Below are 58,380 nucleotides of genomic sequence, written 5' to 3' on the forward strand. Positions count from 1 at the left end.
AGGTTGTAAGACCTTAGGGTGCAAGTGGATCCTGAGAAGGAAATATAAAACTGATGGTACTATTGAAAAGTACAAAGCTCGCCTAGTTGTAAAAGGCTTTAAGCAGCAAGAAGGATATGACTTCTTCGACACGTATTCACCCGTTACGAGAATCACTTCCATTCGGGTGCTTCTTGCGATTGCTGCTTTGCACAATCTTGAAATTCACCAAATGGATGTGAAAACTGCATTTCTGAATGGTGAATTGGAGGAAGAAATTTATATGGAGCAACCTGAAGGGTTTGTAGTACCTGGCCAAGAAAGGAAGGTATGCAAACTAGTGAGGTCTCTATATGGATTAAAACAAGCGCCTTTGCAATGGCACTTGAAGTTTGACAATGTGATGTTGTCAAATGGGTTCACTATCAACGAGTGTGATAAGTGTGTTTACATTAAGAACACAAATAATGGCTTCGTTATTGTGTGTCTTTATGTGGATGATATGTTGATTATGGGCAGCAATAGTGCCATTATCAACGAGACCAAAAATATGTTGAATAGAAATTTCGACATGAAAGATATGGGTCTAGCTGATGTGATTCTCGAAATCAAGATTAAAAGGAATCTTGAGGGAATAGCTTTGACACAATCTCATTACATTGAGAAAGTGCTTAAAAAGTTTCACTCCTTTGACTGTGAGCCAGCTAAAACTCCATTGGAACCCAACGTGCATTTGAGTAAGCACACGGGTGAGCCTGTAGCTCAAGAAGAATATGCAAGGATCATAGGGAGTTTGATGTTTATCACAAACTGCACCCGACCAGATCTTGCGTGTACGGTGAATAAGCTGAGCCGATTTACGAGCAACCCAAGCAAAGAACATTGGAAAGCTCTGCGTAGGGTTTTGAGATACTTGAAGTATACTCTTAACTTTGAGCTGCAGTACACAAACTATCCCCAAGTACTTGAAGGGTACTGTGATGCAAATTGGATCTCTGATTCAAAAGACTCGTTTTCGACGAGTGGGTATGTGTTCACTGTGGGGGGTGGAGCTGTTTCGTGGAAGTCAACGAAGTAGACGTGTATAGCTCGATCCACCATGGAATCTGAGTTTATCACTTTAGACAAAGCAGGGGAAGAAGCTGAGTGGCTTAGAAACTTCCTAGAAGATATTCCATGTTGGAAGAAGCCAGTGCCGACAGTAGTGATACACTGTGATAGCCAAGCAGCTATAGAGAGAGCACATAGTGGCTTATACAATGGTAAGTCTCGACACATTCGTCGGCGACATAATACCGTGAGACAGTTGATCACAAGTGGTGTTATCGCAGTTGACTATGTAAGGTCAGTGGATAACTTAGCGGATCCGTTAACGAAAAGTTTAAACCGTGATCAAATGCATAAATTGCTAAAAGGAGGGACTGAAAACCACATTTTAAAAGATAATTATAGTGGTAACCCAACCATACGATTGGAGATCCCATGGGCTTGGTTCAATGGGAAAACAAAGCTATATGACTCTAGTTGTAATACTCGGAAGATATTTTATCTTCGCCCATTCTTTTGAAAGCATTGAGTGTTGTAACCTGCATGTGGTAAGAGGCTAAGTTTTGACTTTTAATGATTCTTAGAAGCCTCGAGGAGGTGGGTATTGTAGGATACCTGGAAAAGAATCACCTATGTAAGTGAAGAAGTGTGGGCCGCTTCAACGTGTGAATCACTTATGAATCCAAAGTGGTGTTCCATGGCCAGTAAAGGACACAAACGTGAGAACTGATGAGTTTGTAAATAGTATTGTGTCAATATTATTGTCTCGGTATACACCAAGGAGGAATGGTTCAAGGCATCATGTCCACCAGGCCGCCGGTATGCCCGATAGTGTTGACTATGGAAAGTTCAAAGCCCCAAGCTACTATTCCAAATGCAATATTGTTTCCCGAGGATTGAGCGAAGAGTCTGCATGCACGCATACACGTCTTGTGTTGGTTTGAGCCGGCAGTGCTCTAACCAATGTGGGGGATTGTTGGAAATGTGAGAATTTGGAAGGATTTCAAACCTTTCATTTTCTAAAGTCTTTTGGTTTTTCAAGTTAAGGTAACCCCCAAGTGGTTTATGAGGATCCTTAATGCCGAGACTTTTGGAGTGGTCTCTCATATCCTATAAATAAGGGGGTTTGAGAGATGAGAAGAACACCAACAGAAATCATTCTCTCTTTCTCTAGCTCTCTACATCATAGTGTGCATTGATAGGAGCATTGCATAGCTCGATTCTCGGAACTCCATCAAGTTCGTCGGTGCCTAGCGGGTTTGAGGTGCTTCTACACGCTAGGAGGAAGTCGTTTTATCTTTGGGGGCAATACGCCATTCCGTGAGCACTAGCCGGGGCGTAATTTGTCTTGCGGAAAGAGGGCTTCCCTCGACTCGACTTATAGTTCGGTTTGTTTTATTATTTCCGTTGTAATTTTCATTCCATTTATTGTTATTATCTTCCTTCGATTGTAATAGTTAGAGTACCGCCTGTAACGGCTTGGGAATTTTATCCCGTTATTTCTAACATGCAATATGTTAAGTTCCACTTCAGTCAAAGAAAAAGTCTATTTAGTATAGTAATGAATATCTACAGATATCTTAAGCATAAGAGTAATTGACTCTTCTAAATTTGTGCAACCAATATTCCGCAAATGTATGGAGCCATCGCAGCAAAAACAAGTTGGGCTATAATATTCGCTATCTAGACGACATAATGAGGTTTGATTTATAATTCTAAAACAATTAACTAAAGCGGTAAAAGTAAATAAAGCAAAAGATAAATTGTTGATTTGTGTATGAATGGATGTGTTTGGAGTCGTGTTTGAACACCTTTTATAGGCGTGAGTTCGAATCCTACTCGGACTTGTCTCGACGAGTCGTCGAGACTGTTCAGGAGTATTGTCACTTTCCGTCCAGTCGCTAACTTGCAAGATGCCGGCAAAAAGTTTCTGGAAAAATGGTGGTTTTCGGTGAGTCGGCGATATATACATATCCACATTTTTCATTCCGATTTCGACCAAGTTTCGACCCAAAAACTTCTAGTTCCTTTCTTTACTTCATTCTTCCCATGTTTTTGACGATTTTTCCACACACCGTTAAAATATATCAATCAATTCTTATCCTTAAATACGTGCAAATCCAAGCATATTATTATTAATTTTTAATTAATAATAATAATAATAATAATAATAATAATAATAATAATAATAATGAGAATAATATATTAATAAATGTTTTTCCTGTTTCTATTACTTTTAAATATTTTTAAATTTTCGAACACTATTTTCAGCTCTTGACGAATGAACGTTATTGTAGACTAGATTCGAAGGTTGAGTCATGAAAAGGGCTGAAAAATAAAAATATGCAGATAGAAATAAGAAAACAATGGCTGCTTGAGAAGAAGAATCACTTAGTGTAATGCGCCTCACTTATTACGTCAAATAAAAGTGCTAATGTTACTTTATTTAAGTCTAATCTTATGTGAAGTAACTGATATTAGTAGTATTTCATAAGCAAATATAGAAATGCTATTGGTAAATGACCTATAATAGTGTAACCTTCATTTATAAAAAGATGCTCTTAAGTCTTTGAGTAAAAATGTGTAGATCTCAATTAGTTGGATTATATGGAGCCACGGCGCATTCTTTTACATCCAATCTATGTATTTTGCTTCTAGTGTTATTTTTCAACTTTTTTTAAAGAATTTATGGTGCTTAATTTGTTGCGTATTAATGTTCTTTGCCGCGATAATTTTACATTTTCATAGACGTCTATATTCGTAGAAATATGATTTTTTTTAAGGCACAGCTACAATTTGTGGCCCTCTTTCATAACACTCAAGTCTTTCTCTAAAGCATTATCTTCAAATCAAAGAAATATTTTCATCTAGAAGATAATTGAATTCACTAATTAAGAGTCTCCAATATAAGTATTTTTATTCTAAAATAAAACAATTACTACTATATAGGTACTAACTGTAGGCTACACATCGCTCAAGAGGGAAAAAGTTCTCTTCTAATTTATATTAGTTATACTATCATTTTTTTTTACATTTGGAATAAAATTTATTTCTTCTTTTTCATTTTATAAATATTATGATAAGTTTTTCTCTTTATTATTATACTCAACAACGTTATCTAAAATGTTGGGACATTTAATAATTGTCATCTAAAATGCATGGAGTATTATAAAATATATTTTGGCTTTGCTATACGTGACTCGATCTTGCAATTCAAGGATCTTATCATTACATTACCACCACATGATTAATGAGCCATATCTAGAGAGTGTTACCTAAAAAGTTTGGAATAGATTTTTTTTCAAAAGAAAGATAAAGATATCAGATAGTTTACGTTTGATTCCATATTGTCAGTGTATTTTATTAAAAAGAATTACGTATATAGATAGTGGTTGTTTAATTTCCATCTCTTGTCGCAATAGCCAAAAGAGAAATCGGATGTCATTGTCTTTGCATTTCATGACGTGCACATGCATATGTGTGCATTCTCCTTTACGACAACGATTTGTTATTTTAATTAGCAGTCGTGGCCTAATTATTACCAATAAAATAGTTGTGTCTGAACCAAGTAAATTCACACTAAAACGGTCACTTTCAATACCAAACACAAACTATATTAATATTAATTATGTTTACCTGGAAATTAGTTTTATATCGTGCCTCGATTTCGTTGTAAGCTGCGGCAACACTCTCTAGAAAGGAATTTACTCGGAAAACTTTTCCTTGATTTTTAGGTCAAATTTATTAGATAATAAATAGAAAATTATTATTGATCATCTTTAAAAATGGAGTTAACATGTATATTGACATGCAATAAAAAATAAAGAAGAAAATATCATGTCGCCCTACTCAAACATGAAATTATTTTTATCTTATCAATTTAAAAATTCAAATTCAAGTTATCCTGTTTTCTAAATGCATGTATCTTATTTTATGTTTTGTAGGAAAAAAACACGCAATGGAATAAAAACAAAATATTTCTATGTACAAATATGTGTATTTATGTAATAGTAGTAACATTATAGATAAGCATGCTTATATATGAAAGAGTAGTGATAAACGTACGTATACGTACGTACATAACCGAACTTTTTTAAACATTTTACATTGAAAATCATTTTATAAACATTAATTGATTTAAAATAAATTTCATACTAATCATTTTGCAACACTTCAAGAAAGATTTAAAATTTATACTTAAATATTTGTATATTTAATAAAATATATATTTTCTACTAAATATTGTATATTAATTCAAATCATAGTCGAAATCATGCTACGATTCGACATAAAATTTCTATATCACTTCTTTATTATTGCTACATATATTACAATAAATAACAAAATTAATTTTTAATTAAATTCACTTAAATCTAAAATTTTTTAAAATATTATGTACATGTACAATTATGTACGTTTATGGTACGTGGCAATAGCTGATTTGGGAACATTCTCGAAATGCTTTACCTAACTAATGAGTAATGACATACTAGTATTAATATACTTGGAATTTGGAACCTAATTCGTACTCCATCCATTTTAAAAGTAATAAACGCATTTCATTTTGCACTTTTGTTTTAAAAAATTAATTATAAATAATTAAAGTGGAGAAAATATAAAGTAAGAGAAATAATATTATAGATAAGATTATTCTCTACATTACTCTTTCTCTTATTTTACTCTCTCTTCACTTTAACTATTTATTATTATTTTTAAAAACGAGAGCAGAAAATGAAATGATTATATTACCGTGGAACGGAGAGAGTAATATTTTTTTCTTAAGTTACATTATTACATACACTTGTACAAGAATTTTTTTTTTATTTTATTTGAAGATTTAAATTAATAGACAAGTCACCACCAAAGTCAATAGGATATCATTTAATCAAAGTGGCTGGCAGTTGAGCATAGAACGACCATCGCTCAACCAACTTTTCGATAAGTCTCATCACTAGGTATTCAAGATTGCTATTACTTGTATTAATTTAGGCTTAAAATTAACCATTATGGATATGAAGTATTTTAACAAAATGAATTGTTATTTAAAGGCAGATTGAACCTAAGAGGCTAAGACCCTTAATCTCATGAGATAACTACTCTATCACTACGTAATTAATATTAATATCCACATATTATATTAAGAGGATTCACCAAAAACAAAACCTCAAATCAAGCTTGACAAAAGAGAATATGCAAAAGTTTGAATAATTCCCCTAAATAAGATTATACCAATGCTCCTATTATGTAGTACTCCCTCCGTCCCAAGGTATTAGACCAACTTTCCTTTTTGGGATGTCCCAACATATTAGACTCATTTCCTTTTTTAGCAAAAAGCATTTACTTATTTTATTCTCCACCTACTTTTTTCTCTCTTCTCTCTCCTACTTTTTCCCTCTCTCATACTTTACTCTCTCCACTTTAACTATTTAAATATCAATTCCTTAAATCATGTGCCCAAAAGAAGTGAGTCTAATACTCCGGGACGGAGGGAGTAGTATTTAGTTAGAATGGTAAATTCGAAAATTATTTGCACTCTCTGGAAAGGAAACAGAAAAAGTTAAAGAAATAAAGAATGATCAATAAACATACATGAAACTTGATAGCAAATGGAGTAAAATTTTAAAAACTGGGCAACACAGAATGTAATTTGATACTATGCCTTATAAAAGAAGAAACTCAAGTAAAAGAAGTAAAAATATAATCCAAATATAAGCAGACCAAACTCCGACATAAAAGAAATATTTTCCCCAAATTTACCACAACCAAATTCTTTAAGCCATAATTTTTTTACTATCTACTTTTATTTTTAAAAAGTAATTTTTATCACAAGATGATTTATTTTTTTACAATATCTCATATACTCTATAAATTTTACACTAAAATTTATATCCTTCCCCAGTTTCTGTGTTTATGAAATTTGTACCAAACTCTGTTTTTTGAAGCTCTTTCCAAATAATTTCGTAAGATAAGAATTATAGCTATAGAAAACAGAAATCCCAACTTCTATCTCTATTCACAGCTCATAAAACATATTCTTCGAATCTTCCCTCACCCAATCCAATCTAATTCACTGGTAAAAAAAATATCATACAAAATGTGTGTGCAAGATGCAGACAAACTGAGTGATGGAATGGAAGATATGACTCTTCCAATTGATGATGATGAAAGCTTGATTTCTCATTCTGGAGCTGATTCCAAGGAAAATCCATCCGCTGCCACAACCTCCTTTCCGGTAGGTAAAATTTGTTAATTGTTGCTCTTTTTGAGGCTTTAATTTGGCTGTGTTCATCTTAGTTGAGATCCAAGATGATTTGCCCCTTCTCTTTTTAGGTATTGGTTACATAAAATTTTGGGGATGGGAATAGGCGTTCAATCAATTGCTCTGCTACATAATTACTGTTTGTTTGTTTCCAATTTACATCTTCACACTTCATTTATTAAAGCCTTCTTTTGTCACTGAATTTTCTTGACTTGATTGAAGTGTTTTTCATAAACTTCTTATGAGCTGAAAAATGAAGATTACATCTTTTCCTTCACAGCTGGAGAGTATTTCCGAAGAATCGGCTATCTCAGACAAAACACATGTGTCGAACAATTTTCTGCCTGTCCTTCGGTCTGGGGTGTGGTCGGACATCGGAGGCAGGCCGGATATGGAGGACACGCATGTTTGTATTCCCGACTTAGCTAGGAGTTTCGGTTATGCTGCACATGCTGAGGAAGCTATGTCCTTCTATGGGGTAAATTCTTTAAATTCACCACTTTTATTGCTTTTTAGACATGTGAAATACTTTGTGATACTCATTCAAAACTGATCAAGAAGTAGATTCTCTAGCTCATTTCCGTGGTATATGGCCAGTCGTGTTGCTGAATTGTGCTTTGCCGTGTTCGTAGAATTCCTTCATGTAGCAAATTATACACTGCCAAATTTATCCCAGTCTTATATTGTTGTCCGGTAGAAGGCTCTCTCTTTTTTAATCGAACGCATACTTTTATTCGGTATATTATCTTACTTGAGAGGAGTTGTGTTTCGTTATCATTCTTAGAGATAACATTTTCTAGCCAGATCTCTGAAGTCTGAACTCAAGACAGAATGTATGTAATCGAAGTTCACGTTTACATGGCATAAATCAGATCATAAGTGTGACAAAACAAAACAAGTTCATCTCTCTCTTTTGGCAGGTGTTTGATGGACATGGTGGAAAGGGTGCAGCTCAGTTTGCACGGGACCACTTGCCAAGAATTATTGTCGAGGATGCTGACTTCCCATTGGAACTCGAGAAAGTGGTTGCGAGATCTTTCATGGAGGCTGATGTTGCATTTGCCAAGTCTTGCTCTGTTGAGTCCACACTGTCGTCTGGCACGACTGCACTAACTGTGATGATACATGGCAGGTAAAAGAGCAGTTGAGTGCGGGTCTTTGCAATCGTAACTGACAGCATTTTCAATCTCTATAACTGATTGTTCATTTGCTAAATATGGTGTAGTTTTGAACAGGTCATTGCTAGTAGCAAATGCTGGAGATTGTAGAGCTGTTTTATCCCGATGTGGAGTTGCTGTGGAGATGTCAGAAGATCACAGGCCTTGCTGTGCAAGCGAAAGGAGGAGGATTGAATCAGTAGGCGGGTACATCGATGATGGTTATCTAAACGGGCAGTTAGGAGTGACCCGAGCTTTAGGCAACTGGCATATCAAAGGACTGAAAGAGGTTGAAAGCGGCGGGCCTCTGAGTGCAGAACCAGAACTAAGGCTAACGACACTTACCAAGGAAGACGAATTCTTGATAATTGGAAGCGATGGAATATGGGACGTCTTCATGAGCCAGAACGCGGTAGACTTTGCTAGGAGGCGGCTCCAAGAGCACAACAACGTGAAGCTGTGCTGTAAGGATCTTGTGAATGAAGCCAAGAAGCGAGGGGCTACTGACAATTTGACAGTAGTGATGGTGTGTTTTCACTCGGAACCACCACCTCCGATTGTGGTTCAAAGGCCTAGAGTTCGAAGGTGCATTTCTGCAGAAGGGCTTCAGAGCCTCAAATTCCTGCTTCAAGGCTAAATTGGGCCTGAAACAATTTTTCCAAAATTTATCCATTCTTCTCACAGGTAACAAAGTATGGATTATGATAATAATTTGATGCTGTGAGCAATTTGTAAATATATGCATATTTATATCGATACCCGATTCTTCCTTCCACATCGTTGTCGAGTGGTTGCATAATCGGGGAGTAATCACGAGGATATTGTTGTATGTTATTGTCAATGGCTTAAAGAAGAAGAAAATATTAAGGCAACGATTTTGTATTCAAATCTCTGAAATCAGATCTCTGGAATGTATATGCTTCTGAAAATATACACTTCCTAACTATACCTTTAAATGCACACAAAGAATGAAGCCACATTAAGCTATGAATACAATTGGAAAAAGAATACAAACAAATGTGGCATGATCACCTTACCTATCAACTATGCTAAGCCATAGCCATCTGCCCTCATTCAGCTTCCCCTTAATTTCATTCTTGACAACACGAATCAACAAACACGCAGCACAAGAAATCGAAACAATAAGCATGAAGAAAACGCTATTCCATCCTCTAGTAGAAATATATCCAGCCAGAAGAGGGCCAAGAGCAGCACCTACAGAACCGGTGCCATCTATGATTGCTGTAACGGTAGCTAATGCACGGGAGCTTCCTCTAATCATGCTCTGGGTGCCAAGATCAGCAGCGACTGCGGTTGTTATCAGCGAGTAGGGTCCATTTACGAGTAAGCCAGATGCAAACATCAGTGAAATGTTCGTGAACATTGATATGCTTCCATAAAGGCGGTAAGAAATAAGGGCTGGAATGGATAGCAGTAAAAATATAACTGATGTAGCACCACGAGCCTCAATCATATCTGATACGTAACCTGCTGAAATTCCACCAAAAACACCTCCAATATCAAAGATCGTCGAGAGAATCCCAGCTGTTTTATGAGACAGATGCACACCAGCAACAGCTGCAGTTTACATGAACAAAACAAAGGCATGATAAGGAACATCAGTGGGCAATTTTATTAAGAAAAAAGAACGATGAACATGAGAATTAAAAAAAATCAATGTAAAAACACATTGGCAACTTTATTAAGAAAGCCAAATAATTTACAGATAGAAATTTACAGAACCTTTGACATCATAAGAATTCATGAGAAATGATAAAAGATAATGGACTTAGGTAGCTGAAAATTCATGCATTCGCACTAATGGAAGTCAGTATGTAACTATGCATTAACGGCCCCCAAACAAAAATGCACCAAAAAACACTATCGTGAAAATGTTCATAGAGAAGAGCTTAAAATCCACATCTCATCCTAATTATCTTTAGGCATTGCAATAGTTTTTCAGCTACAGATTTAGGTATCTCAAAGAATGATCTATAAACAATCCATAAACTTCTCATAACTAAAAGAAATTAGAAGCTGACTCCTAAGACATGTCCGAAACTAAGCAGTTCATAAAACTGAAGTTGGCATCCGAAGCAAGAAAAACAGCATTCACAACTTTTCAGCATGTTCAATAACAAATTTCCAGGACAAAAGAGCAAGTGAAGTGGCATAAAAATCCACCACTAAATATGCAATGCACACTCGAAAAGATGAATTACCAGTGTTCCTAATGTAAAATGGCAACCAATACAGGAACGTATAAGCCACCAGCTTGGAAAAGAACAAGCAGAATGCAAAAGACGCCACATTTGGCAACCTCCACGCATCCAAGAAACCAATAGCAGCCAAACCCCCATCATCCTCACTCTCCACCACATCCACATCCACATCCCCGTTCTCAACTTTCCTCGACTCAACCAACGCCACCCCCTCCACATCAGACTCTGCATTCTCCCCGGGCACCTCAAACCCCACGATTTCCGGGTGCACAACAAGGAACAAGTAGACGAAAACCGCCACAGCCATGATCAGAAACCCGGGGAGGAGAAACGACCAGCCCCACCCAAACCCCAGCACAGATGAAGCCACCACTGACCCTACAATGTTACCCACAGAGGTGTGTGAATTCCACACCCCCATGATCAACCCCCTTTTCGATTTACCGAACCAATTCCCCACCACCGCCACCACGCACGGCCATCCAATCGATTGGAACAGGCCACACAGCAATTGAATCATCAAAAAAGCCCTAAATGAATGCAAATCGAGAAAATACCCTAATCCGAAAATCGTGACGAAAATGCCGCTCCCAACCATCCCAAAAGTCAATAGAATTCGCAAATCGACGGTGTCCCCCAAATGACCGGCGAAATACATGCCGATGGCGTAAGCCAATAGGAAGGAGAGATCGAGCTCGCCGAGACGGTGCGGGCCGTCGGGGCCATCGAAGGGGGCCCAGCCGGTTCCATTCTCGGTTGGTAGGGTTTGGTTGAGTGGGGTTGTGAAAATGGCTTTGACGATGCTGGGGGGTTTACGGGAAGCATGGAAAGCGGCGTAGGCGGAGAAGGTGAGGAGGAGGACCAGAAGCTGGTGGAATTTTCGTGATCTATCGGCGGCGGGGAACAATCGGAGGCCTGGCGGCGGATGTGGCGGTGGGGAAGGGGTTATGGTCTTCAGTTGCATCATACTACTACTGTTCTCAGATCAAAATGGCTAGTTTGGTTGATCGAATTTGTTCTTCATTCCAAACTTCGTTGAAAATTTTCAATCGGATTCTGCTGTCGTAGGGATTCAGATTTTGACCATTTGTCAGATATTTTGATTACATCTTCCCATTTTTTAAAAACGTCATGAATTTTAGGAGAATAAATTTAATGAAGTACTCCCGGAAGACAAAAAAATTACTCCCCCCCTCCCCCTTAATTTGTTACCATCCGATCTAGCACGGATTTTAAGAAATATAATAGAAAATGAGTTGAAAAAGTTAGTGACATGTGAGTCCTACTTTTATATATTACTTTTATAATAAAATGTGAGTGAAAATAAGTTAATGGAATATATGGTCAACTACCAAAAATGATAAAAGTGAAAGATGACAAATTTTTAGGGACGGACGAAAAAGGCAATAGGACAAATTTTCAGGAACGGAGGAGTCCTATTAGTACAAAAAAAGTCTCTCACGGGAAAGAAATTTGCTGAAAATGAAAATTTTCTACTTTTATAAAATGGATCATAATGAAAATACCTATTTTTATAAGGATAGAAAAGAAAAGAAACCTAGAGTTAGAATTTCGTCAAGGATATTCGAGAGCTGACTAGGGGTTGCTTAATCGGTTCTTGGTTAACTAGAATCAGAACCGGAACTGGAATCGAATCAGAATCGGTCAATTTTTTGATATGACAGGTTCTAAACCGAAACCGGATTAAATTTAATTTATATTTTATAATTTCATATGAATATAACTAATATACTAACACTATAGGGTGTGATTAATTGCTAACTTTCTTAAGTTGCTAACTTGCTAACTCATCAATGTTGTGTATTGAAAATGTCAATACAGTGACATTAAAATGTCAACACATAATTTTGTTGAACTTCAATATAATATGTTGATATTATGTGTTGACATTTTAATGTTACCGTATTGACATTTTTAATACACAACATTGATGAGTTAGCAAAGTTAGCAATTTAATTAGTTAGCAATATAACACACCCCCTAACACTATTATTCAAGTTTCTTAACCCTATTTTAGAATTTAGATATTGACTTATCGAATACTTTTAGGCCTTGGACTTTAATAAGGTAATTAATTGCTTAAAGTTTTCTATATTGGATGATGAATATTGTTGCTTCGTTAGTTTGTATTGGACTTATGTTAGTTTGTATTTTTAGCTATTAAATTCATGAATTTTTATATTTTCAGATGTAGGATTATTATTTTTTTCGGTATTGAATTATTTAAATTATTATTCAAGTAAAAATTTAATTACAATTAGATGGTAAACCGGTTCTTTGGTTCCAAACCGGATCCGGTCGGTTCTTAACCGATTGGTTCCAAATCGGAACTGATCGGTTCCGGTTCCAGTTCTTGAATTTAGAAGATATTGTAACAGGTCAATCGGTCTGGTTCTAACCGAAACCGGCCTAATAAGCACCCCTAAGTTGTTTTGTGGAGCTGGTCGTTCACTTGAGATTTAGCTAGAAATCAATAGGGAGAATACAGAAAAAGATTAAAAAGAGATACTCTATCCGTCCCACAATAGGAGCTCTTAATGTGAGCATGAGTTTTAAGAAATGTAAATAATAGTGGGTTCGAAAAGTTAGTGGAATATATGACCCATTTTTTTTATATTGGTTATAAAATGTGAGTGAAGTGAGTTAGTGGAATGTGAGATTTACTTACCATTTACGGTAAAAATGAAGTGTGACTCTTATTATGGGACTGACAAAAATTGCAAAGTGTGACTCTTATTATGAGACGGATGGAGCAGAGGAGATGATCGTTGAAGTTGCAAGCTAAAAATAGTCTTGAGAGTTTCACCGTCCATTCATCTGTTTTGAGTTCATATTGTTATGTGTGTAGTCGATTGGATTTTGAATAAAGTTATGGTTTCTTGTCCATGGATGTAGATCAATATCGACCGAACCACATAAATCTTGAGTCGCATTTGATGTCCTTGACTGTTTGTTTATGTAACAGTACATAATCAAAGATTTTAATATTTTTCATTAAAAATTAATTTTTAAATAGTAGTACGGAGTATTAATTAATTAAAAATATATTACTTATTAATCATTTTGCAACAAATTAGGAAATAATTTAAATTTTAAGTTAAATTATAGTATTTGCATATTTAATATTATTTTTACTGAATATTGTAACTATTTCGAACAAGCTCGAAATTATGTTAAAATTTGACTTAAAATTTCCATATTATTTTGTACTACTAAACTAAATTTATAATTAAATCTAATTAAATTTAAAAATTAAAAGTATTATATTTACGTACAATATATGTACATTTTTTTTATGTAGTTTTGATTTCTAACATGATATTTGCATTTGTGTTAATGCACTATTTCGACAAGTTTGGTTAAAAGGACTACATGGCTATTGTGTTAATGCACTATTTCGACAGCCCGTGCATTTTAATTTCGACTAATTAGAATCAATGTTAGGCCATCCAGGCGCGGACGATGCGACGGACGATGCACACGCGTTTTCAATTAAAAATTTAATTTTATTCAATTTTCAAAACCTATAATATGCCTCACTTTTTCCTTCATTTTTCACTCCTTTCAATCTCAAATTCATACTACATTTTCTACATTTCAAACAAAATGAATCCCGAAGATTACCTAAGTCTGAATAGTCTGATGTTCGGTGGTGCACGATGGCCGGGTACAAAACCCGATAAATACCGGCCATTCGACACCAACGCCCAGTACGATTCTGACTTCAGCACGGACTCGTACGGGCTGTCAGACAAGGAGCCTTCTCGCAACCGCACACCCGCCGTCGTCGTCGCGTCGGGCTTCGCCACCAAGACGAAGTGGACCAAAGCACGAGCCCAGAAGTTGCCGCAAACGGCGGTGTGTGATGAGTTCGCCCCGGGAAGGACGAACTACGTCACGGAAGAATCCATCGTCTTGACGAGATGTTGGATTGATGTTTCAGAGGATCCGGTGTTCGCCAACAACCAGAAGGTTACTGCGTATTGGGAGCACATCGCCGAAAAATACAACGCGTCCAAGCCGCCGACCGCCAACAAGCGCCAATGGGAGCAGCTCCACAAGCACTTAGACCAAATAAAGAAGCAGATCAATTTGTTCGCGGGCGGTACGACAAGTGCGAGAGGGAGCAGGCCAGCGGCGAGAGTCTTGCGGATGTGCGCGACAAAGTGGTGCAGTCGTACATTTCATTGTACGGCGAATTCAAGCACTACCAGATTTGGGCGCTCTTGAAGGGGAAGCAGAAGTTTGTTGGTGGTGTGCTTCCCCAATCGACGGCGGTGAAGAAGAGGGCATCAAAGTACACCTTCACTGATTATACAAGCAGCGAAAGCGGCGCATCTCCAATAGTCCCTCAACCATCCGGTGTTCGAGGATGAGAGTTCCGGCACACTGATATCCACCCGGTGTCCCCCGGGCAAGGGCAAGGCGACATCCTCCGCTGTCGCGCCGCCGCCGACGCCCCCGAGTGCGACTTCGGTTGCGACACATGCCTACACAGATTTGGTGGCCTCCTCCGACTACAGGACGTTGTTGGAGGCGCACAACGCTCTGATGCAGGTTACCAACTCGGCTCAAATCGAAGGCATCCAGCGGATGATCGATGGCCTCAGCCGCAAGTTGAGACTACTCTAGACTAGCCTCCTTTTTTATATGTAGTGCATTTTTTTTCTTAATTTCTTATTTTGTAACTTTTTTTTAATTAAGGAAATATAGGATTTTCCCTCGTGTTGTTTTATTTATTTATTTTGTTTGATATATTTGCATTAATTATATAAATACAACATATAAGTAAAAAATGGTTAGGACGGGCTATAGCTTGCCCCATTGTGATACCCTTACAAATTCATAATTTTTATCAAAAAATTTTATCAAAATTTAACATGTATACAAATTATAATTGTCATATTTCATGGATCTTTGATCATATTTACAATACCATTACCAACGAAATAGATAGAGCGATTATCTTTCATTATGCATATAAAAGATGGAGGCTTCATCGCTAACACAAGCCTACTTTCCAGTTCAACATCTTCATTCCAAAATATACACACAAAAATACGTAAATTTTGTGTGTATATGGAGAATGAAAAGGTGCCCCAATAACAATCCATCATAATTCAAATAAGATGGGGTTAGGCGCCAGCCATCTGGGAGGCTCGCCCCCTTCTCATCGGCCCCGGCCCCGTCGCCCCTCGATCAGACGCACCATCTCCTCATTTCTCTTATGCGGCGCCTCCCCGCCCCGCTCCCTCGCGGTATTCATTTCAATTTATGCTTTCAATTTACTTGAACGATCAATCGTCGTTTTAGGCATTATCGTAAACTGTCGAGTGAGATTTCTATTGTTAACTTGCCCTCTCTTACTCAATTTTGTATGAATTGACATTTGATCGCCTATGGAATCGGAAATTATGTTTCTGTTTATATGATCGCATAATATGTAGATTTGATTTGATGGCTGTGTTGCCAGTTTGATGTTACAATCAGATCAGATGACCTTTTATAGCTTTAATTTGCAGCTACTTGATAGTAATGATGATAAATTGGGATCAGGTTGATTGATGATTTGTTGTTAAACTGCTTATTCCAATACAGCACTTCTGCTTCTAATTTTCTATGCATAAATACTGAGAAAAATTGTGATGATTTTATGGTTAATTCAATGTCTGATGTAGGTGGAGGATTGTCCAGCTGAGTTATTGATGAATTCAGCAGAAATTGGTGGTGGAGAGAGGTTGAATGGAAAAGGAAAAGGTCCTCGTCTTTCCATGGGTAGGAAAACTTGTCTAGTTGACGATGGCATCACAAAAAACGGAAGATGCACAGCTGGAAATGAAATCGCAGCACTCAAAACAGTCTCAGGTGATGGAGATAAATGTAATTGCTCGTCAAAATGTGGGGATATGATTTCTTGTTCATCCACTGCCAGTTCTAGTGATGATGGCACTGCAAGTACTTCTTCCTCCATAGATCAGCCATCTCCAGACACTGTAATAGCTAAGTTTGATGCTTCCAAGGACATTACCAGCATCACAAGCAGTGATTCTTCTCCGATTTCTCTAGATGAAGTTTCAGCAGGAAACAGCATTGCTGAGGCTATTGATTCTTATTCTGAAGATACTTCTTTTTATCATGATTCACCCGTGGCTTTCCACTTAATGCACGATCGGGGATTGATACCTTTGACTTCAGGATTTATAATATTAGGGAGAGAAGAAAGCAGGCAAGAGGGGACTCTGCGTCACGGAGATCTAATGAGTGCATCCTCAAACAGTTTAACGAGTGTATCCCCAGATAGTCATGATATAAGGAATTATACATCATTTTCATTTTCAAGAAATACCGTCTTTTCAACAAGTGGATCTGAATACTCAAGATCTCCAGATGGCTCTCACCGTGATTTAACAGATTTCTTTAGCACCAGCCTTCATGGAAGTTTCATGTCTCTTGGAAGTGAGATACATGGAAGTAATGAGGTATTACTTTGCTTCCACTTTTAAAATTATAAACTTTATTGAATTCAGAGAGGTTTAGTTCCATGTTATGCTCAATTCTGCTTCACTCTTTAAGAATTAGGAATATGATGCAATTGTTATCTTCTTTCTCTCTTCCACACCCAAGTAACTTGTCTGTCACTTACACAACTTAGTCATTAAATGGTTATACATGTCGGTCAATCTTTATTTAAAATATGCATGCATAAATTTTTATCTCATTAGTCATATTCTCCTATAGTGCATTCATTGGGACCTCTAATGGTAGTTAAAGTTTCTTGTTGTGTACAGTTAGGGGAAAGACGCCATGGCAGTCTCGATACATCGGATTCTCCGACTGATGTCTGCCCTAGAAGGATACATGCTGGTAGCTCATGTTCATGCCGATTTGGTTTATCAGCAGAGGAGTCTGGCTCACGAGCAATTTCTCGAATGGTCTTTCTTTCCCAAACATGGTTTGAAGTAATCTTCTGTGTCAGACTGTTCGAGTTGTATATATACATGTGTGTATTGTTATGGTTCATTACGTGCATTTTTTAGGTGCTTGACCAAATACACCACCAGCAGCCCATGTCTATTTCCTTGTCTGTGGTCTCACAACCAGCTCCAGAATCAGTTGTTGCCTCGTTGCCAATGAAGATTTACGGAAAGGAAAAAATATTGGAATATGAAGAGGATATCTCACAGTATGTTTCTACTTTCTACTGTTAACCCAAATGAACTGAGAAGAAATTACAAATGACGGAAATTTAACAAACTCGCATTTGCTTCCTAAATTGAAATATCAGATTATCCCGTGACCATGATGTGATGCAGGTGTCAGATTTGCCTGGGATCCTATGAGGATGGAGACAAGATACGTATACTTCCATGCCAACACGAGTATCACATGTCATGTGTGGATAAATGGCTCCAAGAGGTTCACGGGTAAGTTGTCACGCCTAGCCTACCCGCTTGTATGTCTTGATTTTAATAGACTTTGTGCCGCCTCCTTGCAGTGTCTGCCCACTCTGCCGAGGAGATGTTTGTTCAAATTTAGACACCCTTCCCCGTTAGTATGTTAGGTAAATGGTGGAAGTTTTTCAGAGGTGAAGATTTCTTGGAATTATTCATGCCTGTTGTTGAATGAGAAAGAATGTTGATGGTATATACCAATGGAATATTTCGATGCTTGCATAATCTTGCAATTTTTCCTAGGCAATAACATGTCTTGTGAATTTTCCCCATCCCATCTATTCTCCGTTGAATTCAGCGCAGCTGGAGAGCTTGACATGTGCACCGGAAAATCTCAACGAACAAATCCAAGGCTTTGGAAGTAAAAATTGTAAAGAGTCGAGAGACCGAATAAAATCATATAATTACAGGAAAACATATATAGGACGTATAACATTTGTGCAAAATCAATATTTGCTATGAGATTGTATGATACAATTGCTTTTCTTCTTTACAAACAAACACACAGTGACATAGGGTACTTTTATAGAACATAACATGGCTTCTGGTTGTTGAAAGATTGTGCCGATTCAGATATCGGCTTCAACATGTTACATGTCGAAGAAGGGATTATATCTAAAGCCCTTATCGATGCTGCTATTGTTAAAAGATGTGCGCGAAGCCGTCCTTGAGGCTTGCTTCGTAAAGTATGAGGACTGATCTTGAGGAGCAAACAGATTTGGATGCGAGTTTTCATCTTCATCATCAAACGTGGTCCATCTTTTCGAGTTGCGTTTCTCTCTCGCCACAACTTGGCTGCTGCGGTCACAACTTAATCTAAATTATCCACAAAAGATGAGAGCAACAATCACAATCAGTTTCAATACATGAGCTAAAGAAGTGAGAAACAGTCATTCACTTACTTTGGTAAACCTTTTTTCAGCTCAGCATTGTCGACTGTGTGACAACTATCAGAGACTTCATCTCTGACATATCAAAGTAGACAAAACTGGTCAGAATGACAGATTCATATAGTAGTAGATGATGCCAAAATGAAGTGCTTACGAAAGATGAACGCGTGTACTTCTTGCGTTGAGTTCTGTTTGGATTCGCGACAGTTCCTTCTTCACGTTCTCTCCAAATGCCTACAAGCAAAGAGTTATTATATCAGCTATGCAATCTCAAACATAGCCAATGACAAGAGTAGTTATGAAGGAAATTGGGTTGTTACCTCATCTAAAATACCATCTGTTGGTAAACCATTCTTGTTCTTCATCTTCTTGGTTTGTGGTTCCTTTGTGTCATCTGATTTTTCAGGTAGAGACAAGAGTGTCCTTTCATCCTCCACATTGCCTTTCTTCCATATCTTGAATCCCCATGTTTTCTTCACTGTTTTTCCACTTTCTTTGTTGTTATCATCATTCTCCTCTCTTTGAAAGATTGCCATAAATGGTTTCCTCTTCCCTTTCTCACTACTACAGAGTTGCCTCTCAGATTCAGGTACACTTTCCATCAAGAAAATAGACTTGGATTCATTGCAACCAGCATTCCAAAAGGGATTTTCAGTAGACCTCAAAAGCTCATTCCCCTTCTGATCTTTATTCCTTCGATCCGACTCACTTGTATTCTTGTCCTCCTTCAACTTCCCGTACTGATTGGGCGATACGAAATCCAAAACCGAAGAAGCCCCTTTTGCTCTCTTTGATGCTGATCTCACCAAGCATTTCTCTTCCTTCAAATCGATTACAGACCACTCTTCGTTCGAAATCTGTTTCTGCACCCCACGAACCGTCACATCCGTTTCCTTAATCTCGGCCCCCTGAACCGCTAGCCTCTGCAACAAAGGCCTCTTTGAAGCATGATACTCATCCTCAGATATGCAATTAGCATAGAGTAACTCCTAAAAAGGAAAAGGATCTGTTAAAGCCAAATTTGTAAAAGATCAAAGCTGCAATTGGATTCAATTATGTAGCACACACCACCAAAATCGAAATCTAGAAAAATTAGGAATAAAACCTGCAAGAAGATGAGCTTATCCCTTAGAATCACGGGGGGCTCATAATCGAGGGGAGAGGCGATGAGGGTTTCGAGAAGATGAGCTCGGAATGCAGAGACCTCATCTTCCTGAATAATTCCCTCTTTACAGAGTCCCATCAAATTATGCATCTGGTGGAAGGACTCCTGCTGCCACTTGAGCTGATCCGACTGATCCTTGGCCCGCTGCTGCTCGGCTGCAGCAATCGCAGGCATCCGCTTCTTCTTCAACGAGAACGGGAGGATGCTCTTGCAGATGGAGGTCATCGAGTCGTGCAGCGATGTGTAGTATGTGGGCTTGTACGCGTACGCCATTTTTCTTTGATTTTTTGCTCCGATTCACCTGTGTTTTCTTTTATTGTGAAGAAATTTATAGTTGACTAGTTTTGCACAGTTTGGTGATGGAAATGAGGCTTTGGTGTAACAAGCTTTTTGAATTATGGTTAAAACGGTAATGTTGAACTAGCCGTTGGGATTTAAACGTTGCGTTGATTTGAAATAGCGACTGATGGGCCGTCAGTTTGGGCTAAACTTACTGAGTTTTGGGCCATTAAATATATCAATTAGTGGGCCGTCAATTTGGGCCATCAAATGAGGTGTGATTGTCGTAAACAAATCTAAATTTAGTGATTTTTCTAGCTAGTTTTTAAAATTAGGGGATGAATTAGAATTTAACCAATTTTTTAATTTCACGACAAATTTTATGAGTTGTAATTCACTTTATAAAATATTCAATTCATAAGCAAATTAATTTTGAAAATATTATTTTTTAGCTCCATTTTTGTGTTTGAGTTGGATTGTTGTTTAAAAGCAGCACCGAAATAGACTGATTTTTTGGTAAGAAAAGAAAAAAGCTACGTTGCATTTCCTCGAAATATTACTCCGTGTTGTACTGAATTCAACGAATGAAGTATACTCCCTCCGTCCCCCCGTTAGCAGTCACAGTTTGACCGGACACGAGTTTTAAGAAATGTAAAGAAAAGTTGGTTGAAAAAGTTACTGGGATGTGAGACCCATTTTTTTATATTAGTTTTATAATAAAATGTGAGTGAAGTGAGTTAGTGGAATGTGGGACCTACTACCATTTATAATAAAAATGAAGTGTGACTCTTAATTGGAGACGAACCGAAATGTAAAAGTGTGACTCTTAATCGAGGACAGGGGGAGTATTATTTTATCACACCTTTGCGACACGCTTTCCTAAATTATCTCCTTTTTTGTTCCATAAAAAAATACTACTACTAGTCTTCTTTATTTCAAGTTTGGTATATCCCACAAAAATATGATAGAAGGAAGAAAGGAAAAACTCATCGTTCATTCTTTTTCCTACCAATCAAACTAATTCTTAATTTTCTTAATTCTATAGGGTTGAATAAAAATTCAACATCCATTTTAGTAGGTATTTTTCTCCTAAGAAAGAACTTCATTATTCACAAATAATGCTCTAATAATTCTATCTTTTATCTTTCTCATACTTTACCAATTTCACAATTTGTGTCTGTCGCCAAATGATTGCAGTATTCGGCTACATCATTTTTACATTTTTTTACGAAAGAAGGGGTAACATCTATGTTGTTTGGACTTTTTTGGAAGAATTATGATGGAAATTATCTTAGACCATGTTTGGTAGGGGTGAATTAGTCTATATGCATATATTTTGTGAGAAATTCAGCGAAATCTTAATGATTTATGGAAGTAAGAAATTAATGTCATAGATGCAATTTTTTTGTGGTGTTTTAAGAAAGAGCTCGATATTTTTGTAGCAAAAGATGATGCGGTCACCCCAGCCGCCCCACACCCCGGCCCGACAGTTTGTGAGGGGGTTCAATCAGGGTACACAACGGCCCGTTAGAGAGGAGGCCTTCAATCCACTGTCTTGACAGGAGGACATCTCTCAAGGCCTCACACTTGTGCCTAATAGATGGAAGCTCCCACACGCCAGTAGTGGGATTCGAACCCAGCTCCTTGTAGCAATATCTGTTCCTCTGGAACCAACTGCGCTAAGTCCCTGCGGGCAAGAGCTCGACATTTTTGTTCTTATGTATCGATGATGTTGCAATACATTTTGCTCATTCCTTTTAACCTATTAGGCTTGTGTAGGTAAAATCCAATTTATTGCCTTTGAAACTTATTTCCGTTTTTTTTATGATTGCAAATGAAGTTGAAGGGGAGATGGCCCAGAAACAGAATATGAAATACAGGATTTACAATTGAGAAAAAATAAATTTAAATGAAAAGGTTTCGTCTTCTTATAAACTTTAGCTCCGAAAAACATCTCTCATTATATCCCACTAAAAATGAAAGAAGAGATAGAAAGAAAAAGAAAAAAAAAGGCGAAAAGTAAGAATATAAATCACATGATTGATACTTCCTCCGCCCCCCATTTATAGTCCCATTTGGATTCCGCATGAGTTTTAAGAAATTGTTGACTTTGTGAAGAAAATTGGAGAAATGAATTAATGGAATGTGGACCCCAATTTTATATATAAGTTTTATAATAAAATATGAATGTAATGATTTAGGTGAATGATGAGGTCCATTTACTTAGAATGAGAAAAGATAAATGAGACATTAAATCGCCGACACTCCAAATGGTAAAATGGGACCTCATTTAACGGATGGAGGAGGAAGTACCATTTAATTTAATTTTTTAAAAATACCCTCTATAAGCCAAAATTCACAAGTCACTAAAATTGATTTTAAAAAATCTGATATTATATTTGTGCAAAACACAGAGATCAGATTCCATTTTCTGAAGTTCACTTTTACTTATAAAGTAAAATGTTTAATAACTATATAGAAATAGGAAGTCCAAATCCACCGATATATCAGATCCAATGCAAAACCAGCCTACGCTATTCTAGATCAGCACCAACATTGTTTGGTTGCATTTGTGATTTTTGTCTGCTTTAGTAATTTTTGAACAAAAAAAGAATACACTGTAAAATCATTTTTGCTCAAAATTGAAACTCACGGACTTGAAAAAATATTTGTAATCATCATATGAAGAGAAGAAAAGAGAAGAGGGAGAGAAGTCCTTTCTGTGTATCTGACCAGAAAAATGTCGTCTTCCACTAGAAATAGTTTTTAGTAGCATCAGACACTGTGATTGCTGACACTCTATTAATTATTTCCCATTTCTTTATCACTATTTTTCACACTTCCCCGGCTATTTCCCTTCACCTCAAAACCAGCTTCATTGCAGTAGCAAACAATCACAGATTCAGCCCCAAATTGAAGCACACACACACATGCATTCATGACCACAAACAACGCTCCTCACTAATTGAGTAAATGGGTTGTTTGGTGTCACAACTCGCGGCCAAATTCGCCTTCTTTCCGCCGACGCCGCCGACTTACCAGGTCAAGAAGAGGGACGACGGCAAGCTCGTGGCGGTCTCCGCCGCTTCCTCGCTCCCAATCGCCATTGACGACTCTTGCCTCGATGTCCTGTCTGTCCACACCAAGAGGGGCAACAAGATTGTAGCTTTTTACCTGAGGAATCCCTCCGCCCGCCTCACTGTGTTGTATTCCCATGGAAATGCAGCTGATCTGGGCCAGCTCTATGACCTCTTTCTCCAGCTCAAAGCCAATCTCAGGGTTAATCTTATTGGGTAATTTGAAATTAATTCAGTTTGCCCTATCTATTGTTTTCCATTTTTACTCTAGTTTTCCTTTTAAATTTTCTGCTTATTTATTGGGCTTAGATCTGAAATCTTGATTTTTAGTTGACAAAATGGCGACCTAATTGGGTTTAATTGGTGTTGCATTTTCCTTCTTTAATGTTGGCACTGTGCTTATTTTGATGTGAAAGTGATTGGGCTTTCACTAAAAGGTGATCTTAATGGTACCTTGAGATTGTGACATCTTGTTCACTTCTCAGTGACTTTCATGTTGCTCTTAATTTTTGCTCTCTTTATGTTGCTTTCATTTCTTTTACTATTATCTTTCAGCTTTTGTGAGATTGGATGATTACAAAGCCTTAAGTACAAGGCATTGATCTGTCTCACCTTTGCTTCTTTTCCAGCAGGGTGTTTTTAGTCAAAACTTTATTTGTTGTCTTACAAATCTCTTGTGGATGCATATTATTCTTATGAATTAATTAATTCTTAACTTGTCTGACCATCTTACCCCTCAAATACACAATCCTATGAATGCCCCCATGGATGTGCTCTTCAATATTTCTTTGCTCAATGATTACAAGGGAATTAGCTTGTTCATCCTGCTCTTCAATATCTGCCTCTTTCCCCACGTTTTGCGAATACCTTCCTTTTCTGATGTGTGTACTGTAATGCAATAGATGGACTCTTGCAATTTAATGATTTACTCTTTCTTTGATTAGTTTATTGCGTTACTGAGTTAATTCTATCCAAATTTGCAGGTATGACTATTCTGGTTATGGAGCTTCAACCGGTAAGGTAAAATTCAATGAACTTAGTCCCGTCATTAACTGATGTTCATAACCGCATAGTTTTGGAAGGTGCTGAAAGAAAATTGGCTTACATAGCCTCGCTTGTAGTAATTATATTTAATTCGGTTTTGGAACATTTAGTAGTCAGTCTCATAAGTCGCTGTATGCTGATTATTATTATTAAGAAGTTTAATAAATACTAGAAATCAGCCTGTTACGGACCTTTTGTTTGTTTGTTTCTGAAGCGTCTTAATAATGTTTCCGAATGAGTCTGGTGGGTTCCAGTCCTGATTTGTTCAACTCATAAATTAAGTATCGTTCTTCTAGTTAGATATAAATACTTTGGCTTTCTATAACTCCCAGCCTAGTGAATATGACACATATGCGGACATCGAGGCTGTATATGAGTGTCTTCAAACAGAGTATGGGATTAGCCAGGAAGATCTAATTCTATACGGGCAATCAGTTGGAAGTGGCCCCACACTACATTTAGCAGCTCAGTTACCAAGACTAAGAGGTGTAGTTTTGCACAGTGCCATCCTATCTGGACTTCGTGTGCTTTGCCATGTGAAGTTTACCCTCTGCTGTGATATTTACAAGGTTAGTAGTTTTACATTTCTCGAAAAAAAACATATTTACTATTTACATGGTTAACATGTGGCAGTGCTACAATCATGGTTGCACTGCCTCTTCTGATCCGATGTGCCCCCTTACTAGTGATATAGTGTGATTCTTTGATGGTTCATGGTTGGACTTTTTGAAATATGGGACATTGTATTTAAATCCTTAAAAATATTTTCTTCTTCGTCAAAACTTTCTTGCTCTAAAATCGCTAGATAGGTGGAATTTGTATCTTACTGGTCATTACGAGTTTAGATACCCATTTAACTAACGAATAAGGTACTGCTGCGGCTCAGCTATTTCTTGTTTGTACGCATTGGGATGATCTTTTTGTAAATGTGTCAGTTGTGATTAGTAAGTGAAATCAAAATTCATGGTGGTTGTGATATGATCCTTGGCTGCATCAGGTTGTTTGTGCGTTGAAAAATATGTTTAGTAATCTGTTTTGAAGCATTCTTCCGAGAAAACCCTTTTGTGATGTGATTCTACTCTTGGTACTTTTTTACAATATTCGATATGATCAGAATCTAATTGACCTTTCTACCTTTTATTTGCTGTCAGTTATTAACTCCACTAAATCTTGCAGAATGTAAAGAAAATTCGAAAGGTGAAGTCTCCTGTGCTTGTTATACATGTAAGTTTCTAGAATCTCTTCGACACTAGACATTTTGTTTTTTACATCACAACTTAATCGATGCTGAGTGGTTGTTTATCTTTTTTATCTTTTTTATCTGTGCTCTTTGGTTTTATGTAAATTTAGTACGTGGGCTTGTAGACAATTTCAAACTATATATTACTAGAAAAGGCTTAAACTAATGAAGGTGATTCCTAGACCAATTCCAAAATTAGGAAACTGCTTAAAGTCAAAATCTCACGATAATCCGTACTCTTGTGCTGCATAAGTAACTACATCCATACGTACTTTAATAGCAGTATTGCACTAACGGAAGGAAATTGGATGGTTTCCGTCCTTGAACATTTTCCCCATTAGTAGCTCCAGAGGCATAGTTCATTAGCACATGCTTAAGTATGGAGAAATACTAGTGTATTTTCACTTTGGAGCTCCGTCAATGGAAATATTTTCCATTGCCGTAATCTCAGGTGCTTTCTCCATAGGCCCCCCAATTCCTTTTACCTTTTTACTAACTCTGATATTGTTTCTTCAAGAAAAAGTGCCAATCTATTATAGCTATTGAAGTTTGTCCACGTTGATAGTTTGATATGTTAATAGCTCCCTTAGTTAATTATAAACTGCACTTCTTTATTCCTAGAAGTTGCTTTTAGCTTGGTCGGAAGATACAAACCTCTATATCTAATCAGGTTGAATTAAGTTTTACTTAGTTTCTCAAATTCCAAGCAATTATCGCTAGAGTAGATATAGAAATTTGTCGACGCCAGCAAATATTGAACATCGACCCATATGTCAAAATGTTTCTCTTGGTGAGGTCATCAAAGCATTGCCCTTGATTTCTCAAATGAAGGGCTTGAATAATGGGATTGAATTATTGGGTTGTCGAATTTGAGGAATATTTAATTGCAAGAAATTGATATGCATAGTAGTACTTGTTTGCTATATTTTAAAAATCTGGTTGAAATTACTAACTGGATCATAATCTAGGATTTAAATGACAGTCATCCCAATTATTATCATTCTTTTTGACCAAATTAGTAATTTCAACCAGATTTTTAAAATGTACTGTAGCAAACAAGTACTATATACATAACAATTTCTTGCAATTAAATATTCCTCAAATTCGACAACCCAATAATTCAAATTCCCATTATCCCTTCATTTGAGAAATCGAAGGCAATGCTTTGACGACCTCACTAAGAGAAACATTTTGATATATGGGTCGATGTTCAATATTTGCTGGCATCGACAAATTTCTACATCTAGTCTACCGATAATTGCTTGAAACTGCTCCGGCAAAATCCATCGTCCTCTTTTTAAGATTCTTAAACTTAACATAATAAGATCCTTTTTCATTGTGTTTATTTCAGCAGTGATTATATCATGTACTCTGACACATAACTATAAAGCTAGCCACGCTAATGATTCCTCTAGCTGTTTTTTAACCGTGTTTTATAATGCTTTTGTTAACTGACAAATGATGTTCGTTTATTGAGTATTTTCCATGTCCTTACGATAATTTACAGGGAACAGATGATGATGTTGTAAATTGGTTGCACGGTAATGGTTTATGGAAAATGGCACGGGAACCATACGAGCCATTGTGGATCAAAGGAGGCGGCCACTGCAACTTGGAGCTGTACCCGGATTATATTCGCCATCTTTGTAGATTTGTTCAAGAAATGGAGAACATGACTACTGAAGTTCGATTGAGGAAAATCAGGCCAACTCTGGCTCTACAGAAGAGGTGGAAATGTACCTCAATGTGTTGTGCTGATAAATGCTGTATAGTTAAAGTTAGAAGACCGAGATGGCCACAATGCTTGAACCTCAGTTGCATAAAGAGGCCGAAATGTGCGGGGTGGAGGCTGCCAGGATGCCCGTCGTGCTTGATTCCTAGCTGCACAGGTTTGTCGTGTTGGTGCAAGAAATGTTCGTGCCGGTGTACAATATGCTCGTGTTTGTGTGCTGCCAAGTGCTCTTGTTGGTAATATTATTGGTGGGTATACAAAAACATTTGGACTAAGCTTAGACTTTGTACAGATTGCTTTTCTGTTAACATGTAGTAGTACTAATGGTGCACTAGTCTGATAATTGGTATGTTTAGGAATTTCAAGCCAATTAGTACATCATTTTGTTCTTCTTGCTTCTACTAATTAACGATTGTAACTCTGTTTCTTGCATCAATGTCTATTATCCATAAATTTTTGGCATATAAATGTCCATTTTGACTAGATAGTATATGAAATCATATTCATTACTCAATTTATGTTTAGTACAACCTTTTAGTCTCTAACAATATGAATATGAATTGGTTGTAAATGATGAGTTGCTCGCGAGTTTTTGAAGCTTAATTCAGAAAAAAAGCTTGTTCAGATCTCGACTCGATAGTAAATGAACCCGACTTCGAGCTTGAGCCTTATGATGCTCGGTTCGTGGGGCTAACATGTTCGGATTCGTTTGCTCACAAACATGTTTGCAGGCTTATTAATCGTGCATCTTCACGAATCTTCAATTCAACCAGTGCAATCAGACCTTCAGTAGAGCTGCTACACCTCTGGATTTAAGAAGTTACTTTTCATGAATATGTAGATTACTTTAGTTATAAATACATTGGAGTATGATATAGTAGTGATTGGTTGTATGAATTATAATTTTTGATAATAAATTTTTAGAAAAATAGGAGAGATTGGTTGTAAGAGGGGATGAAGCTAGATTAAAGGGCGTAAGGACAATTGTGCGTTGCTAGGTTATTATATTCCGAGAAGCACTCTGAATCACCATATATATGAGTAATATAATCCAACACATGATGAAAAAAGGTGTCGTTGACGTTGCAATTGTCAACCAACCTTAACAAGTCAATAACCATAGCTCCATTATATTTGGTTTTGTTTGTGTTAATTTTGATTTTGTTTTATTTAATAAGAAAAAGAATGAGCCGGAAGAGAAACACAGGAAAAGAAGATGGGTGTGAAGCAAGGGAGATGAGAGGAGATAGGAGTTGGTCGTGTGCAGTCAAACCCAATTTCGAAAATCTCGATTTCTCAAAGAAAATTCCTTCATTTATGCATCGCATCCACAATGTAGAGTCGCTGCCTCAAAACCCACCAAGATTGCAGAGGAGCGTCGGCATGAGAAGAGAATGGAGCTTCGAGGATCTTCGTCGACTATAGATACTCCTACTCTCATAATTCCCTATTTCCATCCTAACATTTATTCATATATATACAATCAATTTTTTCATGCTTATGTCCCGTCTATAATATGATATTATAACGAATTCTCTATTCTCTATGTGATTCATCTCATTCCTCTATGTGCCTTTCAATATGTCTATAATATTTATTCATTAATGTAGGTATATCGAGGGACGTAATCAATTGCTAATTACTATAAATTGTAGACATTAGATCTTAATGATCTAGTGGTATCCAGTGGTGTCACGTAAAAATATATTTTGTATTAATTAATTTGAAAAGAGTTTTTTCGTCATTCCTTATACATGACTATTTTTGTCATTCTCGCGATGTTAACACCTTACGATAATAATGTCAACTAAATGCCTGGAATATGTAAATTAAATTTGATTGACACTGAACATGACATTATGTGTTGATACGAGTCTAAAAGTCAAAAATACAAATAAAATTATCAAATTTTATCATATAAACTAATAAGAAACTACATACAGAACAGAATCACTTGGTAAAGAAGGAGGTCAGGGAGAAAGAAGTCAATAAAGTAAGTAAATAATTTACCTAATGGTCAATAGCTTGAACGGGTTTAAAGAAATGTTCTTTTTAAAGCCGATTCTTTATAGCCCAATCATTTTATGTTGACGGAAAATTACATTATTCAACTGGCATTCATGTCATTTTTAGTACTAAACTGATCAATTAAATGAGGTCATTTTTACCAAAGCAATTTTTTGGGAAAATTGCAAATAAATGAAATTTTTTTATTTTATATTTCAGTTTAAAGGTTATGGGACATACCAAAACCTAACAGATAATTATGTTTGAATGAAAATTATACTTTTCATATATTAATATAATTCTTTGCTATTTATAATTTTACGTACGTGATCAAAGTGGATTTATTGGTGAATAACTGAATTTAAGTAGTAGTGGTAAAGATTCACGCAAGTCATGCAATATGAACAATATCATTCCAAACTTTTCATGTTTAATGAAAAATGAATGAAATTTTAATATGTTATAATGATCTATAACCAAGAGTAAGTTACTTCAAGATTTACATAGTTCACCGATGAACTACAACATATGATTTGAGAATGTCCTCAATCAGTCCGAATAGCAGTGTAATATTTTTTTTGTTTATAGATATGGAGGAACTAGAAAAACGTATATAGAAATCGTTGTAAACAGAAATACGTTACGAAAAAACATTTATTTTAAATGTGACTGCAAGTGGTATAGCTTCTCTACTATATAGTAGTATTAGCCAGAGAAAAAATGTTCATTCTCAATTCAAGATTCCTGTTAATCTAAATGAATATTCCACTTGTAATACTACTGAACAATGAATTAGGCTTGTGGAATTGATTGTCATTATGAAACCTCGTATAGTTAACAAGTACTCCCTCCGTCCCATAAAAGATGTCACACTTGTGGGATGGTACATAATTTTAGGAGATTTTGTTTTGTGTGTTAGGTGGGTGGGAAGAGAAAATATAATATTTATAATATTGTGAGAGACAACTTTTTCTAAAAATGGAAATATGATATCTTTAGTGGGACAAACTAAAAAAGAAAGTGAGACATTTTATGGGACGGATGGAGTATTGTATTGAAGCTTTGGAGAGGAGTTTGGGTGATAGTATTTGACGGTGATTTTGGACAAATATCACTTGTTATTCTTATGAGTTGTCGGGGAATGTTGCTATTATTAGTAGAAAATAACTAGCAAAAAACTGAATATGTGGTTTAAAATACTCGTGCATCACACATGTGTGTAGTATGAGTTGGACAATTTATAAGGGATAAACCAAAATGGAAAATTAGGACACATAGGGAGGATAGAGTGATTCGCAAATACTTATTGCACAATCCTCTGATCTGATTGAGTCCTTGGGGAACTATTTTAGTGAGGGTCCATCTTTATCATTCAATATATTAAGATAAGATAGGAATTTAGAGTTGATTATACCATAGTAAATTGTTGAAAGTTTCTTATTCTCGACTGTTATTATGGTAGATCACTATCACTTATAAATTGTATTGTATGATCTTGATTTACAAATGATCCATTCTTCAAAATGGCTAATAGTTGTTTATTGCTTACTAATCCCAAGTGCATTCTTCCCGTAAGTGATCAAAAAGAGTCAAATTTATGTTATGGATTGATTGTCATTGCGACATTTTACGGTAAAGAAGAGGTTGTGAGAACAAGATTTACCCAAGAAGGAACTTTGCTAAAATTAATGGATCACATACATTGGTTCAAGCACCATCAATGTGTTGCACCCATGGGTCCATTTAATGTCTCGCATGATGGGTTTGGGGGTGACCACGAAAAATTTATATATGTCAAAAGGTATTGCCCATGCCTAAAAACAATTTATCCATGGGTGGGTTGTCGTAATATTTCAAAGGCTTTAATGTGTGATCGTAACAAAGGTAAGTAGCACGGTGTTGTTAAAGCCATGAGACGTCAAATACAACATCATGAAAAAATCAAGATTCAAACATTTGTAAAGTGGACAAGGCATATTGACATTCAAACTATATTTGCTTAAGCGACCGGTAACCGTTGTTATTAAGCTCACATCGACCTTCTCAGAATGTAATAGTAGGGATATTTTGAAATATGAACATCGTCGTCAAATTCGCTATTGCCAAGTCATGATGTAACCTTTGATGGTTACGGACATGACGACAATGATATTCACTATATTTTTCAAAACTATACACATTTGTTAAGGTTACAGAGCTTATTGAAAAATGTGGAGGGATCTTTTTTTTTAACAAAAAACATCATCTTCGGCAATTGAATTCCAACTCTGTATATACATGGTTTTGTAAATCTAAAAAGTCAATTTTCTTCTGTTAAAATTCGAAGAACCTAGAGTTAGGTGGAAGCTTAGAGTCTATACAACACTGAAACAAAAAACAAAAATAAAAAAATAAACCTTCACCGTTTTTATAGCTTTCAATTCCAAATCCTCACTCTCAGACGAAGATCTACAGCTCCATTTTTGACGACCCACTCCGACCCACTCCGCCCCATGTGGAGGGGTCTTGTTATGGATATGTATGTTCATGTGGTAACTCAGCACCATCTGGGTTATGTTTTTGGTTCAACTTCATATATTAACAAATTTTGACCTTGTCAATGTTGTGAAGGTTGTATGCATGCATCCTGCTGAATTGATGTTTTTAGCATTTAGGACACATTCTTCAAGGTCCATTTGACTAGGGGTGGGTGAAAACACCGAAAGTGGTACATCACTCGTATAGTACTGAAAAATATTGAATTTTCGGTATGCCGTAATTTTTGGTAAGGTACGGTAGGATATCATATTATAAGTTTTCAATACGGTAACAATATGAAGTCTGGAATATATAGATATACCAAAAATACGGTATATATAGATATTATCGATATATCAGAAGTCTGGAATATATATCGAAATATCAAATTAACGGTATATATAGAGTATACCGATTAAATAATACTCCCTCCTTTCACGAAAAATAGAGCACATTTGCCATTTTTGGTTGTCCACGAAAAATAGAGCATATTTGTCATTTTTGATTGTCCACAAAAAATAGAGCACAATTAATAAGGAAAATTTTCAACAACTTCCCTCTTACTTTTTTTCCTTCTCTCTTACTAATAATATGGACCCCACATTCCACTAACACTACTTCTCTCTTACTTTTTTTCTCTTCTCTCTTACTTTTTTCTCTTTTCTCTTACTAATAATATGGATCTCACATTCCACTAACACTACTTCTCTTTTACTTTTTCTCATTTTCTCTTACTTTACCGATTGCACATTAAAACTCATGTCATTTATAATGTGTCCTATTTTTCGTGGACGGATGGAGTAATGAGATGGATTTTGGATATTCAGGAATATTTTGATTATCAATTGTTTTATGATGCTGACCGTCTATTTTTTTGTGAGGTTATTTTTTGACCATCCCGCATCCGTATGGCTCCACGAGTATCGACGCTCGAATCCTAAGTGCTCATGGCAAGAATTTCTGGATGTTGTTTATCATAATTTCGTTGAGGATGCCATTTACTTCTCCGAGACGAATAAGCTTCTCAACAAAATTACGGAGGCAGTTGCATATTTAGCTAAAAAGGAGACATGGCTAAAAAGGAGGTCACATCTGGTTCCGTCATCGAGACTATTGCAAAAAACGACGATGAGTCAAAAACAAATGTCAAGTCTGATCCAGTCATCACAGAGACGGAAAAAGATGATGACAAATGCCAAGTTTCTTTCTCTTCAGACAGTGCCTCTGACCTTTCCTTCATTTCAGCAAGTTCCTTCTCCTCAGCTCTCTTCAGTCCTTCATTCACCTCTGCAGTCCAATCTACCTAAGACTTGGCTCTGTTTTCCTTCGCTTCTTTGATCATTTCGGCCAATAGAGCCACTTGTTTGATCATGATGTCCATGTGGGACTGTTGCTCCTCATAGGTGTGCTGCATTTCCATGATCACTTCAGCTTCTGATTTTGTGCCACTTCGCACGCTCGGTTGGAATGCAGTCACTCCCTCAGTCTCCCATGCTACAGAGTTTTCATTGTGATTCTCCTCGGATGTTGACTCCAAACTCTGCTGAGGTTGAGATTGGGGATGAGGTTGATCTGGACAAGGTTGGTCTGGGTAGGATTAAGTATAGGAAGGTTGCCACCCTTCACCTAACCATGTCGGACAATAATCCCCTGCTCCAGAGGGACAGGTTTGATGAAGGTGACTTGGATATGAAGGGTAGTGGTTGGAATGGTCAAGTTGATATGTAGGTAGGTAAGATTCATAACCTTGATTTCCAGAGTAAGGTTGATAGCTTGGGTATTCCATCGGCCAGTTGGGTGTTTGGGTAGAGATTGGGTAGGGTTCTGTATAGGCTTGGAAACTCTGATGTTCCTCTACCCGGCTCCATTCTCCACCGTATGAATGTTCCTGTTGACGCACCCCGGCTTGGCCTTCAGGGCTCCAGTGATGCACTTTTTATTAGCACTAAATAAACATGCAAGTATACAAAGTATATATAGTATAGCTAAAGGTTAGTATCGGATATCGAACACGGGGAAGACAAACACAAAGTGTCTATCCTCTACTAAGACTCAATTACTATCTGGAAAAGCAAAGGGTTTTGAAAAACTTTTGAAAAACTAAAAACAATAAAAAACGTAAAACAACTAAGACCAAATAAAACACGGAGATAGACGATAGAGATAAGGGAATCCCAGGGATGTGCGTTCACAGTTATGGTTATACAAATTCCAACTACAATAGCCTAACACAGTTTATACTTTGAAAGGACGAGTCACCTAGCTTATGCTCATGCGATACAAAACGTTGATTACAAAGTTAGGGTTGTCAATCCTAACACGTAACTCCAAAAAGCTCCTAAGACCCTTAAAAAGTCCTCACTCTCAATTAACAGTGTCGTTTTAAGGGAAGCTAACTGTAGCGTCTACTAAGTGAATCTAACTCGCTAGAACTCTGTCACAGTTATGAAGAAAGTTATATTAAATCATGCAAGATTGTGTCACTCAATCATGCAGCATAAGAACTACTTAGGGAAGAAACAAAGTAAAAACAAAACGGATATTTAATAGAAAAAGGAATTTGTATAACCAAAGTCGTTACTAACACATCCCTGGAATCCTATGAGTTTAGTTACACATAATTGAATAAGCTAAAAACATAGATTTAAGGGAAGACAATTTGAACATAAAATTAAAGCAAATAAAACCCGTAGGTTGAATCCTTGTCGTTCTTGATGTTCTTGAAATCCTTCTCCAACTCCTTGCACAAGTGAAGTACTCTAGCTCTTGATCTCTATGAATTATTTGCAAATAGAAGCTCTCCTCTTTTTGATGAAGCTTGAGGTCTTATTCATAGGGAAAAACCAATCCTTGTTGTAGAAGGAAAAGATCTCCAAAATATGGTAAATCTGAGCGCAAATCTAGGGCTTCTCGGATTCGCCGCCTTTCTCCGGCGGGCCGTCGCACCTTGGCCGGCGGTCGCCGCGTTGGACTCCAGAGAGTCTGTTCCCTCAGCGGCGGACCGCCGCACGACTTCCACCGGTCGCCGGACTAGACTTCTCTTCCAAGCGTATTTTTCCGAGGCGGACCGCTGCATTGATCTGCCCGCCGGGCGCCGGCGGTCGCCGCACATATCCGCGGCGGTCACCGGTCGCCGTCTGACTCCAGATTTCCAGACTTTGCGTTTTGGCTCCCTTTTTCGGCTCAATTATGCACATTTCTCACAAAACACGTCAAAATACAAAATAGACAAAATATGCAAATAATGGACGTGTAGAGTGACTTTGACATAAAAAACAGACCAAATAATGGCCTTAAAATAGTGCAAAATCCGAGCGTATCAACTCCCCAAAACTTACATTTTTGTTTGTCCTCGAACAAAACAATAAAGACACAAGAATAGTCGCTCGGATTGCACAAGGACTAACGTCATAATTGCCTCAAAAGATGAAAGAATAGATTAAGCATGTATTAACGCAATCAAATCAAGTAAGGCTTATTAGTGCACTTTCATTACTAAGTTGTGGAATACTTGAATTCAAGCCCTCACATGTGGCAAACTTCCAAAGATGGGAAGTGTTTGTTGGAACATAGATACTAAAAAATATTTTTCGAGTTTATTTTGAATTTGATAAATTGCTTGTATGTTGTAAACACTCTTCATTTAATGAGAATAATAAATGTTTTCTTCATACTGTGTATTTTACTTTAATGGGTATTGACCGTATTTAATTATATATTAAATTATATAATTAAAGCGCCGGAAAGTAAGATCAGTCTAAGTTTTCTACATTGAAGGTTGTGTCGTGGAACAGGTCATCACAGTAGGTGGCCCAACCGGTACCTTGTAGAAGTAAAACTTTTTCACAACCTAGATAGGCTTTGGCTACCTATCGTGAAAGGTTGCAGTGTCCATCCGAAAGTCGTCTTTACCTTGAGAATGACTAGTGACACTGGTGTGGTATAGCATTGAATGGATCTAAAGTATAGACACGTCTCTGTTGCTATCTACTGTAAGACGATGTCTTGGAGATTTAATATTTCCTAATCTTTGTAATAATATAGGACACACGTTATTTAATCATACGCTGCTTTGACTTATCAATAGGTGCGGGTTTTTCGTAACCCAATATTCCTGATATCTTGGGTAGTAGTAATTAATAACTAGTATGGTGTCAGTTTTATTATTACATTGAATCGTGTGCCTGAGTGGTTTGACTATATCCCCAAGAGGTGTTCGAGAGAAGTTCTATTATTCGGAAACCCGGCCGGTTTGGATTTAATCCAAGAATAAATAGAAAAGGAAAAGTATATTTTGATATATATCTCGTACTAGACAAACTCTTGGAAATAAAAAGATATTAATTAGTTTAAAGTCTATAGCAGACTACAAATTAATTAGTGGATATAGAAAGTCTTAGACACGGGAAATAATATATTAAAGAGGTTAACCCGGATTGCTTGTAATCACGGATTGGATGGGCGGTCAGTATTTCTTCGATAGTGGCACAAGAAATATTCCATTGGCCTTATATTGAATTATGGGTTATAATTTAATTAGTAAAGAAGGTCCAATTGGGGAGGCTCAATCCAAGCCCCATAGATCCCTAACCTAGCCCATTATAAACTCTATAAATAAGGATGTAAGGAGAGGAGACAATACACATTACACAAAACCTAAACCTAGCCTCCAAGCTTGCAATTTTCGAGCTCCTCACTAATAGGAGATTTCGAAATTTGCATAGTGTGTGCAATTGGTTTTTCTTGTCTTCTCCTTCAAGATCCTTATAATTTCTAAGATATTCCTCCCACAAGGAATTTAGATCTATAGAGTTAAGGGTCATAGGTTAGAAGATCTTTGGTCTTGCATTCACAATCAAAGCTTCAAGATCTACACGTGGAGAAGTAGCGAGCCACTTCGATTCTTTGGAGAATCATAATTGTAGGTATTCAACATCATAATTTAATTCTAAATTATGTGATTAATTGCGCAATAATATGTCTCTACATGTTCAAGCATGAAATTGAATTGATCCCCATAATCACCTAAATAGATTCTTTTAGTGGATTTATTTAATTTGCAATTTCCGCTGCGTTATTTCCCCAACAGTGTTCTCTCACTCTCAAAGTGTATATGGGTAATGTGTATATAATCACTCAAATCATGCATCATGCAAAGTTTACCATAGGCTTGCTCAAAGTCTCCTCCTTCCTCTACTAGATGTGATTAAGCATCAAAAGTCCAAAATGTCTTTATCTTTGGTTGTAATGTAGGCTCTTTGGTAGGTGAGGAATATTTGGCTAAAAAGTGACTAAAAATAAAAATATCCCAAGTAGAGTAAAATTGACTCCACTTTTCTAAACCCAAAACACTTTTAACACTTTATTTTTCTCCTTCAACTCACTTTCCAAACCTTTGATTATTTTATATTTTTTTATCTGTTCACAACCTTTCACATTTTTTTTTCTTTTCTTTTCTTTTTCTTTCTTACACATCATTTCCTTTCTTTTCTAAAATCAAGCACATATTTGGAATTTTTTTTCAATTTCTCAACTTGTACTTTCTTTGCATTCAGCACACTACTTTTATATTTCCCCCTTATCTCTCCAATTCCTTTACAAAATAAGATAGCAAAAACTAACTAACCCAAGGAATTGTCCCCATTATGTTGGCTTCCAAAGAAAAGGCTTAAAGGCTCAAAATTGGCTCCAAAGGAAAAATTTTGAAATTTTGAGAGGGTCAAAAATTTGGATAAAAGTAGGCTAAGAAAAGATGACCAATCATCCTCCTAAATCAACTTAAACACTATATAAACTTAGGCAAGACGAGGAGCAAGTTCTAGAAACATATACATGCATGCAGATAAATCACACAAGAATGAAATTAAGGCTCAAATCCTCACAAGGTATAAGCATGATTCAAGACGAACAAGCAATTCACTAATTATGCAAATCCCTGGGATTCCCTTATCTCTATCGATTATCTCCGTGTTTTATTTGCTCTTAGTTGTTTTATACTTTTGATTGTTTTTAGTTTTTCAAAAGTTTTTCAAAACCCTTTGCTTTTCCAGATAGTAATTGAGTCTTAGTAGAGGATAGACACTTTGTGTTTGCCTTCCCCGTGTTCGATATCCGGTACTAACCTTTAGCTAAACTATGTATACTCTGTATACTTGCAGGTTTATTTACTGCTAATAAAAAGTGCATCAAGTTTTTGGCACCGTTGCCGGGGAAGACAATACACTTTGGAGTGATATCTTCGAACGAATAATTTTACTACTTTGGAATTTAATTGCTTTCAGTTTTTAATTTTAGTTTTTAATTTGTTTTTGTTTTTTATTCTTGCAGGTTTTGTATACGAATGCGCTCTGGGAAGGACAACCTAGAACCGCTCGATTTAGAACTTGAAAGAATTCGTAGGAAAATAAGAAGTTAAAAAGGATCAGGAACAATGGGTGACCGAACAGACATCGAGAAGCTGCAAGAAATGGTGAAGCTGCTAATGGACGAGAGAGATGCGGAAAGGGCAGCCCGCGAGGCTTTGGAAAAGAAGAACAAGGAAATACAACCCGTGATGAACATGTTCAATCATGGGAATATAATTACTTTTCCCGAAGGACCTCGTATTGATGCTAACAATTTCGAGTTACGCATACCCCTTATCCAAAGGATCGAGCAAACTCCTTTTGCAGGTAGGGCTACAGAGGATGCCAATCGCCATCTCTCTAAATTTGTGGAGATCTCAAACACTCTCAAGTTAAACGGTGTTGATGACGATGCCATAAGGGTAAGACTCTTCCCCTTTTCATTAACTGATTCTGCTAAAGAGTGGTTCGAATGCATGCCCATAGAAAAGGTCTCCACATGGAAGGACATTGTAGCTGCCTTCCTCGACAAGTACTATCCGCCAGGAACAATCTTGAAGCTCAAAAGTGAGATCTTCCAATTCATCCAAGGCCATGACGAGCCCCTCTACGAGGCATTTGCCGCTTCAAAGCTCTTATCCGAAAGTGCCCTAACCATGGCTTCACCGTGGATCATCAGGTAGGAATCCTCTATATTGGATTTAACGAGAAGATTTTTGCTATGGTTGATTCAGGTGCAAATGGAGGATTCTTAAGGAAGTCGGGTGAAGAAGCCATGGCGGTAATAGAGGAATTCGCCACCAGGGGGTGGTCGAAAGAAAGGCATAGCATGAAGAGGATAGCTGCAATTGAACAGGCCGAGGAAAGTTCTTTTGCGAAGGAATTGGCCGAGCTTAGAGTTAGGGTGGACCAAATGGATACTGTTAGACTTTGTATACTAGAAATCACGTTTCGAGTGATTGAATACTGTAAAACTCTTATTTTATTTTCCAAGGTATAAAAAAGATTAGTTTTGTCATAACGTTGTTATGTTTTACATTTAATAGATGTTAATTGCATGTTTAAATGTATAAGTTAACTTAACAAAGTCTAAGTCTTTGTGTTAGTAGACCGGTTGTGGGCGGCGTCCACTTTAAGGTAACACGGTCAGTCCTAAACAAAGAAAAAGAAGAATTTCACAACCTAGATGGAATTAGACTATCCATCGTGAAAGGTTGCAATGTCAGTCCGCATATATCTAAGCCTTACTGAAATAAGATGACATTGGTATGGTATAGCACTGAACGGATCTAACAGCAAGACTTGTCCTTGGGCTATCTACTGAAAGGCGAGGTCTTGATAAATATTTGTTTCTTAATCAATGTAGGTTAGCATTGAGCATACAGTATTGTTTATGCATTACTTTGACTTATCAAATGGTGCGGGTTTTTCGTAACCCAATAATCCTGATATATTGGGTAGTGGTGATTAATATCTAGCGGTGCTAGGATTGCTATTATATTGAATCGTGAGCGAGGTGAGTCCCGTTTGATAATGTCCTCAAGAGGAGCGTGAAACAAGGCTTTATTATTCGGAACCTAGGAGTACAATTTTTGTCTTCTTTATTTAAGTCCTAGCATTCCGGTGAGATCAGCCCACACTGATATTGAAGTACAGTTCGGGAACCAGAGAGAAGATCAGTGGTCTAGTATTCGAAGCGTCACGTGGAGAAGCTGCTAGCCATCATCAATTCTTTGGAGAATTAACTAGGTATTATTCCTGCTCCGTAGAAAAACATGTTTTAGGTTTCAATATTCTTAAAGCATGATTATTCAAGTTATGAGCATGATACATGTGAGAATTACGCGAATAGTTTTTGTCTAAATAATCTGCTAAATAGATCTGATTATTATATGATTTATTTGCTCGATTAATAATTGCTAAATTATGATAATCAATGCATGTAAAAACCGCTCGCTTCCGCTGTCAGTTCCATCAGATACATCAAGGAAGGAGGATCCGATTCCACCGACCTCCATCATAGCGGTCTCTAAACCCGAAACTCCTGCCCCGATAGTGGAAGAGATCAACTACATGCAAGGAGGCGGTTCCAACAGAAACTACAACAACAATTATCACCATAATCAGGGGGCAGTAATTTCAATAATTTTAATGGAAGCTGACCTCATCCTAATCTCTCTTATTCTAACAATAATTACTTGCAACCCCCCACAAGATTTAGCGTTGGTAAAGGAGGAGTAGTTGAAACAACCAAGAAGGAGGAGAAGTATGACCAGGGAATGAACACGATCTCAACTGCCATAGCCAACATCAACACTCAAATGGAGCAAATCCAAAAGAAGTTGGATGAGGACAGGGCAAAGGCAGCCGCACGAGTGGATGACATCAACAAGAAGTGGGTGGCAAAGCAGAAAACTGGGGACTGCCCAGCCGCCGGTGGACCGCCGCAACCGCTGCAGCAGGCTGCCGCTAAAGTACCGATTGGAGTCTGCCCAGCCGCCGACGGACCGCCGCACACCGGCGGCGGACCGCCACAGACAAGGCAGAAGCACCCACTCAGCAAGGACTCGTGCGGCACAATGGGATTGTGCTACCTTTCCAACCAAAGAGAAAGTTTAAGCTCGAAGAGCAGTTCAAACATTTTTTGAACATGTTTTGTAAAGTTCATACTAACATTCCTCTAGTTGAATCGTTGCAGGAGATACCTAAGTATGCAAAGCTACTAAGGGAGGCGGTGATGAGGAAGAGAAAGCCAACAAAAGTCGACCTTAAGCTACCGCATCATTGCAGCGAGATCATCCAAAAGGAAAAGGCAGTGCCAATTCATTATCCGATGCCGGATTGGAGAGGGAAAGGTTGACAAGGCCCCAACATTGGGCCACTCAAAACTTCAGACATAACACTAAGGTTGGCCGATAACTCGTCCATAAAAACTGTAGGTATGATTGAGGATGTCTTAGTAAAAGTCGATGATTTTATTTTTCCCACCGACTTTATTGTGCTTGACATGAAAATAGACAAGAACGTCCATCTAATCTTAGGGAGAGATTTTCTTGCTACTTGCAAAGCTTTGATTGATGTAGGTCGTGTCGAGATCACAATTAGCGATAACTATAGCCAATCCACCTACAAGATCGAGAGCAAGATGCTTAGGTTTGAGGAAGCAAAGCGGGCAAAAATGAAACGGCAGTGTAGGGCAATCATGGTCACGGATTTTAACAAACCCCAAGACCCCTTTGAAGTGGAGGATCCTACTACCTCCACTATTTACATTGTCAACGAGGTAAGACGTTCCCCTAAAAAGTACGATACTAACTCCTCTACCTCTATCCCGGAGAAGAAGAAGAAGAAGAAGAAGAAGAAGAAGAAGAAGAAGAAGAAGAAGAAGAAGAGAAAGAAAGCACCTAAAGAGGTCCCCGAGATATATATTATCAAAACCAATAAGGGGAAATACAAGTGGTGGAAGAAGCTAGGGACCAAGTTGCTCCCAATGCCAATTTTCAGCACTCGGGTCGCTGATCCGCCCAAGTAGTGGGCCACTTCAAGTCGAGCTAACGACTAAAAACAAAAGCGCTTGTTGGGAGGCAACCCAACTTCTTTAGTTTTGATCTTTTTTTTCTTTATTTTCGTTTTTCTATTAATATATATATATATATATATATATATATATATATTTAACGCGTGGCGGTTGCCGCACTTAACACGGCGGTCGCCACACATGTTTTCACATGTGCAGGATAGGTTGGGCTTAGGGCAGGCTTAGGGCGGGCCGGAGGAACCACTGGATGGGCCGCGGCGGCCCGCCAAGAAGCGCAGTTTTTGAATGACCCGTGCGGCGGCCCGCTACGCAGCGTACGGCGACTGCTGCGCGCAGTCCAGAGACGGGAAATTCATATAAAAGGTATGTTTTCCATTCCTTTTTCCATTCCTTCTCAAATTCCTTCCTTGCACACAACCCCCATCTTTATAAATCACCAATTTCACACACCCACACTATCATTCTCTCAATTCTCTCCAAGTTTAGAGTTCTTCTCCTCCAATTCTCAATCAACACAAGGTATGAATCCTAACACAATTTCTGAGCTTGGTTTCACTTCTTTCATGGATTTGGGCATGTTTTGGATGAATTGTTCGGTGAAAACTCTTATTGTACGATGGGGGATGATTGTGTATACTTATTTTTGGATTTCCATGGTGATATTGTGTTTTGGTGATAGTTTGAAGCTTTGTGAATAGTGATTCCTTCTTGTTTATACTTGCTCATAAGTTGCAATCATGTTCATAGCATTGTGAGGCTATTATTACTTCCATGAATTGCAATACTTGAGTATTTCATAGAGATTGTTGATATGTATTGATTTATTGTTGATACGTCTCTGCATGGGGGATGAATTCACGTTGGGGGATGGATTTTTGTTTCCTAGTTTGGATGTTTATGTTCTACATGTTTCCATGCTAACATCTAGGAAGATATGACCACCTAGCTTGCACCTATATGTATATTCTTTGGTATTGCTTATAAGAGTGCAAGTTTAAGGGAACCTTTGATTTCCCATTGTTGGCATACTTTTTAAATATTGTATTTTTCTTTTGTAGGAAAATGGGATCAAAGGAAAAGCCCGAAAATGTGAAGAACTATGGCATTAGCCTTGCCTCGGACGAGCAAAAGGCTATGTGGAAGAAGTTGTCGGCGCGAGAGACGGCGCCCTCAAGGTACCCCCACGATTACCCTCTTCAAACTTTGGGGATCGCGGAGGAATTTTGGGCGTTGTGTGACGTGGGTGACGGGAACGGCCTTCGATACATGTTCGAGTGGAAGTGGCTGTCTTTTAGGAAGTATACTCTTGAGTTCCTAAGCTCGTTGAAAAGGTCACCAAGGACCGCCGGCAAAACATCCCGCTTAGCATCGACTTCCGCCTAGGCAACCGGTGGCACTCGCTTACCATGGAGGAGCTTTGCGGAATCTTCCATTGCTTCGATCCCAACCCCGAGGCCGACAATGAATATGACTTTGATGAGGTTTGGAGTGCGATGACGAATGAGCACGAGCACACGGGTTATGCCAAGTCTTCTTCGATCCGCAACCCGGTTTTGAGGTACCTCCACCGAGCTATGACCCAACTTGTGTTTGCTAGGGTCGATGGGGGAAGTGTCTCCCAAACGGAGTTGCATGTGATTTGGTACCTCCTCAACAAGAAGGGATTCGATTATGGAACCATTTTTACTATCTATGTGGACCGGATCACGAAGAAGGATGGAGGTGTTATATGTTGTGGGGGTTTGATCACGACGATCGCCGAGCACTTGGAGGTTTCTTTTGTCGGTTTGACGGAAGATGGCGGGGAGCGCTTTATCACTTATGAGGTGCTCTTTTCGGTGGGGTTGTTAAAGACCGATTATTGGGGTCAAGGATTTTTCTTACAAGTGGCGGGGGATCACTTCCCCGTTCCCATCCCGCAGTTGACTAAGGTCGATGTTTGGGGAAACCAGGTCAATTGGAAGCTCGACACCCTGGCGCACCGAAGAGCCATTGAGGCTAACCCCATTAATGGGGAATTTAGGAAGAGGAATATACCGGCTCGCATCCCCATCTTCGAGGCCGATGATGACTCCGCCTTCGATGCTATTGATCATTACAATGAAGAAGGGGAGCATTCGCACGCCCAAGAGATTCAAGTGCCGCCGCCGCCTCCCCAACATTGCCAAGAAGAAGAAGAAGAAGAAGTAGAGAAAGTATAGGGCCATCGCTGCCAAACCCGAGCATACCGCCGCCGCGGAAGGCCGAATCCCAATGATGAGTTTCAAGCAAACACCTCGACCCAACTAGGAGATATCTACTACTACATGCAAAACGTGTCCAACACTTGGGACACCCGTTGGGCGGAGCAACAAAGGGAGAACGCCTACAACCGCCAAGGATGGACGGCTCAAGGCGATTGGCGCACGGCGGAGCAAAAATTTTGGGAGCAACAAAGGTTAGAAGACGTGCATCGCCATCGTGAAATTGAAGAGATCCATAGGATGGCCGCCGAGGCTCGACAAAAGCGCCAAACCATGAGTGGCGACATTGCCTATCTTATTGGTGCATTCGACGATCTCAAGGCCCGCTTCCCTCCTCCTCCTCAAGATTGAAGAAGTCAAGCTTAATGACTTTAAATGAGCATTTGTACTATGTTTTTGGATATTTTAAGACAATTTCTTTTTATGTTTTTGACAATTTTTGCTTTAATTTTAAGTATTTTTGGTTTGAGGTTAATTTTTGTGCGTTGAAATTTTTTCGCAGGGTCTGACCTCTTCGTGGCGATCGCCGCATGTGCAGCGGCGGTCCGCCATCTGCTCGCTGGAACAATCTGTTGCTGCGCGGCGACCTCCGGACATGCCGCGGCGGGCCGCCACCTAGGCGCAATTTCCAGCGCCATTTTTCGAAATTTTTTGATTTTCGCCCCGTCAGGCCTCGACACGAAATTTTTCAAGGTACGTTTTTTTTAGTTCACTCACGTCCCTACCGACTCTACAAACTTATTTTACACTTTGTTGTAAATAAGTTTGGAGGGATGAAGTGGTGGACCGTGAGCTTAGATTTTTGTTTTAGGGTTTTTTTTTTTTTGTTTTTCAAAACCCCGTAGGAGAATCTTGTGTTCTAAAAATATTATCTTGAATCCATGTCGTGAACTTAACATGAAGAACTTAGAAACACGCATGCTTAGGGACGCATTTTAGATCGAGTTGCCAATGAGCTATGAAGCTCTTATTAAACACTTAGAATTTAATCATTCATTTAAGAAAAGCTCCCCCTATTTTAATTATCACTTTCACAACAAAATAATAACTAATCAAATAGTCAACTCTTGGCTTGGAACATTAAAATAAATTTAATGTGCACACTATATTTACTATACAAGAATTTCTAGTATTTATAATAAATACTTATCTTGTCTCTAGTTGAATTTAATTTACTTGTCTTGTAATCAATTATTGTGATTATTTTTCTTACACCTTTATTTGAACAAACGCGATCATAAGATCATTTTAGTTTGTATTGAATACATGTCGATCATTAATGTTCTATTGACTCATCAACAAAATAATGGTTCAAAAGACTTAAGGATTAAAGAAACTTAATAATCAATATTTCTAGAAGAAAACTTCATAATAATTGAATCAACAAATTTAATCACAAGTAAACATTTTGATATTAACCATGTTACATTTGATGTCATAAATAATTGGATAATCAAAATTTCATTTATCTAATAATGCAAGCATTATAAAATGACATCGATAATCCAAAAACATAATTGATAAACTAGGAATAAAATTCCATATCAATAATCCATATGATATCAAAACCAAACAATATAAAAAACTCTTAAAATTCAACAATGTAAATAAAGCAAAATAAGACTTTCATTGTTCAAAACATAAATGTCATAGCTAGATCAAGATCATGTCTTCCTCCTAATCACATTGGGTTGGCTCGAACTCTCTGCCATGTCAGACTTGCGTCTTAGGTCAGTGGAGTTATTGACCATCCCACCCTCCATCTTCCTTATCTGGACTTGTGCCTCAATGAGCTTGCTAGAGAGTACTAGAAGAGATGTTGGCCAAAGATTGTCCATTATCTCTTTCTTTAGTTTCTCATAGCTCTTTGGAAGTCTGTCGAGAATCATGAGTTGTTGGATTTCTGGGCCTATTTTCCCACCCAACTCCTCGAGCCTATCAAAACCATCAACCATTTCCACGACATAGTCGTTAATGTTTTGGTTCTCCTTCAAGACTGTTCTCCTCAAAATGTTCACCACCGATCTCATGAGACACTTGGTGGACATTTCATCAAACCATTTAGGTTCTTCAATCAATGACCTGTCGGGCTTGTCAACCTTGCCAAGAGCATTGCCGACCGAGGCCAACAAAAACTTCTTGACATGACCGCTCGCGGTATCCCATCGATCACAAGCATCATTTTCCTTGTTTGATATGTAATAAGCAGAGGGGCGATCCTTAGTGAGGACCAACCTCAAATCACTAGCCAACTGATCAATGTCAAGTCTCCTTTTCCAATCCAAATAGGAATCAGAATCGCGTTCCTTCGATTTAAGGATCGCACTATAAACTTCCCAAGTAGTAAACATCTTTCGTTCAAGCTGAGAATAAAAACCAATAATATAAACATGTAAAATTTCAAGTAATTGCAAATAACCACAAAACAATTCATCAATTTTACATCCACAAAAATCAAGCACAAACGTTCTTCTACTAGGAAGCCGAGTCTTATTCATGCAAGAAATTCATTATTTTTACTGGCCACAATGTCGACAGATAGTCCAGAGACCATAAGAATGGCATGGCTGACTAACAATGCTAAAGCGTATAACCATAAAATTAAGCACTAAGGATTCTTTACTTGTGCGTGAACTCCTCTAAAGAAAGGTCGAACCGGACAAGCACCTCCTCCTATAGCTCCCTCTAAGCATTATTAAAATACAATCCTTATAATTTCGCAGCAATATTGCTCCGGTAAAGACCAGTCGCGATATTACTGAAAAACTAATTTTACGATTTTAATAACCTTTATCTAGAGAAGTCAAAACTTACGAACTGGTAATGTTCCTCCCGTAAAGACAGGCCGGTCACTACTTCGCACTAAGACCAATTTTATGGAGGCCATATACAAACGTGTTGTAATTATCGCTTCATATTTTCTTGTTGGTGGTTTTAATAGTTTAATTATGACTTAAGCAGATAAGGCAGGTATCCACATTCAAAGAATAATTAAACATGTACTAGCTATGCATGCAAGGCAATAAGTACATAGGCGATGCACAAGTTAAACTAGATTTTAACAAATAAAATCATAACTCAAATTAAATATCCATCTTTCATCAATAAAACATGTAAACACATTTACATAAGGTTCACATAAACATAATGACGAAACTTGATCATTTAATTAAGCATCTTAATATAAATAGATAGAATTAAAATTTTATCTTCACATTAACAAGATTATCTAGACATTAAGTCCAATCTTAAACAATCATACATTATTAGTTAAAATAACGTATCTTGATTATTAGAATCACCTTTTAATACTATTAGGATTTACTTAGATAGAATTAATCCATCATTATCCTAAAATTAATGTCTAGGTGTATATCATAAAAGATTAGCTAAGTCTCAATTTAAAATGCCCACTTGGATATATAAATCCGCATTTATCCAATTAAGACTAAATCCATTTAAAACACACTAAATTTGAGAACTAAATTTCTCTTAGCTTTCATAAAATTACATGACAAGAAGAATCTTATTACATCTTTAATTCAAAATGATGTTTTCTAGATGAAATAAAATTCACCTTCATCAAAATTAAAGACAAAATTCAACTTAATAAATAATTAAGGATTTTAATAGCAAAAATTAATGCTCTATGAATTTTCATACCTTTAAATCACATTTGATGTTACCTAGATGAAACAAATTCACCTTCATCAAAAATTAAAGATAAAATTCAAATTAAACTAGGAATTGAATTCCAATTAAAATCCAATTAATCATTTAACACTTTAATAATTTAGGATTTAAGTAGCATGTTAATGCCAAATGAATTTTTCACTTCTTTAATTAAACCGATGTTATCTAGATGAAATAAAATTCACCTACATCATATTAAAGACAAAATTCAAACTAGGAATAGGATTCCAATTAAAATCCATCCAATTATTAAACATGTAGTTTTCGAAAATTTTAAAGGTTTAAAACAATTGAAAAACTCATGTCTTTTCCTTAGGTATATATCTAGGAAATAATTCCATAACACACCAATTAAAATATAGACAATTTTCAATTAAACCTTAAAATGAAAGCATATTAAGAGAATATTCTTTAAAATTCCATCTAATTAAGGAAAAGCCAAAAATTAGATCAAACAAATATTGAATTTCCTTATGTTAATTACCATGATATTATCTAGATGGAAAGAATCCATCAAAATCAACTAATTAACAAATTAAATCAACTTAATTGACCTAATTAATCAATTGGCAAATTTTTAAAGAAGACAATTATTCTCATTTAAATTAGAATCTTGATTTAATTGCAAAATCATTCTAATTCCCACAAGATATTTAATTATTCTAGGTTTAGGCTTTTAAACCACAATTATAAATAGCTTGTGCCTTAAGAAACAAAAACACGAAAACGAAAAACGAGACGACACGACGATGCAACCCAAAACCCTAATTAGGGTTTGGGTTGCCACGGGCCACGCAGCAGCCGCTGCTGCCGCTTCTAGCCTCCGCCGCCTCCTGCGTCTGCCGCCGCTGCTCCCACTGCAGCGGCGCTGCTGCTGCTGACCGCCGCCGTCCGTTGCTGCCACTCCCACTGGAGCAGCCGGCGCTAGCAATCACCGATGGCCGCTGCCCCAACCAAAATCAGGGAATCTGCTGTCCAGCGGCTGCCCGACGAGAACACAGCTGCTGTCCGTCGAGGACAGCTCCTCCGCCGCCGCTCGAAGACGACGACGCTGCTGCCGCTGCCCGGAGTCGCTGCTGTCAGCCGATGACACAGCTGCTGTCCGGCGCTGCTGTCCGAAGACGAAGCAGTTGCTGCCGAAGCTGCTGTCCGTCGCCAACTCCATGCCGCTGACCGCTTCTCCGACAAACAGAGACCGCCGCTGCCTCTCCTCATCGGATCTGGATCTCGGATCCCCAATGAAGGCAGCCCGGCACTTGAATACATCTAGGGTTTAAACCCTTGCGTTCATATATTCGTTTTCAATTTAATTAACTTGATTCATCGCGGTCGCTTCGCTTGACCGCGATCTTAAATCTCAATTAATCGTTTCTTAATATGTAACAATCTTTTATGTTCATATCAAATATGCATATTTAAATATCAAGCATTTTAGCAATTTAAATAGATCTAGCATATTAAGAACATAAAACTATAGATCTAATGAATACTTGTTTAGATCTAGAATAATCTTGTGAAAAACTCAAATAAAATTCGAGATTCATAATATTCTTTCATCGATCCAAGCATTCAATCATGGACCACTTTATTTCTTGATTCAAAAACATATATTCACTTAAACACATACATATATGTAATCATAAACATATAATCTAGTACATATTACTTAGAATATATAGATCTAATGATGTTCATCATAGATCTAGAATATTTTTGTGAAAAACTTGAATAAAATTCAAGATTCGTAATATTCTTTCATCGATCTAAACATCATATCATAGATCCAAAAATAAAATCAAGAAAAACATAGATCCAACACATATTGCATTATTTTCGAAAATCCCAAGTTTTTATAGATATAACACCAAATAAACACATAATCATGCAATTGATGTAGATTCGATTGTTACCTCATAATCCATCATTGGATTGAAGTTGCTAGCTGCACCACCCGGAGATCCTTGGTTTATCGACCACGAATCTTCCGTACTATTCCCTCGTCCTTGATTCTCCATCTGTGTGGGCGGATCTTAGAAAACCAATTAAATAACTTTGAATGGATCTAGGGAAAACCAATACAAACACCAAATTGTCTAGATCTAATCCTATGAATTGGGATAGATCAAGAACAATAATCAAAACCCTAATTCTCCCACAACTATGGCTCGAAAATCGAGACCAAGAGAGAGAAGGAAGGAGGCGCCGATTTCAAGGCTAGGGTTAGGGTTTTTTGTTGTCTTGGATTGTATGCTAGGGTTTCCCTTTCATTCAATATTTATAGTGGACCTTATTGGGCTAGTAAGGGGATCCATGGAATGACTTAAGTGTTGGGCTCACCCATTAGATAAATTACTAATTAAATCAAATGACCCATGATTTAATATATTATCAATGGAATATTATTTTATTCCACTAAAGAATAATATTGCACTCCCACTTAAATCACCAAATTACAAATAACTTGGGTCCATTTTATTTTATAATATTTCCCGCGTTTAAGATTATCTTGATCCATCAATTTAATTCTTTTGTCTGCTATGACTAGAATTAAATTAATTCTCCAAAGAGTTTTTCTAGTTTGAAACTTTATTTATTATTCGTGGAATAAATTCCAACTGCGCAGATTTCTGAATAATATATTCCTCTTTCAAACACCTCATTGGGGATCACCCTTTTAGGGATTTAATCATACCACATTGGGCACGCGAATTCTATGAAATAATATTCCAATACCTTCATGTTATTCAATTACTACCACCCAAGATATCATGAACTTGAGTTACGTACAAACTCTCACATATTGATAAGTCAAAGTGGCGTTTGATTGAATAAACAATATTGATATTAATATCATAGACTAGAAAATACTAAACTTTCTTGAAATATATTCTTTCAGTAGATAGCAATAAAGAATACATTTCGGATTAGATCCTTTCAGTGCTTTATCACACCGGTGTTACTAATCTCATCTTAGGTAAGAGAGAATTATCACAAACACCGCAACCGTTCCAATAGGTAGCCAAAGCCTATCTAGGTTGTGAATACGTTTTTCTTCTTACTAGATCTGGCCAAGTCCCCTACTGGAAAACTCATGAGGAGATTCATCGAATTTCCCTACTTGACCTTCTTAGTAAAAAGCCTTAGACTTGTTTATCATATTTCAATAATAAACCATTTATATTATATTATTTATTCTCATAAATAGGTAAACAAGTGGATGTGGCGTTTCTCGTATACATGCATAAGCTGACTGTACAAAGGCATGTACGCTCGAAGCATCTTTTAGTATACAAACCCCAACAAATACATGCTTAATCTGTTCTTTCATCTTTTGAGGCAATTATGACGTCTAGTCCTTGTGCAATCCGTGCGCCTATTCTTTTGTCTTTATTGTTTTGATTCGAGGACAAACAAAAATGTATGTTTGGGGGAGTTGATACGCTCAGATTTTGCACTATTTTAAGGCCGTTATTTGGTCCGTTTTTAATGTCAATGTCACTCTACACGTCCATTATTTGCATATTTTGTCTATTTTGGTATTTTGACGTGTTTTGTGAGAAATGTGCATAATTGAGCCAAAAAAGGGAGCCAAAACACAAAGTCTGGAAATCTAGAGTAAGACGGCGACCGGCGACCGCCGCGGATGTGTGCGGCGACCACTGGCGCCCGGCGGGCAGATCAATGCAGCGGTCCACCTCGGAAAAATACGCTTGGAAGAGAAGTCTCGCCCGGCGACCGCTGGAAGTCGTGCGGCGATCCGCCGTCGAGGTAACAGACTCTCTGGAGTCCAACGCGGTGACCGCCGGCCAAGGTGCGGCGGCCCACTGGAGAAAGGCGGCGAATCCAAGATGCCCTAGATTTGCTCCAAGATATACCATATTTTGGAGATCTTTTCCTTCTACAACAAGGATTGGCTTTCCCCTATAAATAAGACCTCAAGCTTCATCAAATAGAGAGAGCTTCTACTTGCAAAATAATTCATAGAGATCAAGAGTTAGAGTATTTCACTTGTGCAAGGAGTTGGAGAAGGATTTCAAGAACGACAAGGATTCAACCTACGAGATTTATTTGCTTTAGTTTTATGTTCAAATTGTATTCCCTTCAATCTATGTGTTTAGCTTATTTCATCATGTGTAACTAAACTCATAGGATTCTAGGGATGTGTTAGTAACGACTTTGGTTATACAATTCCTTTTTCTATTTAATATCCGTTTTGTTTTTACTTTGTTTCTTCCCTAAGTAGCTTTGATGTTGCATGATTGAGTGACACAATCTTGTATGATTTAATATAGCTTGCTTCATAACTATGACAGAGTTCTAGTGAGTTAGATTCACTTAGTAGACGCTACAGTTGGCTTCCCTTAAAATGGCACTGTTAATTGAGAGCGAGGACTTTTCAAGGGTCTTAGGAGATTCTTGGAGTTACGTGTTAGGATTGACAATCCTAATGTTCTAATCAACGTTTGTATCGCATGAGCATAAGCTAGGTGACTCGTCCTTTCAAATTATAAACTGTGCTAGGGTATTGTAGTTGGAATTTGTATAACCATAACTTTGAACGCACATCCCTGGGATTCCCTTATCTCTATCGATTATCTCCGTGTTTTATTTGCATTTAGTTGTTATATGCTTTTTATTGTTTTTAGTTTTCAAAAGTTTTCCAAAACCTACTGCTTTTCCATGTAGTAATTGAGTCTTAGTAGATGATAGACACTTTGTGTTTGCCTTCCCCGTGTTCGATATCCGGTACTGACCTTTGGCTATACTATATATACTCTGTATAATTGCAGTTTTATTTAGTGCTAATAAAAAGTGCATCAGAGGGCTTCTTATAGCTTGTCAATTCAGCTCTCCAGTAGATTGTCCTTGTCGTTTGTGGGAGTACTTTTCTCCTTCTCCTGCAATGAGGGCTCTTCTGCATCTTCGTACTCCCGCTTTGTGGTCAACAGCCTTTCTAGGACAATCTTGGCTTGACTCGGTCTCAGTTTGTAGAAGCTTCCTCCACTTGATGAGTTCTCTAGTCCTTGCTCTTAGCATTTATCCCATCATAAAATTTGGAGTATATATCCACTTCCTTTATGTTGTGAATCGGACAGGCCTCCAGAAGGCTTTGATATATGTCCCAATACTTGCCCAAGCTCTCACCACATTATTGGGTAGCCTCCCTGATTTCCCTTCGTCGTACAGTTGCGATTGATGCTGGGATGTAGTGGTTTAGGAACTCCATTTTGAATTCCGCCCAGGTGTTGATGCTGTTGGGCTCCAAACCTCTATACCATGCATTTGCTTCATTCTTCAGAGAGAGGGGAATGACTCTAAGCTTGAGATCCTCCTCGCTTGACCCCTCTGGCCTCCTCTGCACTCTGCAAATTTTTTCAAACTTACGAAGGAATTTAATCGGGTCCTCGGCATCAGTCCCCAAGAAAGTAGGCAAGATGGTAAGCACTTCTTGGTCCATGTACACGGCTCTCTGCCCCTCTGTCATAGCTATGGTAGATAATGGTTCAGCCACAGAGTGGGCATAGATCGAACCGATCTCCGGATCTTCCTTTTGTGCACCCTCTATTGTGATTTCTTCTTGTATCTCCTCTTTGCCTGGGGTGGAGCCACTGAGTTCACCAAGTTGGTGTCCTCACTCTCTTCACAGCAAGCCCCTGAGTCAGGCGGTGGTGGAGCGGAAAGTGATTCATCTTGGGCATCTGATACGCTCGGATTTTGCACTGTTTTAAGGCCATTATTTGGTCCGTTTTTTATGCCAAAGTCACTCTACACGTCCATTATTTGCATATTTTCTCTATTTTGGTAGTTTAACGTGTTTTGTGAGAAATGTGCATAATTGAGCCGAAAAAGGGAGCCAAAACGCAAAGTCTGGAAATCTGGAGTCAGACGGCGAGTGGGGACCGCCGCGAAGTTGTACGGCGACCGCCGGCACCTGGCGGGCAGAGGAGCAGTGCAGCGGTCCGCCTCGGAAAAATACGCTTGGAAGAGAAGTCTCATCCGGCGACCACAGGAAGTCGTGCGGCGGTTCGCCGCCGAGGGAACAGACTCTCTGGAGTCCAACGCGGTGACCGCCGGCCAAGGTGCGGTGGCCCGCCGGAGAAAGGCGGCGAATCCGTGAAGCCCTAGATTTGCGCCCAAATTTACCATATTTTGGAGATCTTTTCCTTCTACAACAAGGATTGGTTTTTCCCTATAAATAAGACCTCAAGCTTCATCAAAAAGAGGAGAGCTTCTACTTGCAAATAATTCATAGAGATCAAGAGCTAGAGTACTTCACTTGTGCAAGGAGTCGGAGAAGGATTTCAAGAACATCAAGAACGACAAGGATTCAACCTACGGGTTTTATTTGCTTTAGTTTTATGTTCAAATTGTCTTCCCTTCAATCTATGTTTTTAGCTTATTCAATTATGTGTAACTAAACTCATAGGATTCTAGGGATGTGTTAGTAACGACTTTGGTTATACAAATTCCTTTTTCTATTTAATATCCGTTTTGTTTTTACTTTGTTTCTTCCCTAAGTAATTTTGATGTTGCATGATTGAGTGACACAATCTTGCATGATTTAATATAGCTTGTTTCATAATTGTGAGAGAGTTCTAGCGAGTTAGATTCACTTAGTAGACGCTACAGTTAGCTTCCCTTAAAATTGCACTGTTAATTGAGAGTGAGGACTTTTTAAGGGTCTTAGGAGCTTTTTGGAGTTACGTGTTAGGATTGACAGCCCTAATCTTGTAATCAACGTTTGTATCGCATGAGCATAAGCTAGGCGACTCGTTCTATCAAAGTAATAACTGTGCTAGGGTATTGTAGTTTGGAATTTGTATAACCATAACTGTGAATGCACATCCCTGGGATTCCCTTATCTCTATCGATTATCTCCGTGTTTTATTCGCACCTAGTTGTTATTTATTTTCATTTATTTTCTATTTCCAAAGTTTTCCAAAAATTCTCGTTTCTCCAGATAGTAATTGAGTTCTAGTAGAGGATAGACACTTTGTGTTTGCCTTCCCCATGTTCGATATCCGGTACTGACCCCTAGCTATACTATATATACTCTGTACACTTGCAGGTTTATTTAGTGCTAATAAAAAGTGCATCAGCATCTTGTGGCTCCACTCCTTCTTCTGCTTCTTGCCTCGCTGACTCAGTGCCTTCAAGCTGGGGTAAACAAAAAACAACAAAAAGTTTATTTATAAAATTTAAACTAAAATTTCTACCTAAAACCTGAGACGCTATGCCCATCTAAGTATCCTTTGGCATTGGTGGTCTTGGGCTAGCACCAGAATGAAAGTTGATAAATCCTTACAGATAAGGTTGCTGATCTTCCTCTGCTGCCTAAGCTATCTCGAAAAACTGCAAACAAAAACTAAGAAACAAAGAAGACATTAAAATATTTACACCCAAGGTATCTCACAACAAGTTACCCTTTGCGCCATCATCCCCGGCAGCGGTGCCATTTTGACAGTCGCCCTTTCCGCTCTCGTACGTCTCCCTCTTCTTGAAAGCTGATTATGTCGTCGTAAGCTGCTCAAGTTGGGCGTTCGACCTGATCAAACCAGCCTATTTATGCCTGTTTCACCTACAAAATTGCGGGTGAGTGGATTTGGTAGAGGTTCGGGCTGATCAAGCTGAGTGGCTCTGACTTGAGTGAGAAGAATTGAGAGGCTGAAGGGAATACGACATCAAAAACCTCCACCACTAATACTAATAACTAGTATAGGGAAGTAAGGATCGATCCCACATAGATGAGACAGTTTGAATTGTTTGTGTGATACGACTTGGGGCTTGGCTGCTGCCACGCTTTACTTTAGGGGTAGATTAAGTATCTACTGGTGCGGAAAAGAAGAAAAACTAACTAAGCTGAACAACTAAACTACCTAACTAATCAACTCAGAAAACATTACTATAAAAAGACAAACAGAATAAACGAGGTTGTCAGTCCCTCTGCAAAACGGTACGAAAAGCAAAATAACTTTAACAGAATCGTCTTCCTCAACAGATCAGCGTAAAGAAACAGAGCAGCAACAGATCTGAAAAGCTGAAGAAGACGAAACAAAGGAAAACACTTAAAACGTAAAAATTGCTCCTACGATCTAAGCTACGACAACGTAAAACAGGAACTACGGCTATCAAATGCAGTAATAAAAAGAAAACACGTAGATCTAAACAGAGAACAAAGATCTAACAGAAAGCAACAAATCTAAGCTAACAGTCAAGAGTAAACATAGAATCAAACATAGATCTAAACATTAAAACATAAAACAAATACGGAACGAAGGAAACGAAAACAGAAACTGGATTAAACTAAAACAAAGCAGGAACAAGAGTCAATACATGAAAATAAAACAGGATCTAAACTAGGAAAGCAGGAAATTGTTTCATCACCCCCTCTCGGAGTGGAATTACAAAACAGAAACTAGAAATTGTGCGAGAACAACAAGGAAACAACTAACTACCAGCTACTCTAGACGAAACCAAGTGTGTGTAGGAGATTGAAAAGCTTGGAAATGAAGAGAACTTTGATTTTAGCACTGGAAGAGAGCCAGAAATCATACCTACTCTAAAGAAAACCCCTCTAAACTACTCAGCAAGAAATGAAATGTGGGGGAACTCCCTTCTCTTAGTGTGCAAGATTTCTTTATATAGGGATGCGTAGGGCTTTGATTCTTAGGGTACCACCCCCCTGAAATGACGCTTTTGCCCTTCACACCTTAAAGTGGAGTTTATAATCTTCTCTCCAGCGCAAGGTTGGCTGACTCCGGTTGACATATGACTTGATCAGTTCAAAAGCCGCCTATTTTCTCCTTTTTTTCCCAACTTTTGCTTTCGCTCTTTGGAATGATGTGATCTTCTGTTTCCGGTGAAATCTACACACACCTGGCTCAAAAAGGGTCGTTAGTTTGCTGATTTCAGTGCGGTTTTGCTATAAAACACATGCATGAAACGGGCCTCATCAGTAACCAACGTTTGATTCGCATGAGCATAAGCTAGGTGACTCGTCCTATCAAAGTATTAACTGTGCTAGGATATTGTATTTGGAATTTGTATAACCGTAACTGTGAACGCACATCCTTGGAATTCCCTTATCTCTTTACTTTTTATCTCTGTGATTTATTTGCAATCAGTTGTTTACTGCTTTCAATTGTTTTCTGTTTTCAAAATTCTCAAAACCTTTTAGTTTTCCAGATAGTAATTGAGTTTTAGTAGTATAAGATAGTCAGTCTGTGTTTGTTTTCCCCGTCCGATATCCGGTACTGACCTTTAGCTATACTATTCCTACTCTGTATACTTGCAGGTATTTATAGTGCTAATAAAAAGTGCATCACATAGTATATTACATTTCCTAATACACTATTAAGAAGTTGAGAAATGGATCTCATTTTATGAAAATAAAAGTTATTACATTCCATGTGGATTTTCTTTATAATAAAAAAATAAAGACTTCAATTTCAACTTTCCTTAAATATCTTCTACTCCCTCCGTTCCATAGTAATAGGGATATTTCTTTTCGACACGAAGATTAAGAAAAATTGTGTTAGGTGAGTTAAGTAAATGAAAAATAAAGTGAAAAATGAAAAAGTTAGAGAGATGAAGAGAGAAAAAAAAGTAAGAGAGAGTAAAGTAGATGTGAAAAATGGGTTGACTATTAATAAAAAAGGAAATGATTCATATGGAACGTACTAAAAAGGCAAAATGATTCTATTACTATGGAACGGAGGGGGTACTACACTAATACAAAAATAATAAAATTCAACTTTCCCAAATTTCATTAATTTTTAAAATTAAAATATAATAGAAATTAAATAAATAATGATAATAAGTCGTAGTCCCTCCGTTCCATGTTAATATAGTCGTTTTTCTATTTTGTGAAGTTTCAAGTTAATTGAGTCATTTCTATTTTGGGCAAAAAGAACTCTCCATTTTACTTTACTCTCTCTTCAGCTCTCTTACTTTTATTCTTTTACTTTTTTTCATCATCCATTTAACACACTATTCTTAAACTCAGTACCGAAAAGAAATGTCTCTATTAACAAGGAACGGAAAGAGTATAAGAGAGGATGTGCCTAGTATTTAACATTTAAAGATATTTTCTACTTATTACAATATGTTTATTTTATAAATTAAGTTTGTATAAGTATCAATTTTATTATAACAAATCACCAAAATATTAGTACTAATTTAGTATTATTAATTTACGCAAAACTTGTATCAATTTTATTAAAATAATCATCAAAATATTAGTACTATTAATTTACACAAAACTTGTACTATTAATATTCAATTTTTATTATATTATTTAAAATATAATACTTTTTTTCTGTTGTCTGTATAGCTCATAAGTATAAATAATTTTATTAGTATTCATTTTATTCAACGAATATTATTATTTCAGTAATTTATTAATACTTTTAAATAAATTTTTTTAAGATGGTAACTGCTCACAATTTTTATTACTACAATAGCATAAAATAGAC

General features: G+C 37.5%; 6 protein-coding genes and 1 non-coding gene across 9 annotated transcripts; 3 read left to right on the forward strand and 4 right to left on the reverse strand.

Moving 5' to 3' along the window:
• The first annotated feature begins 6,933 nt into the window (after positions 1-6,933).
• Positions 6,934-9,330, forward strand: LOC125188495 (putative protein phosphatase 2C 27). The gene is made up of 4 exons (XM_048085355.2): positions 6,934-7,258; positions 7,566-7,763; positions 8,206-8,417; positions 8,521-9,330. The coding sequence occupies exons 1-4, from the start codon at positions 7,121-7,123 to the stop codon at positions 9,077-9,079; spliced, it is 1,107 nt and encodes a 368-aa protein (XP_047941312.1). The 5' UTR covers positions 6,934-7,120; the 3' UTR covers positions 9,080-9,330.
• G3PP5 (Major facilitator superfamily protein) lies at positions 9,306-11,787 on the reverse strand. Its single transcript, XM_048085353.1, has 2 exons — positions 10,665-11,787; positions 9,306-10,020 (listed from the first exon to the last, which is right to left on the reverse strand). The coding sequence occupies exons 1-2, from the start codon at positions 11,629-11,631 to the stop codon at positions 9,476-9,478; spliced, it is 1,512 nt and encodes a 503-aa protein (XP_047941310.1). The 5' UTR covers positions 11,632-11,787; the 3' UTR covers positions 9,306-9,475.
• Positions 11,788-15,716: 3,929 nt separating this feature from the next.
• LOC125187071 (uncharacterized) lies at positions 15,717-18,361 on the forward strand. Its single transcript, XM_048083581.2, has 6 exons — positions 15,717-15,943; positions 16,364-17,164; positions 17,474-17,644; positions 17,723-17,868; positions 17,999-18,109; positions 18,181-18,361. Exons 1-6 carry the CDS (start codon positions 15,815-15,817, stop codon positions 18,236-18,238), a joined length of 1,416 nt encoding a protein of 471 aa, XP_047939538.1. The 5' UTR covers positions 15,717-15,814; the 3' UTR covers positions 18,239-18,361.
• A 159-nt stretch (positions 18,362-18,520) lies between these two features.
• On the reverse strand, positions 18,521-20,564 carry LOC125187072 (uncharacterized). Of its 2 annotated transcripts, none has more exons than XM_048083583.2 (5): positions 20,132-20,564; positions 19,347-20,015; positions 19,181-19,260; positions 19,039-19,101; positions 18,521-18,934 (listed from the first exon to the last, which is right to left on the reverse strand). In XM_048083583.2, the coding sequence occupies exons 1-5, from the start codon at positions 20,462-20,464 to the stop codon at positions 18,727-18,729; spliced, it is 1,353 nt and encodes a 450-aa protein (XP_047939540.1). In that variant the 5' UTR covers positions 20,465-20,564; the 3' UTR covers positions 18,521-18,726. The 2 variants fall into 2 exon arrangements, with proteins under 2 accessions (XP_047939540.1, XP_047939539.1); XM_048083582.2 differs by having other exon boundaries at positions 18,521-18,952; positions 20,132-20,563.
• A 2,533-nt stretch (positions 20,565-23,097) lies between these two features.
• On the forward strand, positions 23,098-28,016 carry LOC125186666 (alpha/beta-Hydrolases superfamily protein). Of its 2 annotated transcripts, none has more exons than XM_048083080.2 (5): positions 23,098-23,763; positions 24,531-24,567; positions 24,924-25,160; positions 25,768-25,815; positions 27,339-28,016. In XM_048083080.2, exons 1-5 carry the CDS (start codon positions 23,444-23,446, stop codon positions 27,801-27,803), a joined length of 1,107 nt encoding a protein of 368 aa, XP_047939037.1. In that variant the 5' UTR covers positions 23,098-23,443; the 3' UTR covers positions 27,804-28,016. The 2 variants fall into 2 exon arrangements, with proteins under 2 accessions (XP_047939037.1, XP_047939038.1); XM_048083081.2 differs by lacking the exon at positions 23,098-23,763 and adding an exon at positions 24,206-24,428.
• Positions 28,017-38,988: 10,972 nt separating this feature from the next.
• Positions 38,989-39,094, reverse strand: LOC125191510 (small nucleolar RNA R71). Its single transcript, XR_007171183.1, has one exon. It is a non-coding gene; the product is annotated as a small nucleolar RNA R71 (small nucleolar RNA).
• Positions 39,095-45,876: 6,782 nt separating this feature from the next.
• LOC148926619 (uncharacterized) lies at positions 45,877-46,563 on the reverse strand. The gene has a single exon (XM_089059191.1). The coding sequence runs from the start codon at positions 46,561-46,563 to the stop codon at positions 45,877-45,879; it is 687 nt and encodes a 228-aa protein (XP_088915317.1).
• Positions 46,564-58,380: the final 11,817 nt, after the last annotated feature.

The sequence above is a fragment of the Salvia hispanica genome, chromosome 5 (assembly GCF_029641045.1).
Source record: "Salvia hispanica isolate PSC_SH4W2 chromosome 5, Shi_PSC_v1, whole genome shotgun sequence".
In the NCBI taxonomy this organism is placed as follows: domain Eukaryota; kingdom Viridiplantae; phylum Streptophyta; class Magnoliopsida; order Lamiales; family Lamiaceae; genus Salvia; species Salvia hispanica.

Excerpts from the sequence above, each read along its gene's own strand:
- LOC125188495 (XM_048085355.2), top strand. The coding sequence starts at position 7,121 with ATGTGTGTGCAAGATGCAGACAAACTGAGTGATGGAATGGAAGATATG. Across the intron at positions 7,259-7,565 it reads CTGCCACAACCTCCTTTCCG|CTGGAGAGTATTTCCGAAGA; the intron begins GTAGGTAAAATT and ends TTTCCTTCACAG. Across the intron at positions 7,764-8,205 it reads AAGCTATGTCCTTCTATGGG|GTGTTTGATGGACATGGTGG; the intron begins GTAAATTCTTTA and ends CTCTTTTGGCAG.
- G3PP5 (XM_048085353.1), bottom strand. The coding sequence starts at position 11,631 with ATGATGCAACTGAAGACCATAACCCCTTCCCCACCGCCACATCCGCCG. Across the intron at positions 10,021-10,664 it reads ATTTTACATTAGGAACACTG|CTGTTGCTGGTGTGCATCTG; the intron begins GTAATTCATCTT and ends TGTAAACTGCAG.
- LOC125187071 (XM_048083581.2), top strand. The coding sequence starts at position 15,815 with ATGGGGTTAGGCGCCAGCCATCTGGGAGGCTCGCCCCCTTCTCATCGG. Across the intron at positions 17,165-17,473 it reads AGATACATGGAAGTAATGAG|TTAGGGGAAAGACGCCATGG; the intron begins GTATTACTTTGC and ends TGTTGTGTACAG. Across the intron at positions 18,110-18,180 it reads TGGCTCCAAGAGGTTCACGG|TGTCTGCCCACTCTGCCGAG; the intron begins GTAAGTTGTCAC and ends GCCTCCTTGCAG.
- LOC125187072 (XM_048083582.2), bottom strand. The coding sequence starts at position 20,464 with ATGGCGTACGCGTACAAGCCCACATACTACACATCGCTGCACGACTCG. Across the intron at positions 19,102-19,180 it reads AGTACACGCGTTCATCTTTC|AGATGAAGTCTCTGATAGTT; the intron begins GTAAGCACTTCA and ends TTGATATGTCAG. Across the intron at positions 18,953-19,038 it reads CTGAAAAAAGGTTTACCAAA|ATTAAGTTGTGACCGCAGCA; the intron begins GTAAGTGAATGA and ends TGGATAATTTAG.
- LOC125186666 (XM_048083080.2), top strand. The coding sequence starts at position 23,444 with ATGGGTTGTTTGGTGTCACAACTCGCGGCCAAATTCGCCTTCTTTCCG. Across the intron at positions 24,568-24,923 it reads ATGGAGCTTCAACCGGTAAG|CCTAGTGAATATGACACATA; the intron begins GTAAAATTCAAT and ends TATAACTCCCAG. Across the intron at positions 25,816-27,338 it reads CTCCTGTGCTTGTTATACAT|GGAACAGATGATGATGTTGT; the intron begins GTAAGTTTCTAG and ends GATAATTTACAG.
- LOC148926619 (XM_089059191.1), bottom strand. The coding sequence starts at position 46,563 with ATGTTTACTACTTGGGAAGTTTATAGTGCGATCCTTAAATCGAAGGAA.